General features: G+C 39.8%; 1 protein-coding gene and 2 long non-coding RNA genes across 4 annotated transcripts; 1 reads left to right on the forward strand and 2 right to left on the reverse strand.

Annotated features, from left to right (window-relative positions):
- Positions 1 to 25397: 25397 nt before the first annotated feature.
- On the reverse strand, positions 25398 to 35151 carry LOC103280611 (uncharacterized). 2 transcript variants are annotated; one of them, XR_507429.3, is made up of 3 exons: positions 35051 to 35151; positions 28291 to 28396; positions 25398 to 25901 (listed from the first exon to the last, which is right to left on the reverse strand). It is a non-coding gene; the product is annotated as an uncharacterized LOC103280611 (long non-coding RNA). The 2 variants fall into 2 exon arrangements; XR_507430.3 differs by lacking the exon at positions 35051 to 35151 and adding an exon at positions 29531 to 30008 and having other exon boundaries at positions 25503 to 25901.
- A 6620-nt stretch (positions 35152 to 41771) lies between these two features.
- Positions 41772 to 43584, forward strand: LOC103280615 (uncharacterized). Its single transcript, XR_001730929.2, has 3 exons — positions 41772 to 41824; positions 42911 to 43042; positions 43394 to 43584. It is a non-coding gene; the product is annotated as an uncharacterized LOC103280615 (long non-coding RNA).
- Positions 43585 to 44928: 1344 nt separating this feature from the next.
- gja1 (gap junction protein alpha 1) lies at positions 44929 to 58789 on the reverse strand. Its single transcript, XM_003215563.4, has 2 exons — positions 58500 to 58789; positions 44929 to 48469 (listed from the first exon to the last, which is right to left on the reverse strand). Exon 2 carries the CDS (start codon positions 48451 to 48453, stop codon positions 47305 to 47307), a length of 1149 nt encoding a protein of 382 aa, XP_003215611.2. The 5' UTR covers positions 48454 to 48469; positions 58500 to 58789; the 3' UTR covers positions 44929 to 47304.
- Between the last annotated feature and the right edge of the window lie 2159 nt (positions 58790 to 60948).

A 60948-nucleotide genomic window follows, 5' to 3' on the forward strand; every position in this document is an offset into this window, starting at 1 on the left:
AAGAATAAGTGGACGAGCAGATATTTTCTTGTGAATAATAGAGATGTTGAAGAAGTCTGCTAAGCTCCTGATACTGAAAAATAAGAGACCCTTGTCATTAAATTTTTCAATACATAATGCATATCCTTCAAAATGTGATAGACTGTTTAAAGTTAGAACGTACCTTCTTGCATATTTTCCCCCTGTATGTAATTTTTTTAGAAAAATATAAAGCTACGGTATTCCAATTGGTGATCTTGGGTACAAATTATTTGGCTTTGATTGTTGTTCTAATCCTGTATCTTGGATTTGAAAGATATCCCATGTTTGTATCATTGACTCCTGAGGTTTTTTTGAGTACTGTAATTTCTTCATTTGACATTGAGTTTTTCTAAGGATTGTTAAAAGCACCAGATCTAAGTCAGTCCTTGATTAGTATTTGGGTGGGAGACTGAGGGCCAGACCAAATGGTCTTGGGGGCCACATGTTCCCCACCCCTTCTCTAAAGACTAAGTCACAGAGTAATGCATTTAAACTATAAGTAAAGAGAATCCACTTAACCATTATAAAGGATTTTTTTGATAATAAGATCTGTTTTAAGTGGAATAAGCTGCCTCCTTTTCTGGAGGTTTTTATTTTAGCTGAGTGCTTTGAGTGAGCATTCCAGTATGGCAAGGTGTTGGATTGGATGGCCCTTGTGATCTCTCCAAACTCTATGATTCTATATACATACAGCATGGTGTGATGGTTTGAGTTCTGGATCTTGGAGATAAGAATTCAGATCCCTACACTGACATGTAAACCCACTGGGTGACTTTGGGTAAGTCACACTCCCTCAGCCCCAGATTTCTAACAGGAGCTGACTACAGGAAGCACACTGCTCCTTTGTTAAAGCAGCTCCACTGGCTGCCTGAGAGTTTCTGGGCCCAATTCAAAGTGCAGGTTATCACCTATAAAACACTTTACGATTCGTGAATGCGTCTCCCCTTATGTACCAACCTGGGCCTTAAGGTCCTCTGGGGGGGGGGGAGCCTTCTCATGGTCCCACCACCCTCACAGGTACGTTTGGTGGGAATGAGAGAAAGGGCCTTCTCAATAGTGACTTCCTGGGTTTGGAATTCTCTCCTTAAAGAAATCTCACAGGCACCCTCTCTAGCTAACTTTTGGAAAGAAATAAAAACCTGGATATGGAAGCCAGCTTTCAAAAATGGTTGACAACTTGCATTATGATTGTGGTCTTTTAGCCTTGCTAATACCTATTGGTTTAAAACTAGTTTTACCTTCACAGTGCAATACGTTTTTTAAACCCAGTGCAATTTTTAACCTATGTACTTATTTACTGCAATTTTGTTTTTTGTTTATGATTATTGGTTATATATTATGTATGTCTTGTTTTTTGCTTATGCATGTATTGTGATTTGATTTTGTTGTGAGCCGCCCCAAGTCCTTATGGGGAGGGACAGGATATAAATAAAGGCTGTTGTTGTTGTTGTTGTTGTTGTTGTTATTATTATTATTATTATTATTATTATTATTATTATTATTATTATTATTATGGTAAAGACAAACCTCATGCCAAGCAGCCATTTTAGGTTCACTTTAGGGTCACTGTAAGTCAGAAATGATTTGAAGGCACACAATAATCCATTCTAGTTTGGACTTTTTTTAAAAAAAAAAATGCATATTTACTTGGAAGTAAGTCCCTTTGAATTTCATATCTTCATGAACTTCAGTAGAAAAGATCTGGCAACATGCTTGATGCTCCGAGTGAAATAAAGGGAATCAAAATACTTGACTTTGGTTGGAAACTGTCCACAAATTTTACTGATTCAGCTAAACCTATCTCCCTTCGTCATTAAATGTTTATTTTTCTAAGACACTTTAAAAGCAAAGAAACTCAAATAATATCAGTTCGGTTGTTTATCTTTGATTCCTCCTATTTTGTCTGTGTACAAGAGCTATTATTATTAGAGCTGCCCGTGAGGCCTGTATTTGTATGAAGTATAATAAAAAACATTCATTCCTTAGCACTTCAAGGCTTGTTATATTTTTGAAACCTCTGCAGTCTTTTCTTCCTGCTGGGCTTAATGATTTGGAATCCAATAATATCATTAAAAAAATCTTGCATTTCTTGCTTTAGCAGCATTAAATGATGAAAGCTGCAAAACTGTTTGGATGTCATTATAATATATAATACTATTGGAGAATGACAAATAATTAAATCAGTAAGGTTTTAAATTAAGGTTACATGAACGATGGAAAATAAGGCTTTCTTTTTTTGGAAGCCAATGAGGTGTCTTTCCTAGGGTCTGTGACTATCCCTACATAGACTCGTTAGCCATCTAAGAGAACCCCAAACTGGACCAGAAGTCATTCCTGAACATCTACCCAATTTTACCCAATTTTAATAGGTTAACCTAGTTTTATCCAATGTTAGCAGAAATCAGAGAATGCTCCAGGGGTTGTTTTAGTTTATAATTTATGGAAACAGGTTGAAATGTTTTTCTGTTTTTTGGTCTCTACCTTTTCCATGCTATTTTTGCTCTACTACAAATAGCAGACCTGGACCAAATCATGTTGCTGCCTGATGCAATGAAAAATACCTTCCCTCCAAATGTACTTGCAGAACCAAACTAGACTAGCAGTGAACTTCAGCACTGACAATAATAAGACAGTGTCTTCCATGGGCTAACAGAGCATTTCAGGAGCATTTTAGGGCAAGCCACCACCACCCTACTCTCTTTCATACACACACACACACACACACACACACACACACATATTTAGTTCTATCTTTCAAAAGAAATGAATAGTCATAGGGATCAGGAGGAATGGCTGGGAAGCTGTCCTTGTTTCTCCTTGAGTTGGCTACCTGAGATGTTTGCCTCAATGCCTAATAGTAAGGTTAGCACCACTGAATAGATGTATGTCATTGAACATTGCTGCATATCTTGCTTATGGCCATGATAGCAGAAGAGCATGTGAGGCAATATTGCTGCCATGGCCATAAGCACGATGGTATAGATCTATTTTAATTTCTGCTTGAGATTATTATATCTTGCAGTAATATTCAAACCCCCCAAAAAAACTGTGGCTAATCTTAACTACAATTTCTGAAACTTCAACAAGCTAACTAGAAATTGAATTTGTCCCATTTTGTGATTCAGAAGGTATGTCAAACTGAAGTTAAATGGATGCAAAACTATCACTTTTCTCTGCTACATCTGTGCTAGAAGAAGACAAGGGAAGAATCAGTGTCCAGGCTCCCACACAGATTATTCTCACAATACCAGTATTACCTGTTAGTTCACCTTTTGAGTTCTGTAGAAAAATTTCATGTTTTGCAATCTGGAATACAAAACTCTTTTTCTAGGCCTGAACATGGTACCCTGAATACAGGGGGCACCCCAGTCCAAAATGATGCAGATCCTCTTCACTCCATTCATGAGTTGCCAGCAAACATCATCCTTGGCAGGTGAACATTCTTTTAATATTAAACAGTCCAAAACAACTGTCAGTTTGTCTTATATTGAGTGATTTAAGATTGCATTTGGAAGCAATTTTGAAAGGAGAAATAATACCTACCTACAAGCACAATGCTGTGGTGGGTGATTCTGGAAATTGTCCAAAGAGTTATCTTTTTCAAGTGCTTAATAATCAGAATGCCTTCTACCATTATAGACCCCTTAGAGTTGTATTCCATGCATATACAGCACGATCTGCAATACCGAGGTCTTCCATATACATTTCACTCGTATATTGACAGACATTTAATAATATAAAATACTGCCTGTGTGCTGCCTTTTCAAATCATTTTAAGCTCCTTTTAACTATATGGATATGTTCCATATACATCAATTGCTGCTGCCATATAAAATCTTGAAATGCTTTTATCACATACTTTCAATTCAGAGTGGTATTGATATGAATATGAATGTCCTCTAAAAGGATATGAATGTCCTCTAAAAGAAAGAGGATCCATGCCTGGTGAGCTATGCTAAAAACCAGATAGGCCTGGACAAAAAAAACCCAACTCACCAAGTTGAAGACAAGCCACAGAGGTCTATTACAATTTGGCCAAAAAGGATGCAAGTATAGCAATTTTGCTTCAAAATGTACATGCGTAAACATACAGAGAAATACAAGATATCTTACACAGTTCTGATAGCCATTCAGACTTCCCACCCCTCACCTGATTGGCCAGAAAAGAGGCTGGCTAAGATCTATGCCAGGATTGGCTGGCGAAGGGAATGGCAGCCAGGGATTACTACTTCGCAGTTCACTTTTCGCAGATTTGCTATTTTGTGGTTTTTCAATAAACTCAAAGAATATTATAAATCATAAAAATTACAATTTACAGCCTAAGGAAGGGAGGAAGGAAAAGCCGAAGGCAGAGAAAAGGAGCCCAAGTGGCAACAGGAGGAGACTTACTTACTTACTACTTAGGCGATCCCTCGTCGTTCGAGGACGATAGTCTTCCAACCTTGGTATCTTGGGTGTGTGTTCTTAGGTGGCTGAAGAGACCGATTCTTGACCCGCATATTCTCCCGCAGTGAGGACATCGGTTTCCAGGTGGAAGGCGGTCCTGGTCGGGGTTAGCTTGACGCTCCTTCCTCTTGGCACGTTTCTCCCTTAAGCCCTCCGTTCGTGCCTCTTCGAACTCCGCAGCACTGCTGGTTACAGCTGACCTCCAATTGGAGCGCTCAAGGGCCAGGGCTTCCCAGTTCTCAGTGTCTATGCCACAGTTTTTAAGGTTGGCTTTGAGCCCATCTTTAAATCTCTTTTCCTGCCCACAAACATTCTGTTTCCCATTCTTGAGTTCGGAGTAGAGTAACTGCTTTGGGAGACGGTGATCGGGCATTCGGACAACGTGGCCAGTCCAGCGGAGTTGATGGCGTATGAGCATCGCTTCAATGCTGGTGGTCTTTGCTTCCTCAAGCACGCTGACATTTGTCCGCCTGTCTTCCCAAGAGATTTGCAGGATTTTCCTGAGGCAACGCTGATGGAAACGCTCCAGGAGTTTGGTGTGACGTCTGTACACAGTCCACGTTTCGCAGGCATAGAGCAAGGTTGGGAGGACAATGGCTTTATAAACAAGCACCTTGGTCTCTCTACGGATGTCCCAGTCATCAAACACTCTCTGCTTCATACGGAAAAATGCTGCACTCGCAGAGCTCAGGCGGTGTTGTATTTCAGTGTCGATGTTGACTTATGTGGAGAGGTGGCTGCCCAGGTAGCGGAAATGGTCAACAGGAGGAGAAGGAGGTGATTTATCAACACACAGTTGGTTGATAAAGACTTAAAATATTGTATAACTACTAAAATAATGTATAAATATTAAAATAAATATAGTATCCCTACTTTGCGGATTTTCACTTATTGCAGGTAGTCCTGGAATGTAACCCCTGCGATAAGTGAGGGAACACTATAGTCAGACTGAAGGACGAATCAGCTGCAGGGATGCCCCCCTGGGAGGGCACAGCCTAAGAAAACAAAAGGTAAAGATATCAAAATGGGCCTCTGATGAGCTCAGATGTCTATTTTTTGTCAAACAAAGATAGGAGCTTTAAAAACAAAGGTGTAAGACCCGAGGCACAAAGGGTGATGATCTGTATAGTCAATGTTTGAGTCTAAAATAAAGGAGATCCATGAATGTATATACTCTGAGCTTCTGTTTTTGCAGGCAGCAATCTCTCAGCTTTAACTGAAGCATGTAACTAGACAATCAGGTTTGGGTTTATCTGGGCTGGCAGGGAATCACTTATCTCTGCATACACCTGAACAATGGGTATGTAAATGGTTTTGGCTTGGGAAAATGTTCAGTGGGTTTACCCACCCTTTCTGTCCAGGAAATCTCTCAGCAAGGAGGTCTTAGGGCTTATCTTATTATATTGTGGTAAAGAAAATTATATATGTTATATATATGAAATAGATACAGTATATAAAATGATAAAAGTTATATAGAAAGTAATGAACAATAGATACAATATATCAAAGGGTTAGATATTATAACTGTTGCTGGTTTGGTCTTGATCTTCTGATGCTTTGAGCCTGCACTAGTCTGAAAAGGGTATTTTTTAAAGGGAAAATCATATTTATTTCTTTTTTTTTTTAAATATATTTTATTCAGGTTTTTTATATACATAAAAAGGGTGAGAACATTGTGAGTAAAGGTAAAGATAGTGAAAGGGGAAAGGGACTTGGATGAAGAAGAAAGAGAAAGAGAGAAGAAAAAGAGAGAGAGAAAAAAAAAAACAAAAAAAAAACAGTACTTCCCGTCTTTTCTTTTGGGTAATAAAAAAGAAAAATTTCGTGTTTGTTTTCGCTATAAATCCGCTCCGACATTCTGGTTTAATAAAAAGAGTTTTTCTTGTTCTATATAAATTGTTAGTTGTGTCCAATCAGTTTCTTTTATTGGTTTACCATGTTGGGTCTTCAAATAGTATGTCAATGTATCCATATTCTTTATATCCATTATTTTCAATATCCATTCTTCTTTAGTTGGTGTTTCTGTTGTTTTCCACTTCTTTGCATAGACTATTCTGGCTGCTGTTGTTAAGTAGTGAAATAGAATCTCTTGATTTCTGTTGAGGTTCATATTTGTTATCCCTAGTAAAAAGTGTTCCGGTCTTAATTGGATGTTGACCTTGATAATTTTTTGTATCGCCTCGTGTATTTTTTTCCAATAATCTTTTGCCACTTTGCATCCCCACCACATATGGAAGAATGTACCTGTCTGTTTCTCACATTTCCAGCATTGATCCTTTACATTTTTATAACACTTTGCCAGTTTTTGGGGGGTCATGTACCATTGGTACATCATTTTGTACCAATTTTCTTTAAGGTCATATGAATTGGTATACTTCAGTTTGAGGTTCCACATTTTCTCCCATTCTGCCATATTTATTGGGTGCCTCACATATGCTGCCCATTTTATCATGCAGTCCTTGACTTGTTCTGTTTCCGTAGTCCATTGTAACAATATTTTATAATTTTTAGTAATTTCTTTTCTCTCATTCAATCTGATTTTGTCCCATAAAGTATCTTTGTCTGCGAATCCGTATTTTTTATCTCTATTGTAATATTCTTGAATCTGTCTATAATGGAACCATGAAACCTTTTGGAATCTATTTCTTACTTCTTCTTGAGTTCTCAATATATATTCCCCATTCTGTTTTTTCAAAACGTCTTTATATGTTGGCCATTCCTCCCATCTTAATTCTGTTCTTTGTGCTGCTTCTATTGGAGATATCCAGAGAGGTGTTTTCTGGTAAAATCTTGCTTTATAATTTTCCCATATTTTAATAAGGGCCGATCTAATAAAATTATTTCCGAAGTTTTTCTCCACTTTTCTCTTTTCGTACCACATGTAGGCATGCCAGCCGCATCTTAAATCAAATCCTTCTAGAGTTAAAATTTTTATTTTATTTAAATTTGACCAATCTTTAATCCAGGATAAACCACATGCTTCGTAATATGATCTCAGGTCTGGTAGTCCCAGTCCTCCTCTCTTTTTTTCATCGATCAAATTGAGGAATTTTATTCTCGCTTTTTTCCCTGCCCATATAAATTTAGATATATCTGAATTCCATTTTTTAAATATTTGATAGTTTCTTATTATGGGGATTGTTTGAAACAGGAACAAAATTTTTGGGAGGACCACCATTTTAACTGTGGATATTCTTCCGAGTAACGATAAATTTAGCTGTTTCCATGATTCCATGTCTTTTTTTATTTCCCTCCATTTTTCTTCATAGTTGTTCTTTAATAATTGTGCATTTTTAGGTGTAATAACTATTCCTAAGTATTTTATTTTATTCGTGACTTTTATTCCTATCATACTTTCCAATTCTTCTTGTCTTTTCCTTGAGATGTTTTTGGTCATTATCATTGTTTTATTCTTATTAATTTTCAGACCCGAGACTTTACCAAACTCTTCGATTTTTTTTAGCCAGTTTTGGATATTTTCCAATGGATTTTCAATTATGCAAATCATGTCGTCGGCGAATGCCCTTATTTTATATTCCTCTTTTCTTATTTTTATTCCGGTTAATTCTTTGTCCTCTCTTATGTTGTTTAGGAGCATTTCTAGTGAAAGTATGAATAATAAAGGTGAAAGTGGGCATCCTTGTCTTGTGCCTTTCGCTATGTTAAATTTTTTTGTTTCTTGGCCATTTATACAAATCTTTGCCTCCTGGTTGGTATATATTGATTTTATTCCTGTAATATATTGATGACCCATATCCAATTCTTTTAACAGCATGATGATAAAATCCCAGTTAATATTATCGAACGCCTTCTCCGCATCTAGTGCGAGGAAGGCACATTCTTTTTGATTGTTTCTGTCATAATATTCTATTGCGTTTAGTATTATTCTGACATTATCTCTTATTTGTCTCCTTGGAAGAAATCCGGCTTGGTCTTCTTTTATCCAGTCTGTTAAGAAGGTTTTCAATCTTTCCGCCAGTATATTTGTAAATAATTTGTAATCCGTATTCAAAAGCGAGATTGGTCTGTAATTTTTGATATCCTGAGGGTCTGATTTTTCTTTATGGATTAATGTTATTATAGCCTCCTTCCACGTATTTGGAATAATCTCGTTTTGCATTGCTTGATTCATTATTTTTAGGAGCATTGGTGACAATTCTTGTTCGAATGTTTTGTAGTAACCCGCTGTAAATCCATCGGGTCCTGGCGCCTTTGAGGGGTCAAGCTTCTTGATTGCTTTATACAGTTCTTCTTTTGATATTTCCTTATTTAGTAGTTCTCTATGTTTGTCTGTAATTTTGGCTAGTTTCTGGTTGTTCAAGAACTTAACTATCCCCTCCTTTTCTATCTGGTCTTTTGTGTATAGAGTTTTATAAAATTTGTAAAATTGATCCATTATTTCTTGGTCTGACAAATATTCTTTGTTCTCTACTCGTATCGAAGGGATAAATTGTTTTTGTCTCTTCTTCCTTATTTTTGAAGCCAGCCATTTTCCCGGTTTGTTAGCATTTTCATAGTGGTGTTGCTTGATAAATTTCAGTTTTTTGGCCAGATCCTCTGATTCTAAATTTTCTCTTTGTCTGTGTAGTGCTTGCAAGCTTTGTTGAATATTCTTGTTGTTGGGGGATTTTTTTAATTCATTTTCCATTTTGCTGATTTCTTCTAGGTTATTCTTTATATCCAAATCTTTCTTTTTTTTCCTAATTGAATTTTGTTGGATAAAGTACCCCCTCATTACCGCTTTGGAGGTATCCCATACGGTTTGGATAGTAATTTCTGGCGTTTCATTAAGGTCAAAAAATTCTTTCAGAATTACCTTATTTTTTTTAATGTCTCCTTCTTCTTTTAGTAAAGTGTCATTTAGCCTCCATTTCCAAGTCTTTTTTCCTTGATTTAGTATCATTTCCATTGGGCAGTGATCTGTATGCGTTCTGGGTAAAATTTTGATGTGGTTAATATTTGTGGTTAATGTGTTAGAGGCCCAAATCATGTCGATTCTTGTCCATATTTGGTGTCTGTTAGAGAAATAGGTATAGTCCTTTTCTTCTTTGTGATTCTTTCTCCATATATCCTCCAGGTCTAGATCTTTGTACATTTTCATAAAATCGAGAGGTAGTTGTCCCAATGATTTATTTTTGTTTTTCGTCGCTTTCTCCGTTTTATCCCACTTCTTATCCATTATTCCATTAAAGTCTCCCATAATAATTAATTCGTCGTGTTCCTGGTTTCTGATTAATTCTGACAGTTTTTTCACAAAGATTTTTTTTGGACCATTTGGCACATAGATGTTACATATTAAGATCTTTCGTTTGTCTAATTGTAATATAATTCCCACTATCCTTCCGTCGTCATCTTTAAATGCCAACTGTGTGTTTAGTCTTGGATTTGCATAAATTACTACTCCACGCTTTTTTTCAAGGGCTGAGGAAAAATATTCTTGGCCAATTGATTTTTGGGTCAGATACGATATGTGTTTTTGGGAAATATGGGTTTCTTGCAATGCCGATATATCATATCTGCCCTTCCTGATAGCGTTGAAGATTTTTTTCCTTTTCTGTGGGGAGTTTAGTCCGTTAACATTATTAGAGAAGAATCTGATTTCCATCTTCTTTGTTTTTCTCTTCTTCTTCTACTCCTTCTTCTTCCTCTTCTTCTCTATCGCAGATGTCTTCCTCTTTTCCTGATTGAATATCTTCTTCTTCCGGAGAATCAAACCTTGCTCTCTTGGTTTTTTTGGTTTCTCTTGGAACCATGCCTTCTTTAGATTTACTTTCACCCATCTCACTTTTCAGTCTTTTATGGAACTCCCTGGCCTTCTCTTCAGTTGTCAGCCAATACTTATTCTCTTTGTAGGAGACCATAATGCCCTCTTTTTTTTCCCATCTGAATCGTATTCCCAGTGTTTTCAGGTCCTCCGTTAAAAAGAAATATTTTCTCCTCTTTATCAGGGTCGATGTTGGGTATTCTTTAAGTATTGCTACTCTCTTCCCTTTAAATATTGTTGGTGTTTGGCTATTTTCTTTCAAAATTTCATCTCTAACTCTTTTTCGTCCGAATTGTACTATCACATCCCTATCAGCTTTGTTTCTCTTAGAGTAATTCGTAGTTACTCTATATACCCGGTCGATATTTTGATCTGCTTCTTCTTCTGTTATCCGTAGTTTCTCTGCCACCATTTTGGTAATGATCAGTCTGATATTTTCCTTTGCTTCTTCCTGGATGTTTCGGAATCTTAATTGAAATTCCAATTCCTTTTGCTCCCATTGTTCATATTTATCTTCTAATTTAATGTTTTTTTCCTCTAATCCTTGCAATTTATTGCTTATTCTATCTTGTGTTTTTTCTATTTTCTTTGTTTCTATCTTTGTTTGTTTCATTTCTTGTCTTAAATAGTCCAGATCTTTCTTCATAACCCCTAATTCCATTGAGATTTCCTTTTTTAGTGTATCTATTTCTTCTCTCATCTCTTTCCTTGCCTCCATTCTTTGTTCCTCCGCTATCTTTTGATATGCATCTTGTTTTTCGGAGATTTTCTGCATCTCCCTCATCAAATCACGGAGGGATAGGTCATCCGGAATTGAACCTCTTCTTCCTGCACCCACTCCCGTTGCCTTTTTGTCATCCTTAGACTTTAGAAATGCCATTTCTCTTAAGTTTTGTTTTCTTTCTTTTCTTCGTTATGGTTCGTATTTCTTATTCAAAGCGGAAGTTTCTCCTTCACTGTAGTGCCTTTAATTTGTCTGATTTAATTTTATTTTAATTCATCAGAAATTCAATATTCGTTGTATACCGTTTGGCATTCAATAATTGTCTTTAAATATTTAATCTATCTTTTCTTTATTAGTACTGTGTCCGTGGGTTTGCTTATATAATTTACTTAAGGCAGTATAGTGGTAAAATACAGTGTAATGGTGTAGTGATATAGTATAATGTATTTATCCTGTAAGTTTATTTATATAAATTTATTTAGTTGAAGTCTTGTTCTACCCTATGTCCGGTATAGGGTTGTTGTGGCTGCTTTTCTCCTCCTTCTCCTCGTTAATTCTTATCTTTTCTTTTCCTCTTTCAACCCTTTGGATCCCCTCCCGTCTCTACTTAGTTTCTTTCTAATTTACTTTATATTACTTTGTAATCGAGTCCTTCCACTTGCCAGGATATTTCGATTTGGGCTCTTGTTTCCCCCGTGCCGAGTTTCCAGAGCACCGCGTCCGTCTGGGTTTATTTCCTCCTTTTCTCGTCTCTGCCCACACCTCCCTTGTTGGCTTCTTCCGCCCAGACTTCTCTGGCTTCCGCCCTTTGTCTTTCCACCTTCCGCCCTCACTCTCCCTCTTCCTTCCTCCTCCTTTCGTCACTATCGCCACACGCTCTCCTCCCCCGTCTCCCTCTTCTTCTATTTCCAGTCGCTCTGGGCCTCCCCCACAGAGCTCTCCTTTTCCAAGCTCTTTGTTTATTACCAAGGCTCCGTAGACAAAACAAATCCTCCGTGGATCTCCTCTCCAAGGTCAGTGCGGTCTCGCCGCCATTTCCTAAGGTTATTTTACGTTTTTAATTCTTTTAAGTTCTTCTAGCGATATAAAGAGATTCTCAATCTTTTGCTTTCTTTAATTCTTTAGCCAAACGTCAAGCTTGGGATAGGATCTACTTGTAGAAAACTCTGGCATCCCCTCTCCTGAGTTGTCTGTTATTTTCTGTTGATTTTCATTCCGTTTCCATTCTCCATATTATTGTTAAGTAATGATTTTCGTCAATATGATCCCAGTTAAATTTGGTAGCGGAGGAAGTCCCCCTTAGAAAAGAACGTTTGTTCAACTTACTTTTCTGTGGTCTTCTGTTTCTTGATTTTAAAAATGGGCGTTGGTAGGCTGTTATCCCGAGGTGCTTGCCTCAGTTCTCCTATGGCGACCAGCTCTGCCCCGGGATCTATCCCACTGGATCGTGGACCGACCACCCTTGAGGGGTAGCCGGACGCTTGACCCTGAGATGATACCCTATGGGCTTGGCTGTCCTTCAGGCATCTATCCGTCTGAAAGTGAGAGTTAAAAACTCCTCCGAATCGCCAATAGGACTGACGTTGAGAGAGAGCCCTCTCGTCGCCCTGCCAGCCACCATGAACGCCACACCGGAAGTCGGAAAATCATATTTATTTCTGAGCCTGTGGTGAACTATAAATGGTGGGGGGACCATACCTCAATAACACTTTGTGTCATTGAGCTGTGTATGGCCTCTTCCCCCCCCCCTAGATTTTGCCTTTTGTTTCATTCTTTTATACTGGAAAAATTGAGAAAACTATCTCATGGTGTTCTACTGCCACATTTATGCAGGCAGCTATGGTGTAACCAATTTTTAAAAATGGTTTCAGCATGACTGAGTTGTCAGGCTGGTGTCACACAGCAGAGGCATCTTAGGGCAGTGTTGTGTGGCCTTCATCCACTTCAGAACTGGCATTTTTTAAATGTTGATTCTGAATCATGTTTTGTACCTGTGAAGAAGTACCCATATACTCTGTTCTCTGCTTTCCATCAGCTACAAAACTTTAAGAGCAGTAGGAGGTGGAACTGCAGCAATTTAGTAGTCAGTCATTGTGGAGAAGGAATGGAATACCGGCATCTGCAACAATGGGGAAAACATATGAAAGCATCACGTATTTCATATGTTGCTATGAAATGTATTTTGTTAGTGATGCATATATATAACTAACAAGATGCCAAAGAGTGACAATGAACCAATAGTATATGTAAACATGTATGCAAATGGAAAAATGGGGAAAGTATTGGGAACCTGCAAAAACAAGAAGAGGGGAAAAAATAACATCTTGCCTAGATACAAAGCACAATTGAATTCCATGCAATACCATACCCTCCAACTGGCGAGATTTAGCAGGGATATCCTATTAATCGTAATTAACCTACTTTTGTACTTTTTTCACTTTCCACCTCCCAGTCTTCCATACAGTGGCACTTATTTCCCATGCCAGTAAGGCAATGCTCAAGATCCTGCAAGGCAGACTCCAGCAATACATGGAGCGAGAGTTACCAGATGTACATGCTGGGTTTAGAAAAGGCAGAGGAATGAGAGACCAAATTGCCAATATCCGCTGAATAATGGAGGAAGCCAGGGAGTTTTAGAAAAACATCTATTTCTGCTTTATTGACTATTCTAAAGCCTTCAACTGTTTGGATCATAATAAACTGTGGTATGTGCTTGGTGGTATGGGGATACCAAGTCACCTTGTGTGTCTCCTGAGAAATCTGTATAAAGACCGAGTAGCCACAGTAAGAATAGACCACGGAACAACAGACTGGTCCAAGATTGGGAAAGAAGTATGGCAGGAATGCATACACTCACCCTCCCTATTCAACTTGTACGCAGAACACATCATGTGATGTGCAGGCTTGACGAATCCAAGGCTGGAGTTAAAATTGCTGGAAGAAACATTAACAACCTTAGATATGCAGATGATACCACTCTGATGGCTGAAAGTGAGGACGAGCTGAGGAGCCTTATCACCACAGTAAAAGAAGAAAGTGCAAAAGCCGGGCTGCAGTTAAACATCAAGAAAACCAAGATTATGGAAATCAGACCAATTGATAACTGGCAAATAGAGGGAAAAAACGTGAAGGCAGTGACAGACTTTATATTTCTAGGCTTGAAGATCACTGCAGATGCAGACTGCAGCCAGGAAATCAGAAGACGTCTACTTCTTGGGAGAAGAGCAATGGCCAACCTCGATAAAATAGTGAAAAGCAGAGACATCACACTGGCAATGAAGGTCCGCATAGTTAAAGCAATGGTATTCCCCATAGTAACCTATGGTTGCGAAAGCGGGACCGTAAGGAAGGCTGAGCGAAGGAAGATAGATGCTTTTGAACTTTGGTGCTGGAGGAAAATCCTGAGAGTGCCTTGGACTGCAAAAAGATCCAACCAGTCCATCCTCTATGAAATAATGCCTGGCTGCTCACTGGAGGGAAGGATATTAGAGGCAAAGATGAAGTATTTTGGCCACATCATGAGAAGACAGGAAAGCTTGGAAAAGATCATGATGCTGGGGAAAATGGAAGGAAAAAGGAAGAGAGGCCGACCAAGGATGGATGGTATTCTTGATCTTGAAGGAGCTGGGGGCGGCGATGGCTGACAGGAAGCTCTGGCATGGACTGGTCCATGAGGTCACAAAGAGTCGGAAACAACTGTGTGATTGAAGAAGAAGAAACCTACTTTTGTACTTGCTTTTAAAATAATCCAGTTTCACTTTCCTTCTCCCAGTCTTCCTCTTTATCCTTATTTTTTCTCATTTGTGTAAACTGAGTTAAAAGTACAAAAGTATTTTGCACTCTGTTAACTTAATGGGGAGCCGGGGGGGGGGACTATTGTCCTTTCCTATAGGCTTAGGCAAAGTGCTTCAGCCTCACCTAGATTGTGTGTTCTTCTCCATTTATAATTTTTCCATTTTGACCATATTATCTTGCTTGGCCATTTCACCCCCATTTTCATTTGTGAAATGGATTACTTTCCTGGCCTGGAATCTAGGGCAAAGCTCTTCAGAATTCATTCTGACATTAAGTTGCCTCTTACATCTGCTCACTCAATTGTGGACAGAAAAGGGTCTGGGAGGGATGGAGAATCCCCGTGGGACACATCTAACCCATCAGTCAGAGATTCGTCATTCCTGCTTTCCAATCTAAGTATGTAAGTACCACAAGTATAGTGCTCAAACAGTTCATCACACTTTGCTTTACACCTTTCATAAGAAAGGTCTTTCTTGCTTTCACATGCATCATCAGAATATACTAAGACTAATATGTTTCCTGGGAAATATGACTGCAAATCCACGTGGAGAGAATCATTCACAAAGCCCACTGAATCAGATTTGCCTGAAAGGGAATATGTATATTTTGACACAAACACCATTTCATTTCATGAGACCAGTACAGAGGATTTTACTGTGCATTAGAAAGGTGTTTTGGGGTCACATCTCTCCTTTTTAAATATTTGTAGCTGAAAGAACACTGTATACCACACAATTAAATACAAGCATTTCATTTACTAGTCTGTTTCAGAGTTTCTAGTATGTGATACATATGACATTGATTTTTCTTTTGATCCACAGTTCTTTCACCTCAGTATTAAAATTAAATAGTATTTATTTTGAACAATGCACTCTTAATATAATCTAAAAACACAGCATTCTTTCTAAAGACTGGTATATGAGAGTTAGCGGGTCACAGTTTAAGGGTTCTTTGTGTGTTTTGTGTGTCTGTGTGCATATACAGAGAAAGCACCTACACACACTCCTGATCCAAGTGCTTTGTACCCTTGGCCAGGAGCCATACCACCTTGGGCTGTGCCAGAGCTCATAAAAATAACAAGGCCAGGCCTGTTTGGTGAAGTGTTTGGATGGGGAAGCCTCAAATGAAAGTCCAGGTGCTCTCATAAAGAATGCCGATGATTCAGTAAGCAAGCCTGTTCTTTCTTTTGGACAACTTGGAATTAGTACCTCAGATGTGTATTACAAGAAGAATTGTGCATCTGAAAAATTGCAGCCAGAAAGCAAACTGATATATGTTCAAAGGGAAAGGCAAACTCCTGTGCACAAGAGGTTATTGGAAGGAATATTTTCTGAACATTTTGGATATCCTACTTTAGAAAAACCTAAAATAATATATATGTGAGATTGTATCTAAGAGACAGTTTGGTGTAAGGATTTGAGCACTGGATTAGCTCCTCCTCTTCTTCCTTTCCCAGCAGCCTCCTCCATCCCTTCCCAAAGCACCCCCCCCCCCCGATGGAGTGACCACTTGAGGTAAATAAGGTTGGAAAGAGAGGGGGGATGGAGAGAAAGGTGGAAAAGGCTTATTTAGGCCCCACCAGGAACTTGCTTTCCCAGAAGCATTTTGCAGGGCATGGAGATTGAAGGACCCTCTGCGTTCCATCCCGGGACATGATGGGAGTAGATTTTCTTCTGCCACTCTGTTTCTCACGTTTCTCTCTCAGCCAATCAGAGGTCTCGTTGACTGTGACCATTCTCGTCCCCTGGTTGGGACTTCAATTCCCAGAACCCCCTCTTGTGGGTTTTTTAAAGTTATGGTGCAAACTGTAAATTTTTTCCAAAAATCAGTGGATTGATAAAACATTTCAAAACTTACAGTTGTAAATGTGGCCTACAGGTGAGGCAAATTTCATTCTGATAGGCCTAGTAACAATGATGGAGAAATGAGCCTCTAAAGTTTCCCCATTGGTGCCAATGGACCAAATCTTACCGGAACAAAAACAGCACACCCAGACATTCCCGATTTTGCAAATTTTTCAGAAAACGGAATTAGGGGCAGCCAAAAATGGAACTAAAGATGATATGGTTTGGGGGTATTGTGCACACCCCTAGGAATTACCAGGTGAGAAGAATTTCCTAGAAATTTAAAACAACAACATCAACAACAATGCTGCCCCCCCCCCCTCAATTGTTGAAACAGAATGTTTCAAAGTGGCTGCTGAGACTCTCTTTCCAGGTCTCACTAGTTAGGCTTGTGTTTGTATGGCATGTCTTAAGAAACTGTAGCTTATTTTTAATGTAGTAAAACAGAAGTGACTGGCCTAGCACACTACACAATATGAGCACTATCCATTCCTGAACAATGTATCAGACCTTCTAGACCAGCTCCCAGAATTCCTGACTGCTGGCCAATCTAGCTGGGGCTTCAGGGAGTTGAAGTCCCTAACACCCAGAGAACCAAATATCTGGAACCACTGGTTTAATGTACCACATTTAATGACATCATCAGGACCTGCCTATAGCTCTCAGATTTTGGGCATGAAACTTCAAGGCCTGGGATGCTCTTAACCTCACAACCCCACATTTAGGTCATAACTGAGGAACAGTAATAACTCATGTTTACACTGAACGTGTCTTCTTTATTTTCTCAGACCCCCCACTAGCTTAAATTTTCTCAATTAGCATATGTAACTAGAGCCTGAAGGAATTCCAGATGGGTCATTTTGGGTAACTGAGATTGGAAAAGTTTCTTGCTAAACTACTGTTCCCAGAATCCTACGTGATGCAGTACCCCATGTTGCTGACAAAGCCAAGATATCACCAAAGAGTCTAGCAACTTCACACACATGGCATTCCCCCAGGGAGTACACAGTTGTTAAGTCATTCAGAGGCATCATTAAATTATTTTTCATATTGTATTGTCAGTTTCTACATTCTTTTTTGAGCTTGTCTTTTTATGAAAGCCTCTCTTCTTCTGCCATTCATGTCCAGAAATTAAGATTGACGGTGGAACTGTTCTGCCCAGCAGACTGTAGCTTCTAAATGTATAGCCACCCATTTAATTGCTATCCAAATGAAATGTCGAGATCATGAGAGTTCACAGTTGTGAATATGGAGATATCTAGATGTTCAAGCTGAGCAGTCATTTACCCGGCTTTCGAGTTGTTGGTGCTCTCACAAATGTGTGCAAGAATAAAAACCTCCATGGGAAATGAATGTCCTTGCAAGCTCACACACAGCAGGATTGCATATCCTCCAATATTTCACAGATGAAAACCAGGATATATTTGGCTAAGCAACATCAGAGTGTGGTCAAGATGTCACAAATTATTAATCAGACAAAAACTGAACTTGGAGAGAACCTGGAAAAATTTGCTGCCCTTTGGTTTTGTCTGAGTCTACAGGGAAGGGTAAGATCTTGCCCCCTTCTCTCCTTTCCTCCCTGTTAAGTTAACTGAGTGTAAACTACTGTTGCTCAGTTTTCACTCATGGAAGTAGGCTGAGGACAAAGTGGGGGAAGTAGTAAAAAGACAAAGAAACAGAGACATTTTAAAAGCAACAAAGAAGTGGAATAGAGAGAATTCATCAGGATTTTTCCTGCCAAACTGGGGCAGTTGGAGGGTGTGAGATAGCTTAAGAAATCCCTAAGTAAGGAGTGCAATAATAGTACGGCCAGATAAGTCTCAGATAAACATGTGTGCACAAGCTTTATGGTTGGAGAGGGCAGGTTTTCTCTGTGCCACCCAACTGTGTCCTACCCTCCACCCCGATTAGGATCACTTCTTTTCTTCACTATATAACATCAGGAGCAGAGGCGGTTCGACCACCAGGCCAAGTAGGCAGTTGCCTGTGGTGCCATCTTATTGGGGGCGCCATCGAGGCAACTCTCCTGCGGCCTGCCTCCGCTGCTGCGCTTCCCTCCGCAAGGAAGGAGCCGAGGTCGCCGCTTTGGGGAGCAGAGAAGCAGCGCTTCCCTGCTCCTCAAAGCCCCAAACACCTTCCTTCTCGCCAGGAAGGCGTTTGGGGCTTTGCAGAGCAGAGAAGCCGCCGAATGCCTTCCTGGCGAGAACGTATGTCTGGATTTTTCCTGTTTTTAGAGTGTTGTTCTTTATTTATTGTCCTGATTTTAGAGGTTTTTTTTTTAATACCGGGGGCTATCTGGGTTATCTAAGTCCATACTGCCCTATATCCCTGTTCAATGTTTGGTGCTAAATTCGCAAATATAGTAATTCCTACATAACATTACCATGTATTGAACTGCTTTTTCTGTTGATTTGTTGTAAAACATGATGTTTTGGTGCTTAATTTGTAAAATCTTAATGTAATTTGATGTTTAATAGGCGTTTCCTTAATCCCTCCTTATTATCCAACATTTTTGCTTATCCAATGCTTTTATTTTTTAGTGATTGGTTTGGGGGGGGGGGCGCCAAAATTCTGTTTGCCTACACTTGAAAAATACCTAGGGCCGGCTCTGATCAGGAGCAAGGGGAACCTAATTTCAGATGGTGTGGAAAGAGACAAAACATATCCTGAATATGTTGACATGCCCCAAAACCTTCAAATTGCAATTCCTGGGCCTATGATTAATTTAAGGAAAGAGTATTTAAATTAGGGATGCACTAAATTATTTCTCAAAGTAACAACTAATTTTAGCAAGTTTCTTCTTGTTGTGAGAACATTGAAAATTTCATTGTCCCTTTGAACTAGAAAGTTACTTTGCTAAAAATAAGTTACAAGTAAAAAAATTGGGGAGTTGGGGTTTTGTTTTTGTTTTTTGAAAAAAACTTTTCTCAGCTGCTTTTTTAACCTTTTCCATGTTCAGACTCTCATGTGTAGAAGCTGCCACACAAAAGGCATTTCAGCAGTCAAAACAGCTTTATATAGAGGACCTTTGACACCATGATTCCACTTTAACTGTCATGACAACATAGCTTTGCAGTTTGGTGTGGTACTAAAAGAGTTCTGACTGGGAATTCTAAATGTCACTCTGTAAATTACAAATCCCAAGTTTACACTGAACAGAACTATGGCGGATAAAGTGGAATCAAAGTGTTTTAATTGTATACTGTCAAAGGGTCCATAGTTTTAAGATAACCATGTAAAGAAGACAAAGCTGAATTCTGTCATGTGGGTCCTACAAGTTTTCCATTTTTCAAACTTTTCAGTGATAGAAAAGCTGAATCATATGGTCAAAGCTGTCTTATAAAAGGAAGCAGAATAAGTCTGCCAACTAAACATAAAGATACTGACTTTTAAAACAAATATACAAGCAAGAAACTGCTATGAGTTTTCAGCTACGTGTTCCTACTAAAAACATCCCAGTTTTGCAAACAGTAGTGACATAACCACACAACAAAGGCAGAGATTGTTGTTACTAAGAACTGAGTCATTTTGCTACAAAACATAAATATAAAATAAAGGAAATACTGAATTGCTCAGAAGGTAAGAATTACTAAAATCATTAGAAGTAAAGAAAAATTCCTACAAGCTTCTGCTGAATAATTTTTGAGTCAATTTTAATGCAGCACGGAAGAATATTAAAAGAAAAAACATGTCTAGCAATAATGTACAGTCTCCACTGAGCAATTTTGTTCATTTTCCACCACAGAATGAACAGGTTCTTATTAAATACAGCTGCCAACACCTAACCACAAAGGGTGCTCTTTTCCCTTTAATAGTTTTGTGCCAAGGTTATGAAGTATAGCTTCTGCATTGACTGTGCAGAAGTTTGAATGCCTGGAGGGATTATGACTGGAGCTGTGAACCCTGTTATTAAAGGCACTTAATTATTAGGGAAATAAGCTTGTATGCTGCAATGGATGGACAACTTTGATTAGAATCATTGCATCTTCTACTTGCTGTGATGAGTTCACAAAAAGCTTTGCTGATAAAATTCAGTCTATTCCAACTTGGCCTCTGTGCTGAGAGCAAGCTCAGGGAGAGGGGGATGACTGAGGAAGCCACATGTCCAGTTTTGATAAATATGTTCTTTCCTGTTGAGGCTACGTAGGTAGGCACATTACTGAGAGAGACAAGACCAAACACAGTTAGTTTTCCATCTTGGCTAGTAAAAGCTGTCAAGAGAAGATTTACCACTAAGGACAGCAAAGTTGGTAAATGCTTCCAAAATGGAATGTTTTCGTGAAGCTATGACTCCTGTTGTTAATTGTGAGTTTTCACATCTACTTCAAATTATGACAACCCTGTCATTTGGCAATCCTGTAGAATAATTTATTGGAAGAAAGTTTGCCATTACCTTCTACTGAGGCAAAGAAAGCTGACATTTGCACAAGGTCAACAAATGGGTTTTCATGACTGAGTGGAGATTTGAACCCTGGTCTCCTACAGTCCTAAACCATGCTGGCTCTTATGATTCTGTGATGGGATCATTTTTGGGATTTGAGTTATGGGATTCAACCACACTAGATAACCATTGGCTCTTTTCCATTATTATTGTTTTCAATTTTCTGGAATTAGTGATGTTGGCTATGTTCCAAGCTTTCATGTATAAAGCAGATTAATTGGATCCTTTCCAACCTGGGTTCAAGCATTGTTCAGGTTACATTCCCTGGTGAGTAACCTAACTCAAGAACTAGTTGGGGACTGTTTATCTGTTGGTTCTGTTGGACTTCTGAGGTCCCTTCTACACTGACATTCAAAATCCAGATTATCTGCTTTGAACTGGATTATATAGCAATGTGGATTCATATACTCCAGGTCAAAGCAGATAATCTGGATTGTCTGCTTAGATAATCTGGATTATATGGCAGTCTAGAAAGGGCCTCAGTTACATCAATAAGTCTGGAGCATCAGTACAGAAGTTTGCAATCATATGGTTTTGTCATAATTCTAGTCTTTTCTGACTCCCAAAATATGTCATAGGTAGAATCTTGCCAAAATCCATAGGTAGTTAGAATTCAGATAGACTGGTTCTTACCATCATATCGGTGAAATCCAGCTCTATCTTGTTTTGTTAACTGAGCTAAGAAGGCTGTTCCGAACTGCAATCTAGATAAAGTGATCCTGAGGTTCTGTCAAAACTACATTGAAATATTACTGGTGAGTAGACATGTTAATACATTATTGGAAATATAGCCAGTTCCACATTGCAATTCCTTTGAAAGTTTTGAAGGATCCAGCCTATCTCTTGGACAATTAGGTGGCTGCTATAGTTGTGTGTTGGTTATCATGAAAAAGGCAGATCTGGCCACATTGATTTATGCCTTTATTGATCTAAGTTTAAACTTTTCAGTGGGTTTTATGTGATGCTGTAATGCAATGACCAAATTGCTTTCTGGAATTTTTTATCATATTGCTCCATTCTTGAATCAACTGCATTAGCTATGGCTCAAGGTGCACATTCATATGTATAAAACGTGAAATGATTTGGCCAAGCATTTTCCTCATGAACCTTTTTGTACTTTCAGGTTACTTGAAGATCTGTCTGTATAGCTTACCATCAATAGAGTCACAGTTGGTTAGAAGAGGGGTCTTTTCTATGATTGCATCTTATTTTGGGAAACCCTACAAAGGTGAGACTGGCCTCTTGCTTCATTTCAGACAAGCTGTTTAATTCTTTAAATTTAATATACATTTTGAATAATTTTAAATATATTCATTCTAGCCTGAATTTTTTAATGGTTTTTCTCCTGGTCTTAATTTTGGTGAGGTTTTGAATGTTTACATTTTGGGGGTTTGGGGGTGAAAGGTTACTTAGAAATACTGTTATAAATACATTTTAATCAAATAATCAATGAATCATAAAATTGCAGAGTACTGAACACTTTTTTTTCATGAACTCAGAAATAGAGCTGAAAGTACAATGACAAAATATCCAGGACAGATAACATATTTGGCTGAATATAAAGCATTATTTCTCTCACGCACATAAACATGCTTCATTCATCTTAATTGTTCTGGCATAAACATTTAAAATATGCTGATGGGAAAGAGGGACTGGTATGAATGCATCATATAACAGCTGTGAGCACTTTCACAAAATGACTAAGCAAACATCTGGGCATGTCTCGGCAAGCGTTCTCTCATCCAACTGGTATTGGATGAGCAGGGGCTGAAAATACATTTGCTCTATTGTGCTATTAACAAACAAATTTGGTGAAACACAACAGCCAAGAGGAACTGCCTTCTGCAAACTATTGAGACTTGTGATACTATAGAAGCTTCTCATTTGGCGGAAAAGGTGTGCCGTGAAGTGTGGGAGTCACTGGTGTCATCCCTTCCCCTTCCTGTGATACATTCTCATGAGCATCTGTATTTAAGAACAATCTTGGCGGGGGAGTGGGGGGGGGAAGAGTTGTTGTTTTGAAGAAGGCAAAATTGATGTATATATCTATATATGCATAGTCTGTGTTTTTACATAAAATATGTTGATTTCATTTTTGCACCACTGCCTATATACCAAATGGCCACCTTCCTGTCTTTCTGTCTACCTTTCTTCTTTGCATTTGGGAAGGCTGTGGGTATACCCATTAGGAGCACTCCTCCCATGGAGTCTCTTCACAAAATAAAAGTAGTAGTACTTATGTTTATACTCTGCATTTTCTCTCTATAAGGAGACTCAAAGTGGCTAAGGAGTAAGGAAAGTATGGTGAGGGGTGCAGGAGGCACCCCCTTGGATGCCTCCCCTTCACATTCATCTGGGAACCTGGTTGTTGTATGTTTTTCAGGCTGTATGGCCATGTTCCAGAAGAACATGGCCATACAGCCCGGAAAACATACAACAACCCTGTGATCCCGGCCATGAAAGCCTTTGACAACACATCTGGGAACATCTTTCCCATATGGATCAAAGCTATCACCATGGCTTGCAGGCAATTTCCTAGCTGTTCACTCACTAGTAGCCCTTCACCCATTGCATAGATCTGCCAATAGCAAACTGCTGGAGTGGGCAACCCAGTTTTTCTTCACTAGAGTCCAAATCTGACCACAACTGCCTTGTCAGCAGAAATGTAATTGTAGCCATTATCTCTCTGCTACATTTGTTTGCCATCTTTGACTCATGAGGAAACTTAAAATGGTGTGGGGGCATCCACATATTTTTACATGGGAGACATGGTAAAAAAAAAAAAAACGCAGCATCCCTCAGACAAGTGTATCCTGTGTAGTGTTTGGGAAAAGTACATTTTTAGTACCATTTCCATAATCTCTTAGCTAGCATGGCCATGTGGATTCTTGAAGCTATCATCAAAAACCCCATGTTTTCATACTTCAGCTACATCAGTGTTTCCCAACCTTTGTGCCGCCAGGTGTTTTGGACTTCAACTTCCAGAAATCCCAGCCAGCTTACCAGCTAAGAACCATGGGAGCCGAAATCCAAAACACCTGGAGGCCCAAAGGTTGGGAGCCACTGGGCTACATTCTCAGACATTTAGTTCTGGTTTTAAATGAATGCTTTATTTCACATATGAAAATGCTATACTGTATCTAACTGTTTTTCCCATCAGGTCAAAGATATACCTCTCATACTAAAATTAAGGGGGGGGGGGGAAGAAATGATGACTGAAAGGTGCTAAATTTTCTTGCTATTAACGTATATGTACTTACTTGGGCCTCCACCCATACCACACTTTGCTGAAGTTATCCATGAGGATATAAAACATTAATTCCCACCATTTGTTCCCTATCACAAGGCAAATGTATCCCCATCCTGTTGGATTATGTCACATATTTTAAAGATGGGGTATTATGGAAGATAATATGTCCTATGGCTTTGCAAGAAAAGATATTCTCTCTCCTTCCTTGTATATACTACAGGAGCAAAATTAAGCGAGATTTTCTGCTCTGGCACTTCATGAGACTATTTCCTTTGAGATCATGCATCATTGACAAAGCACTAGTGATGAAAGTAGCAACGTAATTATGGAGAAGAAAACACAATAGTGTCATCTAAGGGCAATGGAAGCCCTTTTCTTTAGTAGTTGAAAAAACAGATATGAGCAAACTACTAGTACTAATTTGTACAAATTCCACAACTATGAGGCAAATTGTTGTGTTCATGGCTTCTATATAACTATTACATGTATAGAGCTGAGTCATTTAAATAAAGAGGTTGGTGCCAATTTGCTAACTAATATGTATAGCTATCTTTAGTAACAGGCCAGCATCTACTTTACACCAAAGTAACATAAAAGACATTGGTGAAAAATGTACTTCCTTCTTCCATTATTTTCCTTTGCCATGTTCCCTCCTGTTATGTATGCACACTGAATGTGTGTCAGAAGGTCATTTCAAGTAAGATGCTACAAGAGTGAATCAAAAAGTAACATTTTCCAGTGGGTATTAACACCACACAGTTATAACTTAATTCTACTTCAACTACCTATGGCAACATTCTGGGATGTGCAGTTTGGTGTGGGCTATGAGCTCTTTGACTTAGAATTTCAAATGTTCCTCTCAACATTGCAAATTTCAGGATCTTGCAGGATGTTAGTTTAGCAGTTAAACTGGAACCATGAACTATAATTATTTAGCACAAAAGGGCCCCAAGCTTAGATCTCACGAGCTCTAGCCAAAATAACATGGGACCTGGTCCAATAATCTCTGAAGGGTATACATAGTCTCCATCCCTACTTCTGGCTTCAACAGGATCCTGGCTTCTGTGTGCTATCAAAAATACACCTTGCATATTGAGCTGTCCTACGCAGAACAGATTGTCTGCATACATTGTTGCAGTAGCATTCATAACCTTATTCATATTCTTAAATCACTATATTTTAAAATAAAATAAACTGAACGTATTAAAGCAAACGTAGTCAGGACATTGTATTTGTAGGACTTCGTTGTTTTTTTAATACCATTTTTATTGAATCTTAGGCACACTTTTTCCCATTTGAGGGGCTTCAAAAATGGAGTCTTAGATTCGATGACACCTTAGATTCACCAGTTTGGTGATATATATATATATATATATATATATATATATATATATATATATATATATATCTCCACTGAGAGAGGAAAAGGCAAGGCCCCATCCCCAATGGTTCTGCCAACTTGCATCATTTTGTCCTCAGTCTGACGGCTGTCTACTGTCTGCTTGAGTTAAGTTTCATTCCAGCTTCTGCCTCCTCCTCAAAAGGCCCATACAATTAGTAAAATAGACTCCTGCAGACAAGGTGACTTCTGAGATTCTTCACATTCCCTCCTCGCCCTGTAAAAAAATGTACTACACATTTAAATGAAAACAAGGTATTGTGCATGCAAAGGATACTCTAAATAATATTCTAAGAAACATTTTTTTCCCAAAACTAAAGCTTCAAAATTGGGGTGCACCTTACATTTGATTGTGCCTTAGATTTGGTGAAGTATGGTAGATCAATGTTTAAACAATGTTTCCATTGCCCCAGATTATTTTCTGGCAATTTCCAGCACCAATTGCAGAGTTTTATTCCCCTCCTGAAATGGGTTCGTTTTTAATTCTGAGACACATGGATGAAAAAAAAGTCCTTCTTTCTTTCCTTCTTTCTTTCTTTCTTTCTTTCTTTCTTTCTTTCTTTCTTTCTTTCTTTCTTTCTTTCCTTCTTTCTTTTCTTCCTTTCTTTTATCTTAAATGTTATATAGCATAAGTGAAAGATCATCCTCACTATTACACCCCTTTGTAGCCATGCAACTGCAATGATTTACTGATACAGTTTTTAAAAATTATTTTTTAAAGTCAGCTTCACTATTCCAGCAAAGTATAGGGATTGTTAAAGCTTGACTTAATTTGGGGGGGGGGGGGAGGGGGGAGAGGGAGAGAGAGAGAGAGAGAGAGAGAGCAGGGAAGAGTAGCATGTCAACATAGAAACTGAACAGGCTTGTAGCATTAGGTACATGACATGTCTGTGGCATGATCTTGGACTAATGGCAAGCATTCTTGTTTAGTCAATAGCAGAAAACAATGTTATTGTAGGGAGGTGGCAGAAACACAATATCATGCCATAGGTATTGTCACAAAAGGTGATAGTCCTGCTTTCAAGCTTGTTTCCTCCTGCCCTGCAGACTAGGACACGGAACAATGGCTTCAAACTACAGGAAAGGAGATTCCACCTGAACATTAGGAAGAACTTCCTCACTGTGAGGGCTGTTCGGCAGTGGAACTCTCTTCCCTGGACTGTGGTGGAGGCTCCTTCTTTGAAGGCTTTTAAACAGAGGCTGGATGGCCATCTGTCGGGGGTGCTTTGAATGCGATTTCCTGCTTCTTGGCAGGGGGTTGGACTGGATGGCCCATGAGGTCACTTCCAACTCTACTATTCTATGATTCTATGATTCTATGATTTAATGCCGGTTTGCACTTGCATGTGATAAAATTCTTAAATATTAATTAAGATGGGTAAGGAAAAGGAACCCTTTCTTAAAAGAACATTATCATCACGCATCCTGTCCTCACTAAATCACTAACATGGTTAATGAAGTTGAATAAACATTGCATATTTCTGGCCTTGTCGATGACATCAAGAAGTCCTGCCAAAAGGCTTGAGTCCCTTGCCATCCCAAAAGATCATGCTGCTATCAAATGCACTAGCCTATTTTATGACAGAGCTTTGATTGTTCCCTCATTATAGTGACACCCACTGGGAACATCGAGATTATGGTCTGAGGCAGCTTAGTTACACATTTGTGAGTCATGTCTCAATTCCTTTGGCGATAGGCAAGCTTCTTCTTTTAAAAAGCACCTGAAGCTAATCAGATCACTCAACTGGCAGAACATTCTGACACTCTTTTCCACTGGAGGTGTCACCTGTTACTTAAAAGGGTACTCAGCATACCGCCCCATTGCAAAATCTGGATATGTGTGGTGACATTGGGGCGGGGGGGGTAAATGCTTTGCAAATAATATGTGAAATCAAACCCATCTCTTTAGCTCAGCAATCACACACTGTTTGAACTGGGAGGGCATGGTGTCAATCACGGAAATGTCTCCTGCATGTTCTTTTAGAATGTTTTAACATTCAAAGCTATACATCAGAATCTTTTCTTATAGGAATGCATGAGTCACACCAGTGGTCTGCCTAGATCAGTATTGTCAACTCTGATTGGAAGCAGATCTCCTGGGTTTCGGGCAGAATTATTTTCCAGACTTATCTTGAGATTCTGATCCTGCTTAACTTTGAACTCCAACAAAGAGTGCACCTACAGTTTGACTTTAACTGCCATTGTTCAAAGTTATGGAAACCTAGAAGTTGTAGTTTTACAAGATCTTTAACCTTTTCTGCCCAAAGGTTGCTAGTACCTCACCAAAATTCCCTAGCATTGAGCCATGACAGTTAAATTAGTATTGAACTGCATTCATTCTACTGTGTGCACACAAGGTTAATATTTTCAAGTATGGTCACCCTATTTCATTTCTTAAAATCTAGGCTACTAGTTTGCATATCATACAAATTACTCTAATTTTACAAATTATACATAGAAAAGATGTGGCCATTTTATGCACTATAAGCAGATTCCTGCAATATGCATGTCAGTATAAGTAGAGTCAAGAAATGTTTGTTTAAAATCTCTCATCAAAGTGCTGCTGGTGCTGCCTCTGCCTCCTCCTCCATCACTATCATCCTCACCTTTGATTCCCAAGCAGTGGCAAGTACCCAGAGCAGAAGAAATCATGACATCCATCTGTGCAGTGTAAGTTGGACTGTTTTTGCTACCTGGCAAAGGTTAACAAGTCTGAAATAAGAAAAAAATATATATCAGCACCAAGAGACGGGCAGCCTGTATGAAAGTTCTCAATATTAAAGTTGTTGACTGAGTCTAGTAAAGGAAGAGACAATCAAAAAGCTATTGGCCAAAATGGAAAAACAACTCAAGAGCACAGAAAGGTTTGGATATAAGATGCATTTGAATGTAGTCCATTGGGAGCATCTCCTTTGTCAGGCCTGCTGAAAACTGAGATGGAAGGGAGGTGAGCGAGGAAAACACAGCTGTGTTTTTGCGCAACCCCATATTTATTTTCAACTGTGTCTGAGTCCGACTATGGAGCTGAGCTCTTACACAACCCCCATTCATCTCAGAGGGGCCAGCGTAAGAGACTTCCCTGGGAAGTTGCATCAAGAAACTCTCTTTTATACTTTAAAGGATAAAGTTCCCTCCTTGCACATGCACACTGAGTAAAAACTGTTAACGTTTTTCCTCCACAGGAACTATATTTAAAGCATGCTGATCATCTAAATATTTGCTAATGGTGAAACAGACTGAGATAATTCCCATGATTCAGCCAAACCTAAATCCAACTTCTTTTTCATTTGCTTATAAACATCGGCAAAAGCATCCTGCTTGAGTTGGGCTCTTCCTTATTTGTTAGGTCCTTGAACAAGCGCATGTTACCACCTTCTCCATACTTTGACGTCAACTAAAGGGTGTTTATTTCTTTTATCATTTGGAGAAAGCCATGAGGTATCTGAGGTTATTCTGAATGTGTTTAGTCTGTATTTAAATGGTTTTGTAAAGGTTTATGTTTTTTCCAAGTAACACATTCCTCCCCCTGTAAGCCACTTTCAGCTAAACTGCAAAGAGGGGTTTAAATCTACCTCTCTCTCTCTCTTCTCTCTCTCTCTCTCTCTCTCTCTCTCTCTATACACACACACAGACACAGACACACCACACACATACACAAGCCTCTTTTAAGCAGAGGGCCAGTTTATGGTCCTTCAGATTGTTGGAGTGGCAGACTTTAGTTTGGAAAAAAGATGAACAATTTCCTATGTACACTGTACATATCTTATTTGTAATCCAAAAAAAAAAAACATGAAAGAAAAAGTCAATATTTAAAATGACGAACAATTTTAACCAGCATAAACTTACCAGCATTTCAATCGGAAGTATGGGCCTGCTTTTAACTGATGAGATATTCAAGTTAATGAGAAATGTTGTTGATGTGTGCCTTCAAGTTGTTTCAGAGTTAGGGAGACCCTACAGCTAAGGTTTAGGGCGGAGCCAGGAAAATGACCTTAAAGGGATGCATCCGGCCAGCAGGCCTTAGTTTGGGGACCTCTGGCTTAGCAGTTTTCAGAGATATAACTATGTTAGTCTGTTTCAAATGAAGTAGAAAAGAAGGCCGAGAAAGAAACAATCAAGCACTATCACTAGAAATCTCAGACTGAAAGTTCAAAAACACCTCCCTAAACTGCAAATCCCAGGATTCTATAGATTGCAACCACAGCAGTTAAAGTGGAATCTTAGTGCTATAATTCTATGATGTAAAAGGATCCAAACTGATTCGTTTAGCATGAGCTTCTGTGGATATGAATCTACTATTTTTACTGATACTGCTGAGGTACAGATGTTGGTTAATGCCAGATGCATATAATCAGAAAAGGTTTATATAAAGTCCGGGATTTATTTCCTACAAATAAGTAGTTGAGTGGATATTTTTTGTCCCTTATCCTGGATAAGTCATGCAATATGACACCTCCAGTGGAAAAATGAGTGTATGGGTTAGAATCTGTTAGGATCAGGTCTAACCCTAACCATTAGGCAAAGTGAGGCAATCAACTCAAGCAGGGCAGAATTCTTTCTATTTTCTAATCTAGCCTGATGCCCTCAGGTATGGTGAAGAAATTCTTTGCCATCTTGATGCCAGTGTTAAAGTAGGATCTACAAAGCCTGCCATTCCAGTTATGTGCTGCATGTAGAATGGAGCAAAGAAGTTGTCCTTGGGGCTATTTAAAAAATTTAAAGCTATTGAATAGTAACTACAATGGCAGCAACAACAACTAATTAAAATTAACACATTAATAATGCATTACTAATACATTGCTCATTAAATAATGAATAACATTAACACAAATATGTTATAAAATATTTAAAAATCAACTAATATGAAAATGTTAGGAATCCTGAATAACATTTCAATCTCTGACAGATGTGTAGATACAAACATATGCTTCTCTAGGGGGACTTCTTTGGGAAACAGTTGGGACCCAAGCAGATCAATAAGAACTATTCCTGAAACCTGTATGCTCCTTTCATCATCAGCAGCAGCATCTCCAAAGAGCTGCAGATAGGTTGCTAATTGGGGTTGACTATAGGAAGCGGACAACCCCCCTGTTGCAGTAGCTCCACTGACTACCAGATTGTTTCCGGACACAATTCAAAGTGCTAATAATGATCTTTAAAACCCTATAAAGCTCAGGTCCAGGCTATTTGGCTGACTGCATCTCCTCATAGAAGCCTGGCCAGGCCCTAATGTCTTCAGGAGGTTTTAAGGTCAAGTCAGAGGGTGTTGTAGTTTTGGCTTTGAAAAAAAAATCACTTTTAAGGATTTAAACTGTTCATTTTTAATTAAAACAATTGATATTTAATTCTGCTTTAGTGTTTGTACATTTTTTTATTTTAAATTGTATTGAAAGGCTTTTATTGTAAGCCACTTTGAGTCTCTTTTGTGGAGAGAAAAAGCAGAGTATAAACAAACATCATCACCATCATCATCTAGTGCATGGAACTGCCATTCAAATTTCCCTATAATGATACAGTGGGGAAAACGCTTTCAGACTCAGCTGCCTGGCATGGGCTGGGATTTTTTTTTTTTTTGCCTTCTAAAAAACATGTATAAGATCAGGGATATGGAAATATGAGATATAGCAAAATTACATAGGACAACGATCAAAATGTTGCACATGTAGCCACCCTCTACTGATTTTACCTCCAATAATCCCTTTTATTTACTTCAGTGAATTCAACGCTCTGTAAAATGGCAAAGAAAAAAATCTCTCCACCTATTAAAAACAAGAACTGAGAAAAAATTAAAACAAAAAAAGAATACAAACAGTCTCTTACTGGCAGAAACTTACTCTGATATATTGCTATGTTTATGGTTTTGCGTAATACTTTCAAATAACAGGAAAAGTGCACAAAGCTTCAGAAATGATGACTAGTTCTTAAAATAGCATAAATGTGAGGGTAAGCCAATGCATGTTTCCACCAGAGTATAAACAGCAAAGGTGAGTTGTTGCTCTTGGTTTGTTTTCACCTCTTTTGAAAAGATAACATACTTTAGTGATGTCACTCAGTATATAAAGGAACACTACTTTTGAATAATTTTGGCTTCATTTTCATGAAGCATAAAGACCTTTCTTAAAAGCAATGTTCTTGTGGAAGAAACATTTATTATGCTAGATGCTTTGTGGGTGGGGGGACTGAGCAAAAGAAAACCTCAGGATACTCTGATGCCTGATCCAAGAAGATTGCCAGGACTCTGAACATATTTGAGCTTTCAGTCATTTTAATTCTTTCAGCAATTTTTTTGAATTATTTCCATAGAAATCAAATATATTCCTGGCTAAATTTATGTTCTACTCAGTTTTAGCACATAGTAAGGTGAAACTTGGCTATGAAGTCTCATTGCTTATAAGATTCATCTCTTTCCAGGCCAAACTGAGCCAGCTGAACCTAAATGTGAACAAAAAGTGTTCAGGATGTCAGCAAAATTCTAAATATCAAGTTCTATCAACATCAATTGATAAATGGGAATTCTAGAACACACATAAAAAAGCAAAAATGCAGTGTTGTTTGAGGAGGTGCCCAAAATAGATGAAAGATTGGGTTCAAACCTAGGTGGACTTGTATGATATATGACAAATATGTATGATATTTGTATCAGGGGTAAACAATTGTATAATAAATTGGGATCATTTTTTCAGTCTTAACTCCTCTAGTGGGCTGCATGTTAATTTGACATCACTTCCTATATTGTCTATGGCCAAAATTAGCTGTTTTTTAAGACTAGGTACAGTGACAGGTAAATAATCACAACATGCCACTTTTATGTGGTGTTTGAGATTGAATTTTGGCAATCAATCTTCCACTGTTCAATTACTGATAGTTTCAGCATGCCTTTATATTCAGTCTTCTCATACAAGTAACTTTCCCAGCTGTAAGTGCCCTTTCCCATTACACAGTTATAATACTATATTCCATTTTAACTGTCACACCTAGTAGCAAAGAGAAATAAAGGATTCCCATACCTTTGATCTTTCTGCAGGAAAGGAAATTCTAGCTGATGTTGCTTGTCATATGTGCTGAAATTCCCTCTCCTATACAGGCATTAAAGGGTCAGTAGCCTTGTCCCTTGTGTCATCTGGTAACACCACAGTCTTATAAAATCCTAGGATTTCCTATTTAGGGAGAGGCATTTAAAAGTACCCTATATACTCATTCAAAAATCTAGAAATTGTAGTGAAAATCACCTCAAAAACCTGTGCTGACTTATTCAAAGATCAATGTTAGTACCATGCATTAGCTTATCCAAAAAGGAAACATCCCTTCTCTGAACAGAGTAGCAAAAGCTCATCCTGCAAGAAGTACTCCTTCTACTGTCTCTACCAAGGTGCTGCTTCTGATCTTTTTTTTATGCCTTGGCAGGGAAATTGTGGTGTCAGGCGCCTTGGAGCAGCATTTAGTGTTTTTTCCTTATCCATGACCCTTGACTTGTCCATATCAAAATCTATAATTTTAGCCTTCAAACCTACTCTTAACATACAAATGAGGATAATTTAAACATGAGTATATAGGGTACCTGCCAAAGACACCTACTTCCTCCTCAAAATCCAAACTGCGAATTCTATAGGATGCTGCCATGACAGTTAAAATGGAATATAGTATTATAATTGTGTCATACGAAATGTCCTAAGAATAAAAAACATTCTGATTCATAGTCTCAGATGAATAAAAGTTTCTTAGAGCTAGAGGAGTGATTGGAAGTGGGCAAGGCACTTTGGTTCATGTTTCACTGCAATATACGAACAATATGGAAAATTGGATTGGGAATACTTTCATGCAGAGGAGAAAATTTATTTCAGGTGGTTTCTAGTTTACACAGACATCCAAGGAGTGGAGGATAGAAATGAAAGCTGAGAAACTCTTTGACTAAGTTATAAAACTAAAGTACATTTTCAGACAATCAGTGGTCTATTCGATACCAAGGAAAGCTTTCCATTTTACTAAGGTGAACTGAATATGCTAGTGTTTGATATCACATGTCTTTTAAAAACTGAATGGCCTCTGTTCAGCATTCTCTATTAAATATGATTAAAGTGATGGTAGCTAGTAGTTATCCTGTGTGTTTTATGTAGCTGAAGAATCTCTGCCTTGTTCTCACAAAAGCTTGCCATGGGATCCTGAAATTATGCAATGAGATGACTCTACGGCACTTTAATTACAGAACAGCTGCTAAGCACTTTGAAGATTTTTAAAAAAGTCTTATTCCAACACTTGGGTCAATATGAATTACTGTCCATATAGCTCATTGCCAGAGATGTTGTTTAGAAGCCTTGTTGAGGTGAAAATTCAAAGGACAGCCCGGATGAATCCTTCACTTTCACCGCATGCAAGGTTGTCCCATGGCTTTTACTACAGCTGAAGAACTGGGGAATCCAGATAAGTAGCACTAGCCACATAGGTTGGCTTTAATTATAATGTGCTGGAACAAATGAAAAACCCAGACAAGTCTGTACAGCTGTCAAGGGAGAGATAAAATTATTTCCTCAGCTTTTCAGCCCTCAAACTATTTAATTACAATGGGTAACACCTGCAGGCTTCATCCCAAGCAATGCAGCTGGAGAAAGACTGTTCTAACAATGCAATAAAGAAGAAAGAGCATCCAATTGTTTTGAGTGAAAGAAGAAATGTCCAGGTCATTTTTGATAAAAGACAGTGGGTCGTTGAAGGTTGTCTGCATCTGGAGTTTTTCATAGTACATAATTATGACACCTCCATGACTATATCATACAGATCTGAAATAAAGTAGTTTGATGAGATGCTAAATCATACTGGTTAGCAGAGGCACATCCACATTGCAATTTGACTGCATGTAGTGCAATTTGACTGAATTTAACTGCATTACGAGTCTATACTGCGCATGTTTTTCAAACTAATGGTATCTTTATCTCAATAGCCATTTGCATGATCTGCTGCCTTTCTTTTTATTTTTTGACCTTGATTAAGTGCAAAGGAACCCCCCCCCCCCCAACCCAAATTATCCATGTTTTGTCTCCTTACAATTGGGAAGCCCAAATAGTTCCTTTACAAAATGTGAACTTTTACTACGTCTTCATCTTCATTTAGAAGAGCAGATATGTCCTAGGCCTATCTGGACCCAGGGAAGGAGGAAGAGGAGAGAAGAAAATAGTGTTTATTTTTTACCCGCCTCTCCTTGAGGCAGGGCATAACACAGTTAAAAACACATCATTAAAAAATATGATGTAAACTATATATTAAAATATATTTTATGAAATATATACTAAAAAACAGAACAAAGATTAGAATACAGGAAACACAGGACATGAGTTCAAAATTCATAGTTAAAAACTGATTGAGAAAACATACATTGTTTTATAGTCCAGATCCAATGGTGATTAAATTTCCCAGGATAAGAAATGTTTGTAGCTAGGAAGAAGACTTGCTTTTCCTTCATCAAATATAACTTGGCTGTTATGGCCCTCTTATACTTGAACCACTCACTAATTGGGGGCAGGTGGCTTCCATGTGATGGGGCAGTAATTCTAAATTGAATTGGTGTATATTCTACATTAAATAAATATAAAACAAATCAGTTCTACAGATGTTATTAATATGTTCAGATTCAAAGTTGGATACCACTCTTAGCTATAGTTTACATTGTATATTTACATTCATTTATCCATCTCATTAGATTATGAGATAAAACATTCTGAATGTTGCACTAGAACTCTGAGAGTCCAGGGTTACAATCCATTTCAGCCATAAATATTAACTGAGGGTGGTTCCACGCAGGACTTTAATGCATGCCCAATTGGGTTTAAAAAACCATTACAGTCCACAAATGCCCCAGAAAGCTCATGTTTTACTGAGCAAAAAGGAGGTGCGGCTGTCTTGGGTTTTTCGGGCTCCAGGAGCACAAAAATGCCAAGACACCTGTGTGAATTGGGACCAGAAGTCATGCAACGTGATCCCTGGGCCCAAGCCACACAGTGCCAACAGCTCGAAAGACCCGGGTCTTCTGAAATGTACTACTATGTTTTGCAGAAGTATTTTGCATAGAGTTCAGACCACAAAAATTCTGAAACGAAGCAGTGAACCAATCTTTTTCCATGGAACATTTGTAAGTGCCGTATTAGAAATTATAATGATCATTCTTCAGTCATACATACCACAAGATTAGGAAGGAAGGAAGGAAGGAAGGAAGGAAGGAAGGAAGGAAGGAAGGAAGGAAGGAAGGAAGGAAGGCAGGAAGGAAGGCAGGCAGGCAGGCAGGCAAGGGCACAGCAAGTGATCTGTGCTACTCTAACAAATCAGTGGTTGTGTCTTCACTTATGTAAACTTACTCATGACTAATTCCTCTTTGCATGGTCCCGGGCCCTATTCTGTTAGTTTGAAGGTTCTAGCAGGGAAGCACACATATACCCTTGTCCAAAGAAGAATGCACCCCTTCTAGCTCAGCATTTCTCAATCCAGGGGTCATAGGGAGGTGTCAGAGGAGTCACCAAAGACCACCAGAAAACATATATTTCTGATGGTCTTAGGAACCCTTCTGGCAGAAAATGCGGAGGATCTCTCCTCCTGTCCCTCTCTTCCTTTTTGGAAATGGGCAGAAAATTCTCCCACCAAAAGCCCTCCTGCTGCTGTGGTTAGCCTTTCAGCTGGCCTTTCAGCCAAGGGGAGGGCTGTTTCTGAGACTATAACTGTTTCTGAGAACTACAACTCCCAGGATTCAAAAACAACCCCCCCAACCCCACCAATATTCTATGTTGGCCATGTAGGTAGTGTGCCAAGTTTGGTGCAGATCCATTGTGGGCTGGGTTTAGAGAGCTCTTTGATTGTAGGTTAATAATAAATCCCAGCAACTACAACTCCCAATGACAAAATCATTCCCTTCCCAACCCCACTAGTATTCAAATTTGGTATTTGAATACATCAGGTATTTGTGCCAAATTTGGTCCAGTGAATGAAAATACATCCTGCATATCAAATATTTACATTATGATCCATAACAGTAGCAGAATTACAGTAGCAATGAAAATAATTTTATTGTTGGGGTCACCACAACATAAGAAACTGTATTAAGCGGTCATGACATTAGGAAAGTTGAGAACCACTGTTCTTGCTGGTTGTCTTCTTCCACTGGGCTTGCCATTTTGGGAGGAAAACACATGGAGTGGTGAGGGAAGAAGGGACACATGCTTGGCCAGACAGATCAGTTGAATCAGCCCTGGTAATCAATGGGGTGAAAGATATCACAGCCAGATTGTCCTCACATTTGAAAACAATTGCCTTTTTGACCAGACATTGACTTTTCAACTACAAAACCTAGAAGCAGAATTCTATTCAGTAATATTTCCTGGGGTTAACACAGTGGTTCCCAACCTGTGGGTCCCCAGATGTTTTGGCCTTCAACTCCCAAAAATCCTAACAGCTGGTAAACTAGCTGGGATTTTTGAGAGTTGTAGGCCAAAACACCTGGGAACCCACAGGTTGAGAACCACTGGGTTAGCAGATAACATGCAGCCTTATAGACCTATGGGTCTCTGTTTCTGCAACTTCTATTACAAACTTCCTCCACCCAGTGCAGTTCCCATCATCCTCAGCCACCATGAGTTTAGCTGGGCTGGCTGGAGAAAATTAGAGTTGAGGAAGGCTGTTATATCTTCTGATGGTTTGGCTTCTTCTTATGAGTTGAAACAATCTGCGAACTCTTGAACAATATATGTAACACTGGTTATTTGAGAAGAAGAGTTTTGCAAGTTAAGAAAATAACAAAAAGCTTGGCTAAGAGCTTTGGTAAAGATGACAGTAGTAGTATCACTGCCTCCACAAAGCTATGATTCTTTTTACATACATTCTGGTGGTTTTACTATTGTAACCTAACCTCTTGCTATATTTCTGTAGTAGTACTCAATATAACACCCCTTTTGCTTTATTTAGTTTCTTTTACTATTTATTACCTGTTACAATTGGGATGGAACAAATCAAAAGATAGCCTATTTCACAATCCTTCATTTAAGGGTAATATGTTACTGGGATTGGAAGTATTATTCTCAAAGAATAATAGCTGACTGAACAGCTTATATAAAGCACAATCTTTAAATTACATTACTTTATTCATAAGTCCTCTTCAAATGTTGGGGCTTATTTATCACTAAATATCCCAGAATCCTATTGTTTTAATACCTACAATAGAGGATTATGGGACATGTCTTTCTGGAATAAAATATTTGGGAAAGGAAAACAGAGCCTAAAGAGGAATGATTACATCAAGAAATTATCTACCCTATGATTTTTAGAAGGTGAGATATTTTTAGATATGTTCTTCCTCAAACCTGTTGAGCAAATTATTTGTCTTACAGTTGAGATGCAAATAGCTGTCATCAAAACACATGGCATTTGTACACCCAAAACGTTTTTTGGGTAACCATAAATGTTGAAAGCAGGGCTGGGTTTATGAAGCAGAAACTCAACCCCTAAAACTTGTACTGAAATCTGATAATTTTTTGTTAACAGATCTGATGCTTATGCTTATTATTTAAACAGCTGGATTTGGTGATTTCAGAACAACTTTAGCTCTCATACTAAAGTTTTTTAAATAAAGCAAACTTAGAGATCAGGTTGAAGCACCCAAGCATGTGTCTGCTATAGAGTTGGGCCCAGATACCCTTTCATCTGTTTCTTTCATGTATTTGTACCATTCCATCCATTTGGATGGCATGGAATGGTACAACCCCCTCTGGCTTGCAGGGCCTACAGTCGAACACCGAGCACTCGATACTTGTAGGACGGCAGGCAGAGCCTACAGCCGGGCACCGGGCCCACTCGGATGTAGGCCCTGGCACTTTACCACCCAAAGTCTGAAAATCTTTGGGGTTTTTTTTCAGATCCTGGGTGGAAAACCTCATTTGTATAGGCACCCATTTTCGGAAGCGGCGGCCAGAAAAGGAAATGGGGCCATACGAATGGGACAAACAGAAACGGGTAGCGATTCCATACAAATGCATGAAACTAGTGTGTTGGTGGGCAAGTACATGTGCACAAACAGATAGCTTGTTTTAGCAAGGATTAGCATTTGTAGGGCATGAAGATGTTTCATTTATAACCATGCTAAATAGTTTCATTCTACTTTTGCTGTGTGATGGAGAAAAAGGAGCAGCAAATATTACAATAATTCATATACCATAATTTATGTAATTTCCACTAGCAGAACTACATAAATTAATTGAAGGGCATTTAATCTAGCAAAAATGTAAATTATAATGCTGAGGGAGCATGCATATGTCCCTGAGTTTTCAGCTGTCACAAACCTAAAGCACAAAAACAAAAACATCCCAGAAACCTGTGACATCTGTTAGTATTTCCTTAATAGTTTCTGAGAATGGAAATTGTTAAAAGCCACAGAGGCCATTTGTACATAGTGTTTTCTTTGTCATTTCTGACTAATGACAACCTTAAGGCAAACCTATAACAGAGGTTGTTTTTGTTTTGTTTTGTTTTTGCAGCTAAGACTGTGTGACTTATCCAAGGTCATTCAGTGGGTTTCCATGACCTAAAGGGAAACTGAACCTTGGTCTCCAGAGTCATAGACCAATGCTCAAATCATACACCATGCTGGATCTCTGATAGTCTTTAATAGCAGCTCTTTAAGACATTTTTTAAAATGCCACCTACAGTAAGTCTTTTTGACAACACTCAGTTGAGAAAATCAGCGACGACGTTGGTGAGTAAGGCCTTTGAGGCTGTGATAGCACCAATCCTAGGGTGACAATGCCTTTGTTGTCATGGAAAATGTGAGTTGGTGGGTGGACAGAGAGACAGACAATATCATTCCAAAGAAGAGGGGAAATGGCCTACTAGAAACAAAAGAACAGGTATTTCTTCAGGGAGTAGAAGGATCCTGATAGTGGGTGAGTCAATAACAGTTTGGTTTATGAATCTCAAAAGAAAGCAATGTCAAACCTCTTCTGAACAAATCTTGCCAATAAAATCTTTAAGGTTGCCATAGGTCACAAACAACTTGAAGGCACACAACAACAAATAGATCATGTGATGTTGCCTGCTTTGTGTGACGATTACGTATGTCACGTCTCACCTAGAGTGCCAGATACATATATTTTGGAATACCTTGAAGAGCTATGACCTTGTGAATATTCCCACCATGGAGGAAGTATTCAACTATTTCACCGTACCCTCCAATTGGCAGTCACAATTATGATGACTTATATAAAAATAAAATACATCTTGCAATAGAAGGGAAGACAGTGACCTGTGGACCTGGTTAGTATGTTGTCCAGGAAATGTCCTTGAAATGTAAGTTTCCCTGTTCTTCATCTTTCAGCTCGCCTTACACTGGAAACTTTTCATAAAGTGGAAGATACTATCAAACATAGAATTATCCCTTTACAACCCTTTGAAAATATCAGTATCCTCTGTACTCCAGGACACATGGACATCTTGATCAGATGTTGATGCATGCTGTTATTTGACCCTGGAAGCTAATTTCGTTTGTTAGATATATACTAAACCCGATTCTGCCAAGGCAGCTTTCTATGAAATGCTGTTTTGTGTGCAAGGCCATCTGGATAAGTTTATTCAAGTGGTCTTGATGCATAACTGAGATGATTAGATAGGGAAGAGGCTTCCTGAACTACCATAGCAATTAAGGGATAAGAGGTTTACATCTGAGTACTTCAAATTACAGGAATCACAATGAAGGAAAATATGGGGAGTTTCCACAATTGTTGACACTTCCGACTCATAAAGACCCTAAGGTGAATTTATTATGGTGTTTTCTTGGAACAATTTTTTTTTTCAGAAGGAGTTTATCTCTGCCTTCCTCTAAGACTAAGGGAGTGTGAGTTGCCCAAGATCATTGTTTCCATGGCTGAGCAGGGATTTGAACCCTGGGCTCCAGAGTCATAGTCCTATGCTCAAAGCACTACACCATCCTGTTCCATTATGGTCCTACTAAATTTTTACCTGGTACCAGTGCTTTTAAAAAATTGTATACATGATAAAGAGTTTGAGATTGGCAGCAAGATGGCCAAAGTTGCTCCCAAATTATTGAGGCTAGTTAGAACATAAAGGAATGATAAAGAACTTTATACTGGACCATGACTGGCAAATGTTAGTTCTTTGTTAGTAAGATGCTGAGGCATTCCGTGGCACTTATTCCTAGATAAGTGTATACTGTCATTACTATGTTTCTGATTACTTTCAAGCAATGAAAGAGTGTTGCATATTTTTGTGGAAATACCATAATAGGATGAATACAAGTGAAACATTGCTAGTCATCACAGTACCATTACTGTCCCTGCTAGTATCAGTGCAAAGATGTTTGTATTCAACTTCTTCTTGAAGCACTGTAAGGCAGATAGCAACACAAATTCAAGCCATAACTGCGAAAATATGAATGTGTGTGTCACTTCTATCACAGCAGTGTGTATGTTTCTATTAGTTATTCACTCGACAAGGGAATTTATTTCTGGCTGTCCAGGGAACCAGAAGCTGTGCATTAAATGTAACATGGCATGATATTGCTTTGGCTACTAAGCTTGTCAGATGAGGAAAACCATAAGGTCAACACAATAGTTGTTCAAAACGTAGCCTTGCAGTCCCCTGATCTGCAGGCCACAGTGCAGAAGGCTAATCTGCAGGCAAGTTAGGGCAGCTTATATATGCTACGGCACCACTCCAAGGATAAGGATTTTCCACACAGAAGCTCCTTTCTTCGGGCTGTGCCAACACAACAAAGGCAGTAACACAGAATGTTTTGCATTTTAAGTTTAAAAATAGAAGAGAAAGAAGTTCTTTCTGAACCAATATTTTAGCCCTATTGTACCTTTTAGATTTAGAGTTGAGTGGCCAAGTATAAATACAAAAGCACCACACTGAATATAAAAAGAAAATGCATATCATTTGGAGTATGATCAAGAGGTAACAGTAAGGAAGGTATTCAAATCCCAAAATACAAATAGCAAAGTTTGAACAGAATCTGAGCATATCACACAGCCTTTGAATGGAGGGTGGTTATTTCTGAGGCTGGGGGAAGCATATATAATTTCATTTCTTTTAAAGTGGAAACACCTTAGTTGACCTTCAGGCTTTAACCAATTGGGGAGAAGGATTTTTTATGAGGTGTGCAGTGTCTTTTACTATGCTTTGAATTTGTTTTAAATGTTTTACATTAATGGCTTAACTAGGTTTGTATCATATATTGTTTTAGCTATGTTTGTTTTTAACTTATATTGCAAGCCACCTTAGAACTATCCTATAGCTTAACAAAAAGAAGGCATTGGTCTCTGTACATTGCCTGGCACATCAATAGCTAAGTAGCTTTATAGCAAGAGTGAAAGAAAATGTGAAGCTTTTTTCATCAACTTGTTGGCCCAATTGCCACTCAGTTCCTCTTCCTTTGGACTCCAGCAGCAGTCGTCTCCTTTGTGTGGGGTAAAAGACAGAAGAGGGCCTTTATTTGGCTTGTTTTGGCATTTACCTTGAAGTGTGCTAGGTGAAAAGCCTCTAAATTGAATTTATTTCTTCATGTGTTGTGGGGTGGGGTTAGGGGGGCAGAGGGGAGCTTTGTCCCTCCAAATAAGAATGCTGCTTTCCCAGTGCAAGATTCTTTTACTCCCCATTTAAAAAAAAACTGCAAAGAATGAGGTACCTACAACAATCACTCTTGCTGTTTTGCATTCTTTAGGTAATTTTGCATGTTCTCCCATTGTTTTGGGTACATAAACTCTCTTTCTAAATGCTGAATTGTTCTTTATGTTACAGCAATGCTAGAAAATTGGGAACTGATAGGACATTTCATCAGTGGGTAGAATTCTTTTTGGGGGGCAGTGCACTCCATCTTCCTGCCTGGCCTATATGATACAAACCTAACTACCCTCATGTGCTGTGTCTTTAATTTCAGAATGTAAATTTGAGGCTGTGCCATTGCAGTTTTTTGCACAATACCTGCTACTTTTAGGTGCAGCTCCTAAACTTTGTGTGGGAACTAATTAGCAGGCATCAGTATTCTTCTTGTATAATATTTCTACATTATTTTTTAAACCCAGCAAGGAGTATCTTGTAGAAGAGCTCCTTTGTCTTGAAATAGAAAGTTGTCCTTCAGTGAGATTTTTAGATCTCATGTATGGATCTGGCTAAAAGTGAAATGGCAAACATACACCCTAGGATGCAATTATTGTTGCATTGCATAATACTTATTTCTCACAGGTGTATGAAGAACCCAAAACACCTGTTGGGTAGAACATTTTGCAATATCACAGAAGGAGGAATCAAGACATGCCTAGTGGTTCTGAAAGCAGGAGTCAAAGAATGAACATGAAATACACAAAACAATGGCAGGTGAGAATAGTGAGTGCTGAAAGCAAATATTTTGAATTTGCCATTTTTAAAATGGTACACCATACTGATAGATTTTATATTTTGTAATTTGGAACAGGGAAAACATCATAGGAAATATAACTTGGTACTAAAGCATAATGCAAATTTCCCAAGGAAATTGCATTGCAAAACAAGGCTAATTACTTTTCCGGTTTCTTTTTGACTTACTTCTGTAGCTGCCTGAGCAGTTGTGATTCAGGCTATGTAGAAACATGCAATTCTACATGCAGTTTTCTCTTTTGCTGTAATGCAGCTTGTAGTACAACCTGAGCTGCTTTGAAAGCAATTTCAAAAATAACTTCTTTTCCCTAGAAGTCAGGGCTGGAAAAGGTGACCTGGAGAGTCTGGAGGTATTGAGGGCCAAAAGACTGTGCCTTGGATTGAATTTTGCTCACCTTGCGCTACAGTGAAAGGTAAGTAGTCTCCTCCAAGGTTACAATCAGGAGAACCTGCCCGAAACTGCCTTTTAACTCGTAGTCATATAGTCATTGAGCAGGCCCGTAGCCAGGATTTTGATTCAGGAGGGGCTGGGATTTTGGTTGGGGGGGGGGGGGGGGCTGAGTCTGAGTGAGAGAGGATCTACCCTAGCAAACCTTTTGTATTGTTATACCAATAACCCCATGCATATGGGATATATTGAGCATGGTGCTCAGATCATGATATGAATAAACATAACAATTTAAATAATAAATGTAAGGCCTTCTCATGGACCACCCTGAGAATTTCAGGGGAGGCTGAAGCCCCTCAAGCCCCCCCCCCCCCCAGCTACATGCCTGTCATTGAGTGAGTCCATTTGATGTATTACTATAGGATTACCTGCTTTGCTTGTCCTCATATTCCTTTAAGTGGATTTCAATATATGACGAGTGGATGTTTATTTATTTATGACATTTATATCCTGCCCTTCTCACCCCGAAGGGGACTCAGAGCCGTTCACAAAAGAAGGCAAAGTTTGATGCCACATATACATACATAGAATAAAACTAACGTATAAATTAAAACCAAATGATTAAAAACCTATCACTCAAAGGTTTTCCATTGCCTTCCTCTGAGGCTGAGAAAGAGTGAATTTTTTAAGGTCACTCAGTGGATTTTGATGTCTGAATGGGAATTGAAATACTTTTTTCCCAGAGCCCTAGTTTAGCACTCAAACTACTACATCATACTGGCTTTGCTTCTTTCTCCTCCCAGCATCTTTTGCCTAAGGTAGCATTCTCACTCCGCCTAATGGTATGGCCACCCCTTTCTAGGGAACACTACTATTATCCACAAGCATGACTTACAGCTCATTGACAGTGGATCGAACAGAGCCAATTATTACATTAGCTAACACCAGATTCACACAATGTCTCCTTGACTACTTATCATGTCTCCTTTTTGGTTCCTAGTCAGCATGACAATTCCAACAACTCCCTCCATTATTTATATGGTTATCTATTCTCCGTGGCTTTAGAGAACATCTTTTCTCCTGCATTTATCCCCCAACCACAATTATTACCCACAAGGTTTGCATTTTTAAAGATTTTTATGATTACAATCTGCTTCTAAAAGTATGTCCCTAGACACTTCACTTAATTTGCCTGAGGAAGTAGACTGGCTACAAAAGCTTTTGCTTTCATCTTCATTCTTTTAGCAAGGTGCACAAGAACTCTTAGCGGGCATGAACAAACTTCGACCAGCTTACCGACTGTTAGGATTTGTGAGAGTTTGAAGTCCAAAACACCTGGAGGGCCAAAGTTTGCTCTATAGCACAGAAAAGGTTATTGATGGAACCTGCAGCCAAAGCTGTTTTCCAGTATTTAAAGCCAAGTTGCCCCGACGCACAAAATAACAATTGGCAAGCCTGATTTATACTAAATTAAAACTTTATTGACTAAGGTTTTTTTTTCTCCAGACAATGTGATTTGATGAACTATGGTGGCATTCATGCAGCCAATGAATTTGGCAATGATTTTTAATAGAGAATGTCAAACAACTTAGTAAAACATGTTATATAAACCTATAAATCTGTGTTGTTGCAAAGGAAACCAAGGCTACATTCCTGGTTGAACTGTGTTGAACTAGAAGGCACTGTGGTTGACAAAGAACATAAAAACTGGTATCTTTCCATAGCAAATATTTCAAATAAATTAGAATTGTACTCTTTCAGTCTCACTTGCATCCTGACAATACATTATGTGCAAATATCAAAAGTCACACAAAGGAATGAATGATGAGAATTGAACCAAACCATAATATTTGAGTTGAGCTGGTTTGCAAGTGAACAACAAGCAAAAACATCCTTGATTACACTAAAACCAATGTAGGCATGTATTATTAGTACAGCTCAAAGCAGTTTGTGTAAGGGTCCATTCACACAGTCAACTGTGGTTGCAGTTATCAAGCATCTCTTTTCACATCTTTGCTCTGTCCTTGATGTGATGTGAGGTTATCATGTAATAACTGCAGACCTACAGGGTGCACATGGATGAATAAACTGTTCCCCAATCTCTCACATTATTGTCAGTCAAGCATTCCCCTCTCCCACCCCACCCCACCCCTACTTCCTTTACTACCTTCTGTATTATTCAAGCATAAATTACAACAGATCAGAGAAATGGACTAGGTAAATTAGAAGATTCATTTCTTCTTTTTTAAAAAAGTCAAAGAAATTAATTCTTAACTGCAGAAGCCTGCAACTTTGAGTGTCATAATTCTTATCCAGACAAAATGAAAGTCAAATATGATTATTTCAAGGGTTGCCAGGACTTGATTGTTATGATGGTATTCATATTTTATATGTACAAAAAAACAAAACATCTGCTATAGGAAATATGAAAACAAGATTGAAGTTGTTGATATGAATTTTGCTTGCACTGCTGCAATCATTTCATGTAAACATCATAGTGACCCATAATATCCCAAAACACTTAAGCATTTTGTGTGCACAATGGTGTGAGTTTATAATCTATGAATGCCTCTACAATTCCATGTCTTTAAAAATAATATACAAATAAACAAGTGATGTGGATGTGGTAACGAACACCCAAAGCTCCCAATTATCCAGGAGCTTTCCATTCACATTAATTTTTGTGTCGTTGTAAAATCAGTTTGTGCATATTGAAGTAACTGAGATGGTCCCTATCCACAGAATATTGGTATATAGGACAAATTCAGTACATCTACCAATGCACTACAATTGTCAGTGAAATTAGTGGAAACATTCTCAGTGCTTTCAGAATTCTGGTTTGGAATCTAGTGGTTGCAATTCCAGTGACAATAGTTGAAAATCCCACTACTTTCAGTACGGCTTAGCTATTGACAGGCTTGCTGTCTGTGGTTAATAACACGAAACCACGTTTCATCCTTGTCCAGATTCACAGAGAAATGTATATACAATCAGTAGGATCTGACAGTGGTGGTCCATCTCAACCAAAGATTGCTGTATCTGAAGCATAAGAAGCAAATGTTCAAGGCATATTGGGTGGGCCTTGTCTGAAATGGGAGTTGTGCAATTCCAGGGAAACATACTACAATGACAGGAGTATAGAGACCAGGCATGGGCAAACTTTGGCCCTCCAGGTGTTTTGGACTTCAACTCCAGACATCCCAGCTAGCTTACCGGCTGTTAGGAATTGTGGAAGTTGAAGTCCAAAGCACATGGAGGGCCAAAGTTTGCTCAAGTCTGGTATAAACACTGAAAAGTTCATGCCAGTAAAATTTCCTTCAAAGTGCACTTGTCAACAATGGAATGTTCTTTTTTTTAAAGGATCAAAAATCCAACTTGCAACATGTTAGTTGCTCAATAAATGAATACCATCGTCATTTCATCCTGGCTCCCAAATTAACTCAATTTAACATTTGTTTTTAGCATAATGAAAACAAAACTCTTTAGGAAAAGAATCAGTATATTACAGACACACAAGTCCAGACATTTTATAATCTTTCTAAAGCAACAAAAACCCAACCCACTACTTTAGTATTGACTAAGTTTTTTTTTAAAGAGAGCATTAAACGTTTTTTAAATCAGCTACTTTAAATACCAAGACGTACTGTAATTCCCCACACCACCCCAACTTCCCACTTTAAAAAAATCCAAGTTTTAAAAAAATGTTTGTTAACATCTCCAGATTGAGATTGTTAAAGTACCATTTCCAATGGAACAGCATGAACAGCATGTCTGCATATTCTAATGCATTTCATAGCACAGTTGTGTTAAATAACCCTCTTGCAGCCTGGGAGGGCTAGATTTCCAGGTCATCAGGTCGAGGTCGACTGCTGGCTCGACTGCTGGCTCTGCTTGGAGGCCTCTGGTCCACAACTGTGAGAGGTTGTAGCTCATGCCCAGAGCCTATTTTTTTGGTGTTCTCAGGCTCCTCTGCAAATTCGAAGTTCTGGGCGTGTGAGTTGGAGATTGTGCTCCCAGCTTGTCCAATCCTGTTCTGCTCTGCACTGTAATTTGCCCAGTTTTGTTCACTAGCTTGCTTATTGTAGTTACGACATGAAGAGGAATTGTTCCTGTCTCCAGTAACGAGCTTGTACCCGGGTGGAGACATGGGTGACAATGGGGCAGTTGGAGAGGAACAACCATTGAAGTAGGCATACTTAGGGGACCCGCATTCCTTGGAGGGACTCAAGCCGCTGTTGGGAGAGAATGGGTCATTTTTTGTCTTCATGCGATCCTTAATGCTCTTGAGGACAACATAAAAAATTTCAATGACGTTCAGAGTGAGAGATATTATTGATACCACCAGCATGAAGATAATGAAAATTGTTTTCTCTGTGGGACGTGAAAGGAAGCAATCCACTTTGTGTGGGCATGGCACTCGTTCACACTCATAAATGGCTTGCAGGGTGAACCCATAGATGTACCACTGGATGAGCACAAAAGCCACTTCAAAAAAAGATTTGAAGATAATACTGATAATGTAAGTGCGGAGCAGTCCCCCACGCATTTTTACTTTGCCATGTTCTTCAATCCCATACTTGAACTTCTTTATTTCTATTTGTTTGAGGTGGATATCTACATTAACCCCCTCACTCTGGACTACCTTGAGTTCTTCTTCTTTTCGGTTCAGCTTCTCTTCTTTTCGCATCACGTAGAAGACGTGTGCCAAGTACATGAGTGTGGGCACTGACACAAAAATAAACTGAAGAACCCAGAAACGCACATGAGAGATTGGGAAGGACTTGTCATAGCAGACATTTTCACAACCAGGTTGTTGGGTGTTGCACCGGAATGCCGACTGCTCATCACCCCAGGCAGACTCCACGGCTGTTCCCAATAGCAAGATTCGGAAAATGAAAAGTACAGATAACCACACCTTTCCTCCTGCAGTGGAATAGGCTTGGACTTTATCAAGGAGCCTTCCCAGAGCACTCCAGTCACCCATCTTCACTGCCTGCTACCTATAAAAGAACAACAACAACAATAAAGAGCTAAAGTATGGCTTAGAAAGACATGGAAAAGGTATCACATCACAAATCCCAGAAGACATTTGAGTTTATTCATATTAGGTTATTTTAAATGCCCCTATACATTCAAAAATATGATCCCATTGTTAAGCACTCATAGTTGGTCTTAATATTAGTATGAGAATTGGAGAATTGGACTTTTGCTGCTTGATAGTTTAACGTATCATCAAATAGTTAATCTCCTCTTACACGGGGGATCCAGGCAAAGAATAAACCTGTGATATTCTGCATGCCAACTCTGTGCTCCACTACCATGCTATAGCCTTTAAGATTGGCTGCAAAGATTTGCATGAATTGTGGGTTCTTCCAAATAAACTTTGTGCTATTACAAAGCAGTAGAATATGTTGACATTATTATACATTGCTAATTTCTCTGCTCAGTATCTAGATGGTGAGAAACAGGGACTTGATCCAAATTGGCATTAAAAGGAGTTGTACTGGCAAATGTCTGAAAAATCCTCCTTTCTGTTGTGATCTTTGGTACACCCCAAAAACTGCTATGGGAGGTTTAGGAAACTTTGGAACACCATGGGAGGTTGCACTGAAAGCTGGAATGGATAGGTGAAAATTGTTTCCCCATCTTCTTCCAGGAGAAAGTTTCTACTAGATCAAAGTTTCTCCCATGTATCTAACCCCATAAGTTAACTGCCCCCCCCCCAATCCTCTTCATCCAGTGATTAGAGATGTCAGACTGCTGTATCAAGTGCTGAATGTTAGTTTCTCACAGTTTATAGTGTCATTTTGTCCATGAAGGGTTCAAATAAAAGATATTATCCCTAAGTGGAAGCTCAGTGTACAGGAATACCTAGTCAATTTTAAGCCATGGGAACTGAAGAAGAGATTTATGAAACTGGTCTTTGAGAAACCTCCTTTCTCTGCATTTTATCTGAGAAAGAACCATTCATTCCCCTCTCTCTCAAATAATAACTTCTTGATTCCTTAACTGGCTTACTGATGATTTTAAAATATCCCGTTATCAGACTTCCTTCCAGGTGCAATGGATTTCTTTACAGTATAAAGTTATTTCAGATTGAAAGTAGGATTAAAAACAAAAGAGGTGTTATTCATGGAAAATTTTCAATTATTTGTTTTTAATTATATTCCTCTCTGGTCTGTTAATGCAGGAAGACATACTCCGAGCTTTATCTGTTTAATTCCATGTTAGCAATATTTCTTTTCAATTTATCATAATTTTTTACATTTGTTTCAGCAGGCAAAATAGTGTTATTATTTCCCAAGGCTGTATTTATTTGAGAAGCAAGTGTTCCTTGCATGAATTACTCAGGCAGTTCTAAGAAAAATATCTTTCAACAAAATCATTTACTTCTCACTTTCTTAGGGCTCTACCAATGCCTACCCAGAGAAGTGTTAATGAGATACAGCTTTCATGACATTGGGGATAACAGTCCTTTCTTGGGGCAATATATGTCAAGCTTTGAACTGTATTTTCATTTCTTGACAATGAACTAATAAACAAACTCTGCACTGTTGGACATACAGTACTTATTAAGACATTTTTCTGCCCAATGCCCTTCAGAAGTGATGGGACCACAGCATCCCTTATTCCCAGCCACTATACACTCTTGGTTGCTCCAGATGGCAATGACAGGAGTCGTACTGTGACAAATCAAGAGGGTACCAAATGGGAGAAGACTATACCAGTGCTTCATTGAATACAGGGAGATATTTTGAATTAAACATGGTGCTGCATGTAGAGTGCTTCTGTGCCCTGTTGTACAGATGACAATTCCCAGTTTCCAGGACTGTCAGAGGGTAGGCAATCCTTTATCTATATCCTATATTCAATATCCATCAAGTCCAGTTTAATCTAAAGAAGCACCAGAAGTTAGGATAGAAGTGGCATGAAAACTGCCCATTAAGAGTGAATATTTCTGCAGCAGACAGCGCTGGAACAGAGGTTAATAATGTCTTTGGTGTATTGAGCTATATTTATTGTTTTTGACCTTTCAAATATTGCTATCAAAAACTGTACTAGGAACAGCAAGTATTCTATTCAGAAAGCTTTCAAGTTCTTGAGGTTGCTTATTTTCAAGAGTGTTCAATTGAGTTTGATCAAACTACAATGTAGTTTGTATATTTGGAAAAATTCTAAGACTACCAGTCTGAAATGTTTTAACCATTTGCATTTAGATAACCTTAAAGCCTTTTTCCAAATCAAAAAGTGACAATTCTCAAAAGTGTAAGGATCCCATCTTCCCCACTCCCAACCCTCATACAGAGTTGAATAGGAATAAATGTTAAAACCTGGCCTCACTTTTGATATTATCTATGATGGTGGCATGCCACTGCTGACATGCTGACATAAAGTCATGGCTTGCACCGCATTGCTGACTTTGCACCTGGCATCTCCTGGCCTGTCTTCTCACAGCAAGCTGTGAGTCCTTAACATAGTTCAAACAGGCACGTCTTGCGTGCCTCTTGTGTTGTGTATGAAGGTTACAACATAGAAGATATCCAACAGTTTCACCATTTTTACATTTGCTTCCAAATTATAGAAAAGAGATAGAAAAACTTTCCATCTTGTGAATATTCACTCAGGATACATCTCTGACAATGTAATCCTGTTTGGGTTTACTTTGAGTTCAACAGAACAGAATACTCAGAAAGTAAGTGTGGGATTGCAACCTGAGTTAGCAACAGTATACAAACTTACTAGGGAGTAAGATCCACTAAATGTTACAGGATTTATTTCTGAGTAAGAACAGATGGGATGGTTTGTGTTGGCTGGGGGGAGGGAGATTCTAGGAGATTTTTTAAAGTTCTAAGCCTTGGGCTTGTTTTGAAGTGATTTCTAGGGCAAGCTAAAGAACCTAGCTATTTCTGGATAAAAGCATTGACAGCTCAGGAGACAATCACTCCACATCAATGCATGACTGGAGATCATCTCAACATAGCAAAGTGGCATTCTATGTTCTCATCCTGCAGTATTTTTCCAATGAAGAAGATTTCTAATGCACTCTTCTCTGAACAGAATCCTGCCATGCTTTTGGTTGATTGCTATGCTTCATAGCCAGACACACATCAGTCACAGTTTTATTTTCTCTGCTGCAATCCTGCTTTTTGTGTGTGTGTGTCAGGAGCAACTTGAGAAATTGCAAGTTGCTTCTGGTGTGAGAGAATTGGCCATCTGCAAGGACATCACCTAGGCAATGCCAGGATTTTTTTTAATGTTTATCATCCTTGTGGGAGGCTTCTCTTATGTCCCCACATGGGGAGCTGGAACTGACAAAGGGAGCTCACCCGCTCTCCCCGGATTCAAACCACCAAACTATTGGTCAGCAGTCCTGCCGGCACATGGGTTTAACCCATTGTGCCACTGGGGCCTTTCAGATGACAGTAATTCTGTGGGGACCAGCTCAAATAACTTTGGATAGCATGAACCTAAACAACTAGCTGAGTGTGTGGTCACTTTTTCACTTGGCCAGCAGTGCAGGTATATCACATGCTTTAGGAAGTTTGCCAAGGGAACTTAGGGAGGCTACAGCTGTTCTACCATGCTGTGCAATGCTCTCTGCATATTATTCCCCTTCAGAGACAACAGTGTGCCTTCAGCCAGGGAAGGAAAGGGATGTCAGCTAGCCATGAGGGATCATCGCATTTGGAACACTGCGCACACAAAATACATTAAGCGTGTGCTGTTTAACAGCAGCTCGTCTGAAAATGGGCTTTACTGTCTTTCCTGAAAAAGAGAGCATGTCATAGAAAGAAAGTGGTGATAGCATTACTTGGTTAGCATTTTCAATGACCATATGCAGGAAAAATTTGATCTTAGAAGCCACAGCTTGGAAAGTGGAACACTTTTTAAATGTAAGCTGGGTGATGTGTCATGTCATGTGGCTCATGTTTTCCAGGACACGTAAGTCCACTTCAGTATTTTCAGTCCTTGGGCCGATGACTGAGTGCCATGTCAGAGGACCACGGGGAAGCATTTGCCATGGTTCTGTGGTGATGTCGTGTGGAGCTTGCACACAGCTGGAAAAATTAGTTTTAGTTTACATAAAAACCTACCCAAAAAAACCTATGAAATTATACTTTAAAAGCCCTTTCTATCTGCATTCAAACAACTGGCAGGACACACACACACATGTAACAAATACACAATAAACTGAATAATCTATGAGAAACTGGTACTGCTCAGTTGTGTCAAACTACAAGACCATTATATTCAGCCCGTGGTGACTGGGGATGATGGGGGCTGCAGTTTGGAATGTCTGGAGGATGGCAGCAAGAGAGAACCCAAATTTACATAAAGAATATTATATTTTGTGGTGGTGATTATTTTGGGGTTGAGACAAAATTTCATATGGAAGGGATGTCATGAGCACAGAAAGGTAGCTAGGAAATCTATCTAGAATTTCAAAAGGACACCATAGCTTATACAATTACCTAGTTCATTTTAAAGAAGAAAAGTCCATGCTCCTAGCTTTTCCTGCTGTTTGATAAGGCTGCAAATCCAATCTCAATCTATACCAGAAAAGACACGGATATATTTGACCAATGCAGATTTAGTCTTCTTTATTGGTTAACAGAATTAGACCCACTTTGAGAAGACCTTGGTTCAAATCACATTTCATCTATGAAGCTCATTGGTTGAGTGTGGGCCAGCCACCATCTCTCACCCTGACTTGACAATTCTGTTTAGAGGACAAAGTGGGAGCTAGATCACTTTGCACAACTATCTGAATGTCTTGGTGGAATGGAAGATAAATGAGGGAGGGAGGAGTGAGCTACAACTGAGACCAGCAAACAAAGAAATGCAGAGAAATTGACCCCCCCCCCCAAACAACCCTATTTCCTTTCCTTAATTTCCAAACTGAAATCCCCGAAGTTTGTTTTATGGCTAAGGGCCCATTTTAAGAAACTGATGTTGATGAGCAAAACCAGCAAGCAGCTGTTAGCATCTTAGAGACTAAGACATAGAGCACAGGGCCCATTTTGTCAGGTGCAAGGAGGGTCAGATGCAAGGGGAACAGCAGCATGAGTGTTTCCAACAGCTGATGTCATATCAACACCCATCAGAGACCATGAAACAATTCATAAAAATGCCTACAAAACATTCACCAGAGAATCGGCTCCACGTGCTTCAGAGGGAGAATATTTAGTTCAGGCTGAAATGTTATTCAGCAGGAAACAGATGCCACCTGTACAACTGTCTTTCTATCCAAACTGAAGGAACATTTGGTTTTGAGACCAAACACAACTTGTTTGTCTGCTGGATGGAATGTTGGGTTTTATTTCCTTGACATGAAGCTTGTGTTGGGTACACAAATACTCAACTGAGTAAACTACAGGACATAATGTCAGGACCAGCCCTACCATTAGGCAAACTGAAATGACTACCTGAGCTAGCAGAGGATGGTGGTGAATATGGCAGCAGTCTCCTGGCTGTCTCTTCTGCTGCAGAACAGAATTACATATTCCATGATGTTTGTTTTGCAACCCCCAAAGCCTCAGGTGAACCACATGCTGGAAGATGTCACTGCACTCTAGATTCAGCTGCCACTCCAGTGGGCTTCTATACAGGGAGCTGCGTATGGGAACATTTTGTCTTGTCTCAGGTAGCAAAATGTTTGGAGTGTGCTCTGCAATAAGACTTCCTTTAGGTCAAAATGTTATTCCACTTTTAAGTGCACAGGTAAAGGTTTCCCCTGACATTAAATCTAGTCGTGTCTGACTCTAGGGGGATGGTGCTCATCTCCATTTCTAAGTCGAAGAGCCGGCATTGTCCATAGACACCTCCAAGGTCATGTGGCCAACATGACTGCATGGAACACTGTTACCTTCCCGCCAGAGCGGCAGCTATTGATCTACTCACATTTGCATGCTTTCGAACTGCTAGGTTGGCAGAAGCTGGAGCTAACAGGGGGAGCTCACCCCACTCCCCGGATTCAAACCGCCAATCTTTGGATCAGCAAGGTTTAATCCGCTGCGCCACCAGGGGCTCCTGGGGTGTACAATATATTCATAAAATGAAAAACGTTGGGGAACGGATTCTGAACTGCTTTAATGCCAACTGCAATTGCACAGGAAGAAAGACTCTGAGCAATATCGGTATAGAAACCCAGTATTATGTAGTGGTTTAAGTGCTGGACGAGGCCACTGGGACGAGGCCACTGGGAGAGGCCATTGGGGAAGACACACTCTCTCAGCCTCAACAAGGACAAACCTCCTCGGAACAAATTCAGCTAAGAAAACCCCTTAGGTCTGCCTAAGTCAGAAATATGTGTGTGGAGTGCACGCAACAAAAAAATTGGGCAACGTCAGAGTGTTCAGCTGCAACTCTGAGCAATTTCACTACAAAGTTAAGACTGTGATTCTACAGCATTAAGAAGTAAGCTCAACTGAACAAAGTAGCATTGATGGTTGAGTAAAACATACCCAGAATTGCATGGCACACTTCACTTAATGCAGAGAGGAAATCGTTCTGAGCAAACAAGAATAAGACTAAACTGTCTCTAATCCTGATTTCCTCATTCAGCCCAAAATTCCATAGGATGGTTTATCTTTACATCTCGTTTCCCTGACTCTAGATAGTTTGACTTCCTAAAATTTTCCAGAAAGGATGAATGAGATACCAATGTGTCGAACAGGTACTAGTGATAATGAGTGTACATTCTACTCTGTTGTGCATGGACTACAGTGCAAAAATCCCTGCATATCCATTGCACATGATCTCCTGTCTGTTCAGTCTTCTCTCATTTGTATTCTAGTTAGGTGTCATGGCTCAGCACCAGAGTTTCACTTCAAAGGTCTCTTCCTCTTTCCTCCACCCCCACCCTCTTCCCAGGAAATACTGCAATAAACAGCTTCAAAGTCTGGAGGCTTCAGAAATCCAGATGTTAGTATGGCTGAATAAATGCTAAGAGGCAGCCGTTTCTTCTCTCTCCCATTCCCTTCCTCCTCTCCCTATTCATAAGGGAGAGACACTCTTTCTTTGGTTGTTCTTGTTGCCTTAAAAAAAGCAAAACCAAACCAAAAACCTTTGGATGGACATTCACTTCTGAAACGCAATGGTCCACAGATTGCAAGGGAATGAGAGGATAAACTGGGCATAACAGTTAAGGTATAATGGTCCCTTGGTATCTGCTGGCTTTGGTTCCAGACCACACCACGGATACCAGAGACTGTGGATGCTCAAATCCCATTGCACACAATGGTTTAGTAAAGGGCTGCCCCTTATATTGAAATAAGATTAAAGTTTGCTTTTTGGAATCTTTTTTCATGATACAAACATTGTCAATCCAGGGACGGTTGAATCCGTGGATACAGAATCCATGGCTTCTGTCCTGCAAAGGTGCTCCTCGCTGCTTTCTCCAATTCTTGAATGTAACCCCTCACTCTGTTCACTTTTGTTGTTTTGCTATTGCAAGAGCCGCTGAAGCTAAAGGTGTATCTGCACTGGTAGAATTCATACACCTTAATACCACTTGAACTGGGTTGCTGTGAGTTTTCCGGGCTGTATGGCCATGTTCCAGTAGCATTCTCTCCTGATGTTTTGCCCACATCAATGGCACACATCCTCAAAGGTTGTGAGGTATGTTGGAAGTGGGGTTTATATATCTGTGGAAGGTCCAGGGTAGGAGAAAGAACTCTTGACAGTTGGAGGCAGGTGTGAATGTTGCAATTAATCACTCTGATTAGCATTGATGAGCCTCACAACTTCAAGGCCTGTCTGATTTCTGCTTGGAGGAATCCTTTGTTGGGAGGTGTTAGCTGACCCTGATTGTTTCATGTCTGGAATTCCTGTTTTCAGAGTCAGGAATCAAACAGGCCTTGAAGCTGCAAGGTTTTTAAATGCTAATCAAGGTGCTTAATTGCAACATTCACACATTGTCAGAAAGAACTGACAAGAGTTATTTCTCGCACCCGTGATCTTGCACAGATATATAAACCTCTCTTGCTTAGTTTCTAACAGACCTCACAACCCTGAGGGTGCCTGCCATAGATGTGGGTGAAACATCAGAAGAGAATGCTTCTGGGACATGGCCATATGCCTGGAAAACCCACAGCAACCCATGAAAGGCTTTGACAACTAACACCACATGTACTGCCCTGGCTGGATGCTATGACAGAACCAGGGGAGTTGTAGTTTAGTGAGGCACCAGCACTCTTTGCCAGGGAAGACTAAAGACTTTGTAAAACTACATTAACGATTCCATAGCATTGAGCCATGGGAGTTAAAGTGGTGTCAAGCTGCATTGATTCTACAGTGTAGATCAGGCATGGGCAAACTTGGTCCCTCCGGGTGTTTTGGACTCCCAACTCCCACCATTCCTCACAGCCTCAGGCCCCTTCCTTTCCCCCCTCAGCCACTTAAGGGGTGAGGGGGAAAAGGAAAGGGCCTGAGGCTGTGAGGAAAGGTGGGAGTTGGAGTCCAAAACACGTGGAGGGACCAAGCTTGCCTATGCCTGGTGTAAATGCAGCCCTCAGGTTCTGTTAGGGCCTGCTCTGAGTCTCCAAGCTAGACGCGCCTTACCTTTCCTCACCTGAAGGGTGCTTTTCAAACCAGAAGGCACCCAATGAAACCAGGAGCTGGCCTTGGCCAAAGGGTGAGCCCAGCCCTCCCCCCAACACCAGCAGCCCCCAAGCGCCCAGGCGGCGGGCTGCAATATCCCTGAACAAAAGACTGGTCTATTATCAAGAAAAAGAAGTGTGTGTTGGGGTTGGCGGCAGAGAGAAGGGAGATCAGCAACACCACGTGAAAGTCAGCCGGCGAGGGCTTTACCAGTAGCTCTTGATCAGGACAAAAGCCCCCCTTTATTCCGGACTTGGCTGAGGATGAACTCTTCCTCCGGAGCCCCGCTTTCCGTCTGGGAGCTGACCGGGTGCGTGCGTATGCCAGCACGCGTGTACGCGTGCCTGGATGCGTGTGGAACCAGGTTCAGGTCCTCTCTGTCCTCAATGGCAGAGTTAACGGGGACACAATGTTGCGAGGCGCTTCGCTTTTCCCAAGGTTGGATGGACCTTGGCTGGCTCGCCTAAGCAAGAAGCTGAGAACTGTGTTGTCGCAGGCTTTCATGGCCGGAATCACTGGGTTGCTGTGAGTTTTCCGGGCTGTATAGCCGTGTTCCAGGGCCCTTCCACACAGCCCTATATCCCAGAATATCAAGGAAGAAAATCCCACAATATCTGCTTTGAACAGGGTTAGGTGAGTCCAACGGCAATATATTCCAGTTCAAAGCAGATAATGTGGGATTTTCTGCCTTGATATTCTGGGATATAGGGCTGCATGGAAGGGCCCCATGAAGCATTCTCCACATCAGCCAGGCCTTGAAGCTGCAAGGCTTTTCAGTGCTAATCAAGGTGATTAATTGCAGCATTCACACTTGCCTCCAACAGACAAGAGTTCTTTCTCCCACCCTGGACCTTCCACAGATATATAAACTTCCCTTGTTTAGTCTCCAATATACCTCACAACCTCTAAGGATGCCGGCCTAAATGTGGGGAAAACGTCAGAAGAGAATGCTTCTGGAGTATGGCCATACTGCCCAGAAAACTCACAGCAACCCAAGTTGAGAACTTTCTCCGTGGGCAAAGGAGAGGAGACTTAGTCCTCTTCCACACAGCTGAATAAAATCCACATTGAACTGGATTATATGGCAGTGTGGATTCAGATATCCCAGTTCAAAGCAGATATTGTGGGGTTTTCTGCCTTGATATTCTGGGTTATATGGCTGCGTGGAAAGGCCCTGGGAGAGCAAAAGTTTGCGCTGGGGGAAATGCCATCTCCTGAAATGTGGTTTTCTCACCCAGGAAAAAGTTTGATGCATTTGTTGACTATCTATATATATAATCGAATCCTGTCGAAGACACATAACCCGAAGGAAAGTGTGCACTGAGCTTCCAAGTCAGAGGTAGCCGCAATCCTCCTGCTTGGAGCCAACTTGAAATCTCCCCTACTTTCCCCCCAAGTGAAAACAAGAGAGCCTTGCCCCATCCTTACCTTGGCCCGCCAGCAGGGAGGAAGGCAAAGCAAGTGCCTCGGCTCCTCAGAGGGTTACAATTCGCCAAGCGAGAGCCCGCTTTCCGGCGCCCCGACCTGCCGCTTGAAACTTTCCAAACCTCCTCCTGCTCTTTTGTCCTTCCTTCCTTCCTTCCTTTCCCCTTCTCCTGAAAGAAAAGTGCGGAGACCTTGAGGGCTTGTTTTGTTAAAAAGGGGAAAGCCCTCGCCCCCTCAAACCCAAACACCCAGCCCCTTCTGGTTTAACCCTGCCTAACTTGAAGGCTGAGCTTTTAAAAACTTTTGTCAAGCTTTGGGAGGGAGGAGGTAGAAAGGGGGCAGGAGGAGGGAGAGAGCGCAAGAGGTGGGGCGGCCGAGGGGTGGGGCGGCCAAGAGGAGGAGGAGGAGGAGGAGGAGGAGGAGAAAGTAAAAAAAGACGCAGGAGCCGGAGACAGTCGGAAAAGGGAGTGAACTGGAGCGAAGTGGCTGAGTAAGCATCTGCTTAAAAAAAAAAACAAAAAAAAAACAGGGAGACACGAAAGAGCCCCAGATGGGACAGCATCCAAAGCCTCCTTGCCCTGGAGAAGTGGTAGAGCTTCTCACCTCTGCAGGAGTCTACCTTATACCATCCAGCTATGGACAAGTCTATGTAGGGACAGCCAAAGGCAGCATTGACCAAGCATGAATCAAAGAACATGAAAGGCACTACAGACTAATCCAACCAGAGAAGTCAGCCATAGCAGAGCATGTGAAGGACCAACCTGGACACAGCAGATTATTTGAGAACACAGAACCACTCTAACCACCACCATGTCAGAACACACAAAGAAGCCATTGAAATCCCAAGCATGTGGACAATTTCAACAGAAAGGAAGAAACCATAAAAATGAACAAAATCTGAAGTATTTTTTTTTAAAAAAACCCTCTAAAATCAGGACAGTAAATAAAGAACAACACTCTGAAAACAGAGGTATTCCAGACATGAAACAATCAGGGCCAGCTAACACCTCCCAACATAGGATTCCCCCCAGGCAGTAAGCAGCCAGACCTTGAAGCTGAAAGGCTATTCAATGCTAATCATGGTGGCCAATTGCGACATTCACACCTACCTCCAATAGACAAAAGTTCTTTCTCCCAGCCTGAACATTCCACAGATATTTAAACCCCACTTGCCTAGTTTCCAACAGATCTCACTACCTCTGAGGATGCCTGCTATAGATGCAAGTGAATGTCAGGAAAGAATGCTTCTGGAACATGGCCATACAGCCTGGAAAACTCACAGCAACCCAGCTTCTTTGACTCTCTCCAAAGGTGCACAGTGGCACATCTCCCTCAGGAGTTTTACTGGAAGATGATGGAAAGGGGATTTCATCAGTAACTTGCCTGCAGTGACTGCTTCCCAAAGCCATCCTAGGGTTGGCACCAGGGCTTGTGCCACCTTAAATGGTGTGTGTGTGTGTATAGTAGTAGGGGAATGCTCCCTGTTGGCACTTGACAAGATGCAGGAATGATAACATAGGGAGGGAGGGAGTTGTCTTGTGTTCCCCCCTCAGGCTGCGACATCCTGGCAGAGCTCCTCCAGCGGGTGCCTTCTCCACTCTTGTGAAACCAGGCCTCTTCAGAGGGCATGACACAGTTGCATAATGCTCCATGTAATTTTTTGTACATGCACATACATATGTCTCTGTGTGTGCCAAAAGAGTGAAGAAAGAAATGCAAGCCAAAAAACGATGGAACACACAATGGGTTGTAAGATTCTCACTTACAGCAGCAGCAGCACAGGAATCTTATGATCTAGCCATCACTTGGCAAAGTTACACCTTTGAACTGATGTTCCCAGAATCCACTGGTCACTGGGATTCTGGGCATTACAGTCCAGAAAGGTACTTTTTATAACCTCAGAAACTAAAACCCAACTTGGCAAAGAAAAAATCCACTGCCTGACTCAAAACGCATAGTAGGAGACTAGTAAAGGTAAAGGTTTCCCCTGACGTTAAGTCCAGTCATGTCTGACTCTGGGGGTTGGTGCTCATCTCCATTTCTAAGCCGGCATTCCGCTCCTGGGGTTTGAACCTGGGACCTTTCAGTCTGCAAGTTCAGCAGCTCAGTGCTTTAACACACTTTGCCACCGGGGCGACTAGCCCATCTTAAAGGCTGCTTTTATCCTCTTTTGTTAAGATTGCTGCTAGGAAAATCAAATTAAACAAACCTGAACATTTAAAACAGATGAGGTCTACTGGATCCAATGGCTATCAAAATTATCATCCTGTCTCCCACAAAGTCTAACTAGATGCATCTAACAAGAATTCAAGAAATAACTCTGCCCTGCTTTTTTCCCAGCAGCTAATGATCCCTGCCAGGGAGCCAGTGTGGTAAAGTTGTTAGGGTAATTTAGACCCCATGAATGTATTGGAGGAAAACGGACTATATAAACTAATAAATAAATATTGAA

This window comes from Anolis carolinensis, chromosome 1, assembly GCF_035594765.1.
Source record: "Anolis carolinensis isolate JA03-04 chromosome 1, rAnoCar3.1.pri, whole genome shotgun sequence".
Taxonomy (NCBI): domain Eukaryota; kingdom Metazoa; phylum Chordata; class Lepidosauria; order Squamata; family Dactyloidae; genus Anolis; species Anolis carolinensis.

Coding starts and splice junctions, on each gene's coding strand:
- gja1 (XM_003215563.4), bottom strand. CDS start 48,453: ATGGGTGACTGGAGTGCTCTGGGAAGGCTCCTTGATAAAGTCCAAGCC.